Here is a 72089-nt window from a genome sequence, read left to right as displayed (position 1 = left end):
ATTGACCTGATCGTCGGAAACTTCTTCGGTCTGAATACCGGAAGATTGGCCTGAGTGCCAAAGCGTGAATTGGTTTGTGTTCCAAAACACTCAACATCCTGAAGAGGCCTAGAAAAGCAGTCTTGTTAGAGGATGGACATTCGATTCCACAAGAGATACGAATCTTACTCGACTGGGGAGGACGACTTCGACCCAAGAGCGCATGAGACATATTATCTATAGCTGTCAGAACGTAGATAATAACCCCGCATGGAAGATTATCCATAACCGGGTTGTAGGTTGTTAGATGGATAAACGACCGAAAACATCCTGAAGAGAGCAAAGGCAAACTTGTTAAAGGATGAACATCCGATTCCGCAGGGAATACAAATCTTACTCTGCTGGTGATAACAATCGAAAGATTGACCAAAGAGCGCATGAGATATATTATCTATAGCCGTCAAAACGTAGATAATAACCTCGCATGGAAGATTATCCATAACCGGGTTGTAGGTTGTTAAATGGATAAACGACCGAAAACATCCTGAAGAGAGCAAAGGCAAACTTGTTAAAGGATGAACATCCGATTCCGCAGGGAATACGAATCTTACTCTGCTGGTGATAACAATCGAAAGATTGACCAAAGAGCGCATGAGATATATTATCTATAGCCGTCAAAACGTAGATAATACCCTCGCATGGAAGATTATCCATAACCGGGTTGTAGGTTGTTAGATGGATAACGACCGAAAAGAAAGGCATCTGGGTACCAGACTAGGTATGCAAAAGATGACCAATCAAAAGAGGATAAAGTTGCTTACTCGGAGCAAGTATCCAAAAAGAAGGGGAAGACCCAATGGGGACAATACTGCTTGATCAAGGCAAGTATCCAGAGGGGACAAGACCATTAATACCACAAAGAGGGGATTACATCTACCAGTTTGTAGGCAGAAAACCACGGAAAAGTAACCAGTCATCATCGGGATGAGCACAAAGGGTTAACTCCATCAAGGGGAGAACGTGGGATTTTACAACTACCAGCTTGTGGGTAGAAAACCACAAAGATAGGACTTACAACTACCGGGTAGTAGGTAGAAGCCATTGGAAAAGTAACCAGTCATCATCGGGATGAGCACAAAGGGTTAACTCCACCAAGGGGATGAAAGTGGGATTTTACAACTACCAGCTAGTGGGTAGAAAACCACGGAGATAGGACTTACAACTACCGGGTAGTAGGTAGAAGCCAACAAGTGATCTGCTGAGAGACAGAGTGAGAAAAAGGATTTACAACTACCGGGTAGTGGGTAGAAGACCGTAAAGAAAGGACTTACAGGTACCGGGTCGTAGGTAGAGGCCAACAAACTCCGCTGAGGATAAGATGAATGAGTGCCGGTTAGTGAGCAACTATTCATTTATGCCCCAGGGAAGCACGGGAGACAGCCAACAGGAAGCCAATTTAGGATCGATCCAAAAAGGCAGACTGAATCAAGACTCATCCTAATGAGGAAAGAACTCAATAGGGAAAACCCATCCCGTGTAGGGAGGGAACAGAAGCAACCGTCATCCACGAGGATATATCTCAGTGGGGAAATGGCAGGAAAGGATAGACACTTTCTGCTTAAGGGGTAGACTCTACATGGAGAGACCAGACACACCCATATTTGCTTGAGGAAAATCTACTGGAGAGATTTGTATTACCAAATAGCAGGAGGTAACCATCAACAGATACACGGCAACAGCTGCAACATGAGTACCTGAATGCTATGATTATGCATGTATGCATTATATCTAAAATGTATGATGAATGCTGACAAACAGACATGTTCAACACACAGGTCCGGGAATCAACCATCCGGAGGGAAAACCAGAGTCCTCATCCTGCAGGGGAGGAAGAGCCACAAGAGGCTTCCGGAGGGATCGTCAGTCGCAACCGGAGAACAGAGTTCAACATACAGGCGTACGCGCCACAACAACTCGTGCTGGAAATCAGAGATACCGAGAAGCAACCAGATTTCTGATGAGAGTAGATAGGCATTGATAAAGCTCATCATGCCAACAACTCCGCTCGGGGATCTATCTGAGGACATGATGGAACACTGGGATGTCAATCCACCAAATACCGAATTTTTGTAGAAAAGCACCCATGCTGGTGAAGAGGAAGACTGGCCTGCTGGAGAGGCGAAAGTTGAAGTCTTCAGTAAACGCTCTGCTTGGGGAACTGCCCCATAAAAGTATTTCAACAGCAACCTTGCTGGGAATGCCCCACGGTAAGGCTCAAACAGCACTCTACTGGGGATGCCCCATAATAGAGCTAACAGGGATTTGGAGGAAGAATCTGTACTGCCGGGAACATGAAGATGAACAACCTCAGACGACACTGCATCGGGCAACTTCACTGAGGAGAGACCATACGAGGTTCTGCAGGACAAAGATACAGTCATGCTCGAGATACGAACAATTGTCTTACCTGTGGGTAATCATACCACCCCCGGGAGAGCACTGCGGGTCTCCTAAGTATCCTTCCATCATCGTGAATGTTCACTTTGTTTAAGAACAATTTTGAAAAATTTTGTTTATTTTGAAAACAATGATACTTTATCAGTTAAAACATGCAAAACATTTGTTGAGTTGAAACAAATAAGAGTGCAAATAATTGGATAAAAGCTCAAATTGATGTGATGGAATGGTAGTCTGCAAAGGGCGAGACTCCATAGATCTGTACAAGTTTGAAATCGGTGATGTATATTGGAGAGGGCTACATTGAACATAATGACCTTTCCTCTACCATTCTGAACTTTCGATGTATTCGGAGCTTCAGTCGACGACGAGTCGAGAATCCCTGACGGATGACAGATATAGAACACGGTCTTGTCAAGATGCAGTTACTTGCCAAATCCCTAATTTTTGCATAGATTGCCCCAGTGTGAGGTGTTCAATCTAGCGGGATGCAAATTTTTTCAATGTCTCTAACTTTTGCCTGGATCGCCCTTTCGGGTTTTCAATCCACCGAGACGCTCCTTTTTGCCTAAGTCGCCCTTTGGGGTGTTCGACTTAGCGAGCTGTTTTGCTTTTTTTTTCTTTAGGCGAAGTATTTCTTGACTGCATCGGAGTTCCCAGGACGAGTGAACTTCCATCCATTGTTGTAGGTGTCAGAACACTGCCTGAAGAGGCTTTCTTGAAAACGTATGGACGTTCTTAGCTTGGAGTCCACTTGCCCCTGGAATCGGGCACGAAAGGCAAGACTTTCTTGAGCACAAGGTCCCTCGGAACACACGAGGCTTGACCTTCTTGTTGAATGCTTTTTCACTCTCTGCTGATATGACTGACCATGACACATGGCAGTTGATCTTTTGTTTTTGCTTGAATTCAGCATCAGTCAACTTGGGACTTTGAGGGTGCTATCTTTCTTTTGTTTTTTTTTTTTTTGATTTCTTTTGATTTTGATTGATTTCTTTTTTTTTTGATTTTGCACCCTCCTCTTTCTTTTTTTTTCCTTCTTTTTTTGATAATGCCCCAGTTGGCTGTTCTACTGATTCTCGAGATGCAGCTGAGTGATCTTCTTTTTTGCTCAAGAAGTCGGGAAATCTCGTCAGGAATCCTTTCAACATCATCTTCGTCCGCTTCGAATACAGGGAATTCAAAATTGGGAGATGACGTCCGATCATTATGTTCAATGGGTTTGAGAAACAACCTGCATAATGATTTAGAGATGAAAAGCTTTTTGAAAATCAAACAAGACAATCGTTATGCAGATGAAAAGATTGCTTTTATTCTTGTTTTTAAGGTTTTTTGTGATCACCAATTTCATGCAAAAAGTGAAAAGGGAAAACAAATGGAAAAACAAATGTTTTAACATGAATTTATTTGAATGAAAATATCATTGCACAAAATGTTGCCAACAATGTCATCACTTCTCCTTTTGGCATGGGAGAAGGGTTTTTAAACAAAGTGATTGTTACTCTGACTTATGAACAACTGTAGGAAAGCCCACAGTGACCCAATTATGATAGATCCCCTCAGGGACGACAACTGTCAGTATTTCTTGCATCAACAGCTTCTGCTTTCCGAACAACCCTTCTGAAGAAAAGTCGGCGCCAGCCCAGGACTTGTTATCTTCAAACTTGATTAGCATCGGGACCTAAGTCCTCCAAGATCAGAATACCTGACCTCACAAGGCCTTGAACCTTCATCTTCAGTTGGAAACAACTATCCACGTCATGACCAGGAGCACCCGAATGATACACACAACGCTGTTCAGGCCTATACCACCACCGAGGGTTGACGGGTATGGGCGGCGGGTCTCTGGGAGTAATCAAGTTCCGCTCTATCAGAGTGGGATACAGTTCGGCGTAGGACATGGGGATTGGATAAAAAATGATCTTCTTCCTCTCCTTACTTGTACCAGCTTGATTATCAATGGGAGGCTGGTAAACCTGCTGCTGAGGATGACGTTGTTGATGCTGATGCTGCTGAGCTGGTCTGCTCTGTTGTTGTTGAGTTTGAGTTGCTGGAATAGTCACAGCAGCGACTTGACAATGTGATCCTCTGTTTGCACTCCTTCGGCGGTGCACAGCATTTGTTTCATTCTCTCCCCTTTTGGGTGCCCCAGAGTATAGCTTCTTAGAATTGGACGAGTTTGAAGAGCCAGGATCTTGTATCCTTCCGGCTTTGATAAGGCTTTCGGTTCTCTCCCCACAGACAACAACATCTGAAAAGCTACTGAACGGGCAACTTCCCAAGCGGTCCATGAACACATCTTGCAGGGTTCCAATGAACATGTCAGTCAGCTCTCTCTCCAGCATAGGAGGTTGCACTCTGGCGGCTAGCTCACGCCACCTCTGGGCATACTCTTTGAAGCTCTCCTTATCTTTCTGATACAAGCTCTGTAACTGAGTTCGGCTTGGCGCCATGTCCATGTTGTGCTTGTATTGCCTCAGAAAGGCCTCCCCCAAATCTTTCCAGCTTCTGACTGATTCTCGCTTCAGATCCATGTACCAGTCCAAAGATGCCCCAGATAGACTATCTTGGAAAAAGTACATCCACATTTTCTCATCATCAGTGTAAGCAGATATCTTCCTGAAGTAAGCCTGCACGTGGGTGCGAGGACAGGAGGTACCGTTGTACTTTTCGAATGAGGGTGCCTTGAACTTGTAGGGGATCTTCAACCCTTCCACCAGACCCATGTCGGTCACATCAAACCCAAGGGAGTTCTGACATTCCATGACTCGGACTTTCTCAGCGAGAGCATCCACTTTTCTGTCCCTCTCTTCGGTTTTCACAACATCATAGTCCTCACTGAGGAGAGTAAACGTGTCCTCTTGTTGGTTGACAAACGGAGCTGGATGACGAATCGGAGCCCGGGTAGCTCTGACATTGACCTCTGCAGCAAGAGGCTGTCCATTGATTCTCATACCCCCCAACTCATCAATCCCATCAAAGTTACTGGCGGGAGCGGCAGCAGCAACATTATCATCCACAGGAACACCCACTGGTGAAGCACGGTTGGCAGTTGGAATCACAACTTCCTGTCTCTGGGCTAAGGCACGCAGCTCCTCTTGCCCCTGAACGACCCCTTGCATCATTGTCATGAACTGGGCCATGTTTGCCCTCATCTCGGCCAGCTCTGTCTGAACCTGATCCATACCTCTCTGTTGATTGAGCCTGGTTGAAGACCGGTGTGGTCTTTGATCAGCTATCCTGTCTCAAAGGAACCGGAGTGAGAAGACAGCACAAGAACACCTGTTATGCAAATAATATGAGTATGATGTTAAATGATGCGTATGATGCACATGATATGCTCATTTCTCAGGCATTCAAAGAGCCTGACCCATCCTCAAAAGATGGCAACCTGCAGCAACAAGAGAACAAACAGGTACAGGGAAATATGAAAGCAACAGAGAAATGCTGATAACCTTATCTATACATAAGGGTAAAAAGGTTGATACAACCAAGTCAACAAAATATTCGCACAAACAGAGTACAAAGAAATGAATCTCATCCAACAAGCCTGGCGGTGATTCTCAACAAAATACAATCAAAGATACAGACTAAGACAGACGGTCTTCGGGAATGAGGGTCTTCAGGTAATGACACTGGTCTATCAACAGTGAGCATTCTGAACAGTCTGGTAAAGGAGTGATCTTCTCTTTCAACTGTCTCCTCAGCTCCAAGACTTCTCCTCCAAGATAATCCTCTGACTTCTGTCTCAACTCCATCTCTTTCTTCAACTGAACGTCCTTGTCTTTGAGTTGCTTCTCCAAGTCTCTGATCTTCTTTTGATAGTTGACTTCTGCTCTCTGTAATCTCAGACATTCCCTATGCTCTGCATCCATCAGGGATTCCATCTCCTCATATGATCTTTTCTTGCTCCTTGCTCTGCCAGCATCTTCTCCTTGCACCTCCCTGAGTTGATGGGCCAAGTGCAGCTTATCAGCCTTAGCTTTGTACAGCTCCATCTGAGTGTCTTGCTCTTTCTCTCTCAGACGACGACTCTCCATCAGGGCATGCTTATAGTGCTCAGCAGGCACACTATCAGCAAGAACCAAAGGTGGTTGCTCCTGCAACGGCTCCATCCTGTCGTAGGGTAACAGCAAAGTCTCCACTCTCTTCCTGACCCAATCAGTGTAATCGGGCATTGCAATGGCAAACTTCTTCCCTAAGACGGATCCATCCTTCGCTTCAACAAATTTCCAGGCTCTCCCAATCTGCTCCAATCTAACAGGGTCATCCTTCTTCTCAAAATACACACTCTCAGCTACTTCAGCTTCGAGCGGTCTTCTACTCATAACAAACCCTAACTGGCGAAGGGAGAGAACTGGGTTGTAATTGATGCAACCCTTGGTCCCCACGAGTGGCACATTCTGGAATTCACCACAACTCATGATAACACCCTTTACGTCCATCCGGTATGACTGCCATCTGATGTCATAAGAAGTGAGTGACATGACCCTCTGAGTCCACTTAAGAGTGTTTTGGGTATCCACAAATGGTCCACTGGCTGGCAGGAGAGACATGAACCATCTGAACAGGAGAGGTAAGCAGCACCTGATGGCTCCACCCTTACCATGCCTACTGTGGATGGCATAGTAAGTATCAGCTAGAAGAGTTGGGACTGGATTCCCTCTGATGAATATACTGATAGCAGCATAGTCAATGAAATTTGGCATACTGGGAAATAGAATGATCCCATAGATCATGGCAGCTAGCTGTGCGTGAAAAACTTCCCAATTCCCCTTCTCTGCTTCATCTCTGGCTACCCTCAGCAGAAACTTCAACGGCAGACCCACTACTTCCCCACAGGGCTTCCAATTCCCTCCAACTTCCTCAACACTCAACCGGAGAGCTCTGGCAATCAATCTGAAATCAACCTCCTTTGGGACGTCCAAGAAGGGAGTCTGATGCTGAATAGGGATACTCAACAGGATAGAATACTCTTCGAGAGTAGGTGCAAGCTGATAGTCTTGAAATGTGAAGCATCTGAGCTCCGGGTCATAAAACTGTAGAAGAGTCTGCAGAGGCACCGGATCCACTACAGTCTTCAGCACTGTCAAGATATCACCATACCATCCGACAAAACTCTTCAGTCGGTCATCTATCACGAGGCTACCCAACTCAACTAGCGGAGTCAACGGCTCACGGTGGAAACTGTAGGAACAGGTCTTCCGCTTCAGCTCAGGAACTGTTGCCATCTCTATCAGTAGACAAGCTCGGGAATGTACCTGAGAAATGATATGCATGCAGAGATTAGTTTTTCCTTTTCTTTTTTTTTTTTTTTCAATTTTTTTTTCATTGCGTTTCTTTTGAAAAAATAAATATGATATGATGCACATGATGCAGACTGGACTGGCTGATTGTGCAAACTCTGACTAGGTCGAAGCTTCAGTCAAAATCAGAACATAAATCCAACTTAAGGTCAACTGAAAACTGTTGTCTGAACTAGAGTCACCAACAGAACCAAGTCACCAACGGAACCGAGTCACCAACGGTACCTGTAATGAATAACCCTTCCCCACTCACGGGTGTAGTCTAGGCCAGGGTAAAGCTGAGAGAAACGCAACATAAATAACCTTTCGCAGAAATACCATCATATACACACCCGAAGTATGTAACGACAGTATCCCACCAGGGTCTGAACTGCTCGTGATATCAATGTTCCGCTAAGTGGCGCCATACCACCCGCTTCCCATGAATCACTCTATTCCTAATCATCCTAGATTTTCACTCATGGTCTGGGTATTGGACCTTTTACCTCAACTGACTCCCCCCCCCACACAGAGAAAAACAGACAGCCAGCCAGTAATGAATAATGAATATGAATGCAAACATCAATGCACACAATCAATGCAAACAATAAATGTACATATATACAATGAATGCAATAAAATACAACAAGCAGAAAGCAACCAAAACCCTAATCCTAGAGAGCGCTAGGAGAGACTCGCTCAGGGAAGATGAACCAGCATAGGTCAACTTCATCTACATCCCCAGCAGAGTCGCCAGCTGTCGCATTACGCGAAAAACCGGCGGGAAAAGAAAGAAACAACAGAGCCGCCACCGTGCGTTATTTATCCCAAAGGAGGGAAAGGAAACGCTCGAAGTAAACCTGGGAAAAGACATGGTCTCGCGACCAAAAAGAATGGGTTCGGGAGTCGGTTATGCGAAGGGAAGGTGTTAGGCACCCTACGCATCCGTAGTACTCTACGGGATCCACGCACAAAAGGAAGGAATATTGGTTGCTAAAACACTGCTCAAACACACGCACACTGGCTGAAAAGAGACAAAAGAAACTGACTGAAACTGACTCGGCAGGATATCGTATCCTGGGCCTACTTAGTCTATTAGGCATAGACATCAGAGTCGAAGTAGTTCGGACTGGGGAGACGACACATGCTCGCTAGGATGTCGCATCCTATGCATACGTATCTTCTCGGACGAGAGAAGAATCAGAGCATTCGTAGCTCGGCTGACAAGCACACAAACAAAACACACAGGCAAACGTGGAGCCCGACTGCCAATCACTGGGCTTATATCGGCATCCGAACCAACAAACACACATACACTGGAACCCAAATGCCACTCGATGGACTTACATCGGCTTCCAAGCACACAACAACACAACAAGTTAATAGGGAGTCGGGGACTCGAGCCTATAACTGTCAAACACACACACAAAAGAAAAGGCGCCCGGAGAGATCAGCTCAATCTCCTGCCTACATACTTCATCTGGTGTGAAGATCAGGGCGATGTAGTTCCCCTACGCAGGGACAAGGATCTAGCCTAACCAGATAACAGAGGGAGACACAACTCTAGGGAGACTACGACTCGAGCCTAGATGTTGTCATGCAAAGTCAACCCTAAGTTAAGGTTTCTAGCTAAATGGCACAGGGGCCAACCTATCCTAAACACGACTTGCACAGGAAGCAAGGGTCACGATTGCAACTAGGGCAAGAGAAAGGGGAGGTCTCAATCACAGCAAGGGTGAGAGAAAAGAGTTAGTGTTAGTGGTTAGTCAAACTCGGCAAGACATCGCGTCTCGTGCCTACGTATCTCACCTGAACGTGAGAATCAGAGTTGCCGTAGTTCGGCCAAAAGATTACTGTTGGTTTGTGTTTTTTAAGTGGACAACATCACTGCACAATCTACCTGATGCTCGACCTTTGGAGACTTACTCATCTGTAGTAGAAGGAGTGAATGTATCCTTAAGAGGGGATGGTGTTTGTTTGTGTTTTAAAGAAACAAGCAAGAAAGGAAGTCCTATACGAAGGAACCGTGCTACCTTAATTGACATGCAAACGAGACTACGCGGAGTCCAATTACCTAGGGGAATATGATCACCGCATAAGCACACACAAACACATTCGGCATAAAGTAAACACACCAACAAGGGGGGCTCAAACATGGGTTAGGTTTTAGTCGAGGGGTCACATCAACCTCAACAAACAAACCTCTGGAATGGGGTGAGTGTTGCTCTTAACCTTGCCATTGAGGGGCTAAGGTGAAGCAGATGAAAGGAGATGAGGGGTGTGCCTCATTGCTTCTATCCCTGGCCTGGGAGAGCATTTGACAAGAATGTGTGGGTTCAGAAAGTGGGAACCCTTCTACACATTAGATACTGACTCAACTGTGCAATTGCACAAGATCTTGGGTTTTTATCTGAAATGCATCAACACAGTGGTGTGAGCAAGACAGAAGACACACTGAATAGCAGGGGATAGATTGCTTATCCCTTGGTTCTGCCAATTGCCTCTTCACTTAGGAGGTCTTTGACTCTGTACAAGGACAAATTAAACATACACAAGCATTGCCTCTTAAGGAGGACTTCAGACAGTTTGCCCGGCCAAGAAACAGACCGGGTCTCCAGACTACATGAAGTAAAAGAGATTATACCTCAAGCAAGTTGCTAAAAAGCAAAGCAAATCAAGTTCAGAGAACTTAAGCAACTAAAGTACCTGAAAAAGTCAAAACAATCAGCAAACAGTTCAAAAGTTTAAATCAAAAGGAATTGGTAAACAGTCAACACAGATGGTCAACTGTGCAAGGCACAAGACTCAAACACATGAGTCAAACCTACAAAACAAAGGTTAGCATATGATAAACAATCAAGTTCAGACAAGTTTGAATGATCTTTGAGGCATTGGTGCTTAACCTGAAACAAGAACTCAATTGTAAGCTCAAAAGACCACTAGGACTAGCCTAGGGTCAAGGATGAAAGAAAAAGTCAAAACAGCAAAGAAGAGTCAACCCAATTCATGTTCAAACATTTAAGAAGCAATCTCAATTGGATTCACAATCAAATCATGCATCATTGTCATTTTATGGACCAAAGAAGTCAAAACATGGCAAAAGGAAGCACAAATAGGTCAACAGCAAGACCAAGCTCAAAAGCAAACATAATCAATTCCAAAAATCATGAAATAATTCACACTCAATCACAATCCATAACATAGCATGCATATAAAATTTCAGCTCAATTGGATCATGGGAAGATAGTCAAATAAAATCAGGAAGTCAAACCGAATTTAAGCATGCACAATGAAGGTCAACAAACATGGGTCAACTTCAAAAAATCATAACAAATTGAAAACAGATGAGAAATGAGTGAGATCAACACCAATGCAAAGCTCAAGATGTCTAGTATACACATATGAAATTTCATAATCATACAATATGGTATGAGAATTTCACAAAGGATTTGGCAACATGTATCACATAAAGTCAACAATTGACTAGGTATGGAATAAAATTCTCAAACAAACAGGAAACAACATGGTTAAATCCAAGAAAATTCATACACAAACTAGACATGTAAGAGATCATTCATGCAAAATTTCACATTATTTGGAAGCCAGGAAGCATGTGAACAAAAATCAAGAATTAGCACATCATTGGTGTGACACAAATTGTCACACCCTACTTCAAAAATTCACATCTAGCAAACCACATGTGATAAATCCACAAACTTTATACTAAAATTAAGGTGAATGTGTCTAGTTTCACCACAAAAATTTTCAGGGGCATTGGATACATTCTCATCATTTCACAAAAGGAATGGCCAAAGGTATCAAATGAGCATACATGTTAAGAAAACTCATACCAAATAAAATCCAACCAGCCAAAAATTCAATAAAAATCATGATTAAATAATAGACATTCTTGTGAAAATGATGGAAAAAATCTCATGATTTTTGGAGTTCAAATGAATGAGCAATGAATTTTGGAAGATGAGGAATAATTTGGAACAAACATGAAACACATAAGGTGAAGGAGTGGTCAAACAAGGGTCAACAGTGGCACGGTTGTAATTTAGCGCCTCATTAATCAAAACGGTGTGTTTTGGGCGCGCAGAGGAAATGTTCTCATTGGCTGTTGCCAATGGAACAGTAAACCGGCCAATGGAGCTTCGAATTTCTGGGTTCAAAAACCCTAGGGTTTTAGCAACAACCATTCATCAAGTTCATGTTCATGGTTCATCAACATCAAACAAATTTCGAGCAGAAACACACAATGGCATGGCATTAGTACTTATGTAGCATCATAACACCAACAAACAGGACACGATTCATGTGGATTTCTGGACAGGACAAGGGGTTAAAACAGCAGAGTATCATCATCATCATGCAAAATCATCAAGAACAAACATGCCCAGAAAATGAAACTACACCCACCAACATGACAAACAAACATCACTCATGCATATTCTAACAGCCATAATCATCACATCGAGCTAAAGCAAAAGAACCATACAAAAACAACTTTGCACATGACACTTTAACATCAGATTTCTTCCACATAACTCAACCATTTAACATGATTCTAGGTTCATAACACTCAGCAATGTAAGGACTACACATGGCATAGCAAAAATTTGAGAAAAGAGTTGGTCGAAACCTTACTTGTTTTTGAAGAAAAATGAGATGCAGTGGTTGTTTGATGCTATTGTGCTGAAACAGATGCAGGTTGTGGTTTGTATTGATGAGTACTCGAAGAAACCTAGCTCAATGATGCTTGAAAATGCTCAGATCGAGTTTTGCCATTGTTGTGTCCATGAAGAAAACAGTTGATATGCTGCAATACAGTTGAGTTTTGGTGCTCAAAAACACTTCCAAATGATGTCCAAGTGAAGGAACAATGAAGGTTGTTCGAGGGTTTTTGAATGTTTGAGCAGAAAATTCACTTTTGGTAAAATGCAAATTGAGAGAGAAAAGAGAATTTGGTCGTGTATGGCTGCAGCTAGGGTTCTGAATGAGCAGAAAAATGAACTTATGTAGTCTGTTTAACATTGGTTTAAGGCATGCTAATCTTGGTTAGTTCAAATGGAGCTAAATGCAAAACTTGCTAATTTACACATATGGAAATGGAGGGTGTATGCTTGCACGGTTTGGGCTTGGTACAGGCTGCACATGACCAAGTTATTTGCTGTTTGAAGTCTGCACATGAAATGCTACACCTTGTTTTACTTATTTCAAACCATTTGCAAGAATTGCCAAGTTTGCAACTTTGGCCAAAATGGTAGCATGGTAGTGGTATGTGCATGAGTTAGGGCTTGGAACAAGTTTCAAATGTCATTCTAAACATTTCCCAATTGGCCAAAGTGAGAAAAAATCAATGAATCAAAAAGTCAACTTTGGGTCAAACTTGATTTTTAAATGAAATAGGTCAAAAAATGCCATTTTGATTGGCAAGGTTTTGGTTCATGAAATTTATATTTTTGGAAAGAGGAGGAAAAATGTGGTTTGTAGGAAAAAACCCCACCAAATTTGGCCTTATGGTTCATGAGATATGGCTTGTTGAAGTTCACAAATTGGTGAAAATGAATTGATCATATCTTGCAAACCATTCATGGGATTTGAGAGTTCTTGGACTTTTTGAAAATGGGAAAACAAGATCTTCAACTTTAATGTTGAGCAAAAATTCATTTGAAGCTTGTATCATGATGCAAGTTGATGATCAAGAAGTTTCCATTTTTGGCAGTTGAAATTACAGGTCCACTTTCTATTTTGGGAAATTTTCTGATTGGCTTCAAATTCTTCAATGAGGTTGATTGCCAAGACACATGAGGCCTATTAGGACATGAATAAGCTCTCTCAAACCAAATCCATCCATTAAATCCACAAAATCAACCACAGTTGACCCACTTTGACTTTTCTAGGGTTTTGGATGACTGAAGCACTTCTGATGAATTCCAAACCCTAATTCCTTGAGACCTTGACTTCAAATGATGTCCCAAGTTGTATGGACTCTTGATTGTTGATCATGATGCCCAAATTCCACAAGAATGGCCATCATCCACTGCTTTGACTGATTGTTGACTTTCTTTGACTTTCTAGGGTTTTTTGCCTGACTATGCATTGACTGATGACCTTTGAGTCTTCAACCCTTGATACAAATACTTCAAATGGACCCCCTAGACATGTGAACTTGATGGACAAACCCTAGGGCTTTGGCTCCTTGAGAAACACCCTTGCTTGATTGGTTGACTGATCTCCTGATCAGTTTGACCTAATTCTTGACTTGCTTGCACTTGAGGCAACTGGGGACAATGCAATGCTATGCAGTGGACCATGTTATGCTATGACCTAATATGATATGGTATGTACAATGATAGGTGCAAATTTGAGGTGCTACACTGGGGCATGGTAAAAAGAAGTACTTTAGGACAGAAAAACTCTATTCCTATGGAACCTTATCTCAGATGGGTACACGCCAGAGCTCGTGAACTTGTCATGCCATATCTTGCAGTCGGACCGCTGATTGTTGAACCAGAGGTTGAGGGAGGTACTCCTTAGATCATTCCTTATCCAGATATGCCTACCAATGTGGAAGAATTAAAGAGATCCTGGATCCAGTTGAGAGAGGAAAGGGATACTTTTGAGACTCAGTTCGTCGCAGAAAGGAAGAAAGTATTAGAGCTCACCAGCCAGCTTAATGAGGAAAGAAGACTCAATACATATCTTCGCCCAAAAAGAAGTCGTCCCTGGGAGATTTGAGCTTTCATTTATTTCCTTTTGTAATGAACATTGATTAAAGAAAGTATTAATAAAAGTTTCCCTCTTTTTGGTGGTTTACGCAAAGTTAAATTCCAGGAGTCCTTGAAAACATCTCATACATTGCATAGCATGACATAACATTGTATAACAGGTATCCCAAAAGACCAATATTCTCACGATCTTCCTTGCAAACAGAAAATGGCTCTCGAACAAACTGTCAAAGATCTCCAGGCTCAGAATGCTCAATTCCAGGAGATGATGCTAAGCTTATCCAAGGGGCAGGAGGAACTGAAGGCTCTCTTGCTCGAGAAGAAGAAAGACCAGAAACCTGTGAGTTACATTAACCCGGGAAGAAGGCGTAAAGGACAGGCTGCGGGAGTCAAGATTAGACTTCCGAAGGATCAAGAAGAGGAGACATAAAATGATTCGAAAGATGAGAATGTTGATCCTCTCAACCAGGAGGACGACGAGGAAGATTATGAAGATGAACAATACTCTCCAAAAGAGGATAAGTATAAGTTGATGGAAGAACGTATGCTAGCTATGGAGGGTCAAAAGGCGCCCGGTCTGGATTTCGAAAGCTTGGGACTGGTCTCTGATGTGTCATTCCTCGCAAATTCAAGATCCCCACTTTCACTAAGTATGATGGTGCGTCTTGTCCTCAGATGCATCTGAGAGCTTATGTGAGAAAGATTCAGCCGTATACCACTGATAGGAAACTATGGATCCATTTCTTCCAGGAGAGCCTGTCTGGCACGCAGTTGGAGTGGTATTATCAGCTCGAGAGCTCTAACATCCGCACCTGGACTGATTTAGCGACAACTTTCTACAAGCACTACCAGTACAATTCTGAATTGGCGCCTACTCGGCTACAGTTGCAGAATATGACTATGGGATCTCAAGAAAGCTTCAAAGAATATGCTCAAAAATGGAGAGATTTGGCTGGCAGAGTCAAGCCCCCTATGACTGATCGAGAATTAGTGGACATGTTCATGGGTACACTGACTGGTCCATTCTACAGCCATCTACTGGGAAGTTCTTCATCAGGTTTCACTGACCTTATATTGACGGGTGAACGTGTTGAAAGTGGTATTCAAAATGGAAAGATACAGGCAGCTACCTCCGCAAGCACCAGAAAGACCCATCAGGGAAAGAATGAATCAAATGCTGTGTACGGTGAAAGGAGTCATAACAAGAAAAATCGTGGCCATGCCGTTGGAGCAGTTACGATTGCAGCACCGCCATCTCAAAACTTCCAGCACAGGCAAGACAGGCCAAGAAGGCAGTTTACCAAGATCAATATGACTTTAGCACAGGCACTGCAGGGTATGCTAAAAGCAAATTTGATTACCCTCAGAGATCCTCCTACGAATCCCAACACTACTTCTTCTCGTTATAATCCCAATGCCAGGTGTGCATATCACTCCGATAGCCCCGGGCATGATACAAACGATTGTTGGTCATTGAAGAATAAGATTCAGGATATGATCGACGCTGGTGAAATTGAATTTGATCCTCCAGGGACTCCTAATATCATCACTGCACCTATGCCTAACCATGACAAGACTGTTAATGCTGTGGATGACAATTCTCACATTTCTAATGTAGCTGATTTAACATCTCCTCTCCTGATCATCAAGAAGAATTTATTGCAAGCTGGTTTATTTCCAGGTTGTGTTGAAAATTGCGATCGCTGTATACTCCGACCCAATGAGTGTGTCATACGGTGAACTGACTTGGGGTATTTTGCTTTTTATCGCAATGTCGCGGATAGCAAGAGTCGCCACCGACTTTTCTTTTATCCAATAAGGAAAGGTGGAAAAGAACAGGAAAGACCTCAATAGATTTTGGGTTCGAGAGGTACATTATACAAAGGGAAGGTATTAGCACCCTTTGTATCCATGGTTATCCATGGGCTCTTAATTGCTGGATCACTTATATTTTTGTCTGAAAAGTGTTGGTGAATTGCTAAAAAAATGTTTGAAAGAGAGTTTAACTTTGTAATAATTCTCGTATGAATGTATACAAAGTGTTTATCTCGTTTGATTTTGAAAGCGGTTTAGAAAAGGTATAACTTGGTAATGATTCTAGTGTGAATGTATACCAAGTGTGACGTGTGAAAAATGTTTTAGGCTATGAGTCAGCAATTAAGAGTTATACCTATCCGAGGTCTTTGTGGGCATTTCCTATCCTGAGGAGGGTAAAACTGTCCTTACTATTGAGAAGTAAGTAATTTTATCCTTTGGATATAAAGGGACATCGTAGGGTCATCGCTTGGTCATTGAAGGCAACATTCGTAAGGATACCTTAGCATTCAGAGGGACGATCATCATTTAACCGTAGGCTACACCGAAGGGTCATCGAGGGGCAAAATCATTCGAGGGCAACATCCGAGGGACTATGATTTATGTTATGATGATTTAATCGAAGGGTCTTTGCTAAGTGTATCCCCACGTGCGCGGGACATGACCGTAATACCGTAATACCGTAAGGCAACAAAGAGAGGTCCAAGGTCACATATTCAAAGGCCATGTTTTACAATTAAGTATTTAAGATGAATTTCCACATTAAAATTAATTAGGCAATTAGGATGAATCTCCCCGTTAAAATTAATTAGTTCGGAATCCATCTCTATAAGGGTATCCCTCAAATAAAGTGGAATACCTAGCAAGCCACCTTCTTCGAGAGTATGTGAGCCCTTACAAAATTCCGCAAACAGGTCAGAATACCAAATGGGGTGCAATCAAGAGTTGCACCAAAGCAGTAATAGTATCAAGTAAACAAAGCATGGTTATAATAACAGGTCAGATGGGCAAAGATCAAAACAGAGCGAAAAACAGCAGCATCCATTACAACAATCCAAGGTATCCAGGCATACTTAAGTCCACATGCAAAACCTCAAATATATTTATGAATTCAATTATGGTATCACATGTGATTTCGGAACACAAAACGGCGATAGTAACGCAAACCTGTTTGCAATTGAATTGCAACCTTGAATTGGCCGATCGGATCGAATTGAGCGGTGCCGCCGGCTTTTCCTTCAGGGTTTCCTTTAGGGTTACTCGGAATAAGTTAAACAGTAGTCCTGAACACTCCACCACAAGCCGGTAGGATTTGTTCTTGGATTCTTCAACTAAACAACAAATTAAAACGAAGGAAATAACCTAGCTTCTAACGTAAGGTTAGATCCGGTAAAAAGGTACACAATAGTTTCCGTTGTAGAAACTATTGTGCGAAAAGAATTAACTAAATGCTAAAAAGGAAATAGGAAATTGCAAGGGAAATAGTGTAGAACTCGTAGGAAACACAATGCCTAAGCTGCTGGAAAAGAAAATATGCAAAAGCGAAAACGGCAAAGGAAAAAAAATGTGGAAAAGCCTCCACTTTTGGTTTTGCAATTAGCTATTTATATATGCTTCAGTAACCCTGGCAAAAAGGTCTTCAACGTGCATAAAAGCATGGCGTGGATATAGGGCTCAACACTCCCTCAACGCTCAACGTCTCTGAGGCGTTCCTTACGCCAAAAATGTAGGGGAATGGTGTGACGTTCGTCACACCATGTGTGACGTCCGTCACAGGGGTGTGCAAGGCGTGACGCTCGTCACAGCCTCTGTGACGCTCGTCACAGGTGCAACACCTGTGTTTTTGTACTTTGGGCTGGGCTTTGCTATTTGGTTCGTTTTCTCTCCTTTTTGCACCTCTTTTCCTCCATTTTTACTTGTGCTTCCAAATAAGCCACCTGAGACAAATAGGAAGAAAATACTGCGTAATATCTAACAACATAAAGTGAACTGAAATAAATAATGATAAAATTTAATTGAATTAAGTCCTAAAATATGATATAATTTCATGTTATCACTAGGCGAGCGTGTAGCGAACAGGCCAGTTTGGGTCATTCGTGAGCTGGGCCTTCGTTCCTTTAAGATCAGTGTCATAAAAATGAGTCGGAGTGCCCTGAAAAAAATGTCTTGAAATATTAATGGGCAAATTTTGGGGTATGACAGCTGCCCCTGTTCAATATTCTTGAACCGAGAGAGTCAGAATGGTATGTACGCCATTTGTGGTCTGGAGGTGGAAGATTATTGAACACTTCGAACGCCCCAAAAATTTGCACTTGTCAATTAGTTAGTCTTGATGGAGATGGGCTTAAAGATGCCATCTAGGAAGTTTGATGATGAGAGCTTCAGAGTGCATCGTACGTTAGAAGATATCTGAAGTCACGGGTGTCACTGGGTCATACGCTAGACCGTATAGTGGGTCATTCATTAGGCCGTCGACTTCCCTGGGGATTTAGAATGGGTCATACGCCGCTGGGGATAAAGGATCAGAATGGATCGTACGCTAGATCGTATCTGAGTTGCGAACGAGCCGTCCGTTAGGCTGTATCGTTACTGGGGGTGAAGGATCAGAATGGATCGTATGCTAGACCGTATCTGAGTTGTAGACTGAGCCGTCCGTTAGGCTGTACCTGATAATAAAGGGGTAGTCATACGCCAGACTACACTTCAGAATGTACCGTACGCTAGGTAGCATCTGAGGCCTTGAAGGTCCAAATGGGTCGTATGCTAGACCGTATTGGAGTTGTTGAAGGTCGGAATGGATCGTACGTTAGATCACATCTAAGTTGAAAGAGTCATATGTTGAGCTAAATCAGAATGAACCGTATGCTAGGCTATATCTGATAGTATTTGTATATGTTGTATTTGCAATAAATGTCTGGGATGGGCTTATAGATGCCATCGTTAGGAGGATGTCAGAATGAATGTTGACATGGAGTATATCTGAAAGATGTAGTTGAATCCTGAACGTAACGGACCTTTGTTTTGACTGTATCAGGGGAATAATTAACCTGAAAAATAAAGTTAGCTTCATGCCATGTCATGATGCATGAGATGTTTTATGCTTCCGAAAATAACTGCGAACGATGTATGCATGCGTATGCTGTGAAATGATGTGAATTATGCCTCTGAAAAGTCCTTCCAGAGGACTCTACTGGGGAAAATAAATCTCAATCTTCTGGTTGGGAGATACTGGTATCGATGACCCTTTCTTAGCCGGGGATGCTTGATTTTTGTCTGATGGTAAAAATGTTCAACAGAAGCCTGGCTGGGGGTGGAAGAGATTACCCATTTGTCTAGTAATGCCACTCTCTTCTGGGAATGACTGGCTTTGCTGGGGGATAGGATTAGCAATGGATTCATTGGAAAGCATGATTAGACCTTCTCCTCGATCCTGAAGTCTAGTAGTAATCGCTATTTCTATTTTATGCATGCATTTTTGGTAAACATCGATCATATCCAAATGCATATATTAATTCGAATTAAATCAATGGACGCTTATGCAAACAAAACAGAGAAAGTAAAACAAAAGCATTTTTTTTTTAAACTAAAATTATATTGATTTCGAAAGAGGGCCCATAAACAGGCAATTCGTGTACAAGGAGACAGCAATTCTAGTAAGAGGAAATTGCCAAGAAAACGAAGAGAAAGCTATGCAGAAAAAGTCCTATTGATTCTAATTCTGCTACTGTCATTATGTCTTCAAGCATCTCATCTCCTGCTGTCGGATAGAAGTGATTAGCTTGTTCAGTCCTTTGAACTTGGATGAAGCTGTCTGAGAACGGGACATAGTCATACGCTTTGATCCCTAATTTTGCCTGGACTGCCTTTTCAGGTTTTCAATCCACCAGGATACCCCTTTTTGCCCAAGCCGCCTTTTCAGGTTTTCGACTTGCCGGGTGTACATTTTTTTTTTATGTTTATCCCTAAATTTTGCCCGAACCCTTTTGGTTCGTCGGGATGCCCTTACTTTTGCCTAGATACGTCGACCTAGCGGGTCTCTTTTATGCGTAGTATTTTTTGACTATGTCTGCGTTCACGGGATGCGGGAAGTCTTCGCCGTCCATTGTAGCTAGTATCATGGCTCCACCAGAGAATACCTTCTTAACTACAAACGGCCCTTCGTACGTGGGAATCCATTTGCCTCTGGGATCACCTTGTGGTAGAGTGATGCGCTTTACCACCAAGTCGCCAATTTGATACACCTGTCTCTTGACTCTTTTGTTAAATGCCTGGGTCATGCGTTTCTGATATATCTGTCCATGACAAACAGCCGCAAGTCTCTTCTCATCAATCAAGTTTATCTGATCGAGTCGAGTCTGAATCCATTCATCTTCATCTAAGCCCGCCTCTTTCATGATTCTTAGAGAGGGAATCTGAACTTCCACTGGTAAAACGGCTTCCATTCCGTAGACTAAAGAGAAAGGAGTTGCTCCTGTCGAAGTGCGTACTGAAGTGCGATAACCGTGAAGAGCAAACGGTAACATCTCATGCCAGTCTTTGTATGTCACCGTCATCTTTTGTATGATCTTCTTGATATTCTTATTAGCAGCTTCTACAGCGCCATTCATCTTTGGTCGGTACGGAGAAGAGTTATGGTGCTTTATGTTGAACTGCGTGCAGAGTTCAGTAATCATCTTGTTGTTCAAATTAGTACCATTGTCGGTGATAATCCTTTCAGGGATACCATACCGACAAATAAGACTATTCTTGATGAACCGTGCCACCACATTCTTGGTGACAGAAGCAAATGAGGCGGCCTCTACCCACTTTGTAAAGTAATCAATAGCGACAAGGATGAAGCGATGCCCGTTAGAAGCAGTAGGTTTAATTTCTCCAATCATGTCAATGCCCCACATTGCAAAGGGCCAAGGTGCGGTCAACACGTTCAATGGAGCAGGAGGTGCATGTACTTTATCCGCATATATCTGGCACTTGTGACAGGTTCTGGAGTGATGGTGGCAATCAGCTTCCATGGTAGACCAATAATACCCTGATCTCAGAATCTTCTTGGCCATCGCATGTCCACTAGAATGAGTCCCAAAAATACCGTCGTGCACATCTCCCATAATCTTTTCTGCTTCCTTTTTATCCACACAGCGAAGCAAAGTCGAATCGTGGTTACGTTTGTACAATACTCCATTACTCAAAAAGAATTTAGCGGAGAACTTCCTCACGAATTTTCTATCATTGATAGATGCCCCCTCAGGGTACTCCTGAGTTTCTAAATATCTTTTTACTTCGTGGAACCAAGGTTTCTCTTCCACTTCATCAGTATTAAGCTCATAACAATGTGCGGGTTCATCCAATCGCTCAATGGTGATCATGGGAGCTTCATTGTCCCATCTGACTCTGAACATAGATGACATGGTAGCCAATGCGTCTGCCAACTGATTCTCTTCTCGTGGGATATGTTCGAATGTAATCTCTCCAAAGTATGGGATTAGTGACAACACCTTCTCTCGATAAGGGATGAGATTCGGATGTTTAGTGTCCCATTCTCCTTTGATCTGACTGATTACTAATGCTGAGTCTCCGTACACACTCAAAAACTTGACCCGCCGGTCTATAGCAGCCTTGAGTCCCAAAATACATGCTTCATACTCAGCCATATTATTGGTACAATGAAAACATAGTCTAGCAGTGAAAGGCGTATGGTAACCCTCGGGAGAAATGATTACCACACCAACACCATTGCCCAATGCATTAGAAGACCCATCGAAAACCATAGTCCATCGGGATCCTAGTTCGGGTCCTTCATCCGGTCCAGGTTCTTCATAATCAGTAACAAGCATGACATCCTCATCTGGGAACTCAAAATTCATAGATTGGTAATCATCCACTGCTTGATGAGCCAAATGATCGGCTAGCACGCTTCCTTTGATTGCTTTCTGGGTAGTATACTGGATGTCGTACTCTGTTAGAATCATCTGCCATCTTGCTATTCTTCCGGAAAGAGCGGGTTTCTCAAATATGTATTTGATAGGATCCATCTTAGAAATCAATAAAGTGGTGTGATTCAACATATACTGTCTCAGTCGGCGAGCAGCCCAGGCCAAAGCACAACAAGTTTTCTCGAGCAGTGAGTATCTTGTTTCACAGTCGGTAAACTTTTTGCTAAGGTAGTATATGGCATGCTCTTTTCGACCGGACTCGTCATGTTGTCCCAACACGCACCCCATTGAATTTTCTAACACGGTTAAATACATGATTAGAGGTCTTCCTTCAACTGGTGGCATCAGAATGGGAGGTTTTTGAAGATACTCCTTGATTTTGTCGAAAGCTTCTTGACATTCCTCATTCCATATCATCCCTTGATTTTTTCTCAGTAACTTGAAGAGGGGTTTGCAGGTGGCGGTCAAATGGGAGATAAATCGGGCAATGTAATTCAAGCGTCCCAAGAAACCTCTGACTTCTTTATCTGTACTGGGAACTGGCATTTCTTGAATAGCTCTCACCTTGGCCGGGTCAACCTCAATCCCTTTACCACTGACAATAAAGCCCAGGAGTTTGCCGGACCTTACCCCAAAGGTACATTTGTTCGGGTTCAACCTCAACTTGTATTTCTTCAACCTCTCGAACAGTTTGTATAAATGATCGAGATGTTCCTCCTCAGTATGAGATCTGGCTATCATGTCATCCACATATACTTCTATTTCATGATGGATCATATCATGGAACAAAACCACCATAGCACGCTGGTACGTTGCCCCTGCATTCTTTAAACCAAATGGCATTACTTTATAACAGAACGTGCCCCATTGCGTCACAAACGTAGTTTTCTCCATGTCCTCAGGCGCCATCTTAATCTGGTTGTAACCTGAGAACCCATCCATGAATGAGAACACCTTGTGTTGAGCGGTATTATCTACCAGAACATCAATGTGCGGAAGTGGAAAGTCATCCTTGGGGCTCGCTTTATTCAGGTCTCGGTAATCTACACACATTCGCACCTTACCATCCTTCTTTGGCACTGGTACCACATTAGCAACCCATTGAGGATAAGAAGTAACAGCCAGAAAACCTGCATCAAATTGTTTCATCACCTCGGCTTTGATTTTCTCAAACATTTCAGGACGCATGCGACGAACCTTTTGCTTAACAGGACGACATTCTTCCCTCGTTGGCAGTCGATGCACTACTATATCGGTATCCAGTCCTGGCATGTCTTCATAAGACCAAGCAAAAATCTCTACATAGTCATGCAACATCTGAATCAACCTTCCCTTGACACTGTTTTCCAAGCCTGCTCCTATTTTGACTTCTTTCTTGTTTACTTCAGTACCCAGATTTACAGTCTCCACTGACTCCTCGTGTGGCTGTATAGTCCTTTCCTCCTGCAGTAACAGTCTGGCAAGTTCTCCAGGTACTTCACAATCTTCCTCACTTCCATCCTCGGCTTGGTAGATCGGATTTTCAAAGTCATAATGAACAGTAGTAGAACTATTGTCAACAGGATCCAGAGTGGGTATGGATCTGCAATTCGTTACGTGAGTGTGTGTAAGAAAACATAGCTCGTTTGGAAGATGACAGAAAAGATAAAGAGTGCAATATTTGAATGCAAAAAGTCCATTGATTTATTGAATACGAATATGCTTATGAAGATGACAAAACCCTTAACAAATTAGCTATTGTGCCCCGGGCATAGACACAACGCTTGGAGAAGTTCAATTGTAAAAAACAAAAATTTGCAACACTAAAATAGACAATAACAATTACTCCTGACTAAAGGAAATCGGGATAGTGTCTTCAGCCTTCCAATTATTGAGTCCGTCACCAACTGTTGGGAAAATCCAGCTATCCAGGTCGCAATCGCTGTCAGCATCTTCGACAGCATTAATTTGACTCTTGTCAGAGCTGAACCCCAGGCCAAATTTGTCAGACTTGTACGGTACGTCGATCAGTTGACCCCAGCCAGTACAACCACCATCTTCAACCACAGCTTGAGCGTCCTTCAGGGAAATCATAGCCGGAGGAGTCCGAATAACCTTGGGCACACCGGAAGTTGGCTTAAGGACAGGATTGGTCGGAGGAACTACTTCAAATGACTGACAAGGAGTCTCAATGAATTCACCATCCATCTCGACGTATCTGAAGGCATGCACACTACTGACAATGTACTCTTCTTCTCCACACACGGTGACAATTTTGCCCTCTGTGGGATACCTCAGCTTTTGATGGAGAGACGAAGCTACAGCACCTGACCCATGAATCCAAGGGCGTCCCAGTAAGCAGGAATAGGCAGGACGAATGTTCATTACATAGAAGGTAGTATTGAAGACTTGAGGTCCTATCTTGATAGGCAGGACTACTTCGCCATGGACAACACTCTTCGCACCATCGTAAGCACGTACCACAATGTCACTAGGTTTCAGTTCAATGCTTTTACAATCCAGCTTATCCAGCACGGCTGTCGGCAGCACATTCAAGGAAGAGCCATTATCGATCAACACATGAGACAAAGTGACTCCCCTACACTCAATGGAGATATGCAGGGCTTTATTGTGACTCTTTCCTGCTGGTGTCAGATCAGCGTCGGAAAAGCCCAGGCCATTGTCAACAGCCAAGTGAGCAACATAATGTTCGAATTGATCGACAGATGTCTCCTGAGGTACATGAGCGGTCTTCAAGAATTTTATCAATGCATTGGCATGAGGTTCAGAAGATAACAGCAAGGATAACATCGAGATCTTAGACGGGGTATGCCCCAACTGTTCTACAACATCAAAATCACTCTTGCGAATGATTTTCAGCACTTCTTCCATTTCTTGTTTGGCAACATCTTCGGGAGTGACTTCGACCGGTGTCTCTGACTGAGAAGGATTGACTGGTTCCTTTCCTCGAGTTTCAAGGACAGGAGGTGAGATTTCTGGAGAGAAGATCCTTCCGCTTCGAGTAATTTTACTAGTCCCAACGATGCCACTAGTATTAGCACCATTATCCACTTGCTTCACGCCATGGACGTAAACATCACCGCCATAATTCCACGGAATAGCTTTGCTTGAGGAATACGGGATCGGGCCAGGTGCAGTGATGATTAGGGGAGCAACCCTGGGCTCAACAGTAATCTTCACAGGCGCCCTAGTAGCGGTAATCTTCACTGGAACTTTGGACCTAGCAATCACAGATATTTCTTCAATAGGGTTTTCCGCCTTAGGAATCTTTTCGAAGAGAACTGTACGATCATCCATCAGCCGTTGAATACCATTCTTCAATTCCCAACAATCCTCGGGCCGGAGTATGCAGAGATTGCAATCTTCAGCACAACCTGGAAATAAACCAGCTTGCAATAAATTCCTCTTTATGATCGGGAGAGGAGATGTTAAGTCCGCCACATTGGAAACGTGATCGTCGTCATCCACAACATTAACCGTCTTGTCATGATTAGGCATAGGAGCAGTGATGACATTAGGGGTCTCCGGAGGCTCAAACTCAATTTCTCCAGCTTCGATCATATCCTGAATCTTATTCTTCAATGACCAGCAATCGTTTGTATCATGCCCGGGGCTATCGGAGTGATAAGCACACCTGGCATTGGGATTATAACGAGAAGAAGTAGTGTTGGGATTCGCAGGAGGATCTCTGAGTGTAATCAAATTTGCCTTTAGTATCCCCTGCAGTGCCTGTGCCAAGGTCATATTGATCCTGGTAAACTGCCTTCTTGGCCTGTCTTGTTTGGGCTGGAAGTTTTGAGATGGTGGTGCTGCAATCGTAACTGCTCCAATGTCGTGGTCACGGTTTTTCTTGTTACGACCCTTTTGACCGTACACAGCATTTGATTCGTTCCTCCCCTGATAGGACCTTTTGGTGCTTGCAGAGGTAGCCGCCTGTATCTTTCCACTTCGGATGCCGCTTTCAACACGTTCACCTGTTAATATAAGTTCAGTGAAACCCGATGAGGAACTTCCCAATAGATGGCTGTAGAATGGGCCAGTCAGTGTACCCATGAACATGTCCACCAATTCTCTGTCAGTCATAGGGGGTTTGACTCTGCCAGCCAAATCTCTCCACTTTTGAGCATATTCTTTAAAGCTTTCTTTAGATCCCATAGTCATATTCTGCAACTGTAGCCGGGTAGGCGCTAGTTCAGAGTTATACTGGTACTGTTTATAGAAAGCTGTTGCTAAATCAGTCCAGGTGCGGATGTCAGAGCTCTCGAGCTGATAATACCATTCCAACTGTGTGCCAGATAGGCTCTCTTGGAAGAAATGGATCCATAGCTTCCTGTCAGTGGTATGCGGCTGAATCTTTCTCACATAAGCTCTCAGATGCATCTGAGGACAAGACACACCATCGTACTTAGTGAAAGTGGGGATTTTGAATTTGCGAGGAATGGTCACATCGGAGACCAGACCCAAACTTTCGAAATCCAGACCGGGCGCCTTCTGACCCTCCATAGCTAGCATACGTTCTTCCAGCAACTTGTACTTATCATCTCTTTGAGAGTACTGTTCATTTTCATAATCTTCATCGTCATCCTCAGGGTTGGAGAAATCGGCATTCTCTTCCTCTGAATCATTCTCCGCCCCCTCTTCTGGACCATTCGGGATTCCAAACTTGACTGTTGCGGCCTGTCCTTTACGCCTTCTTCCCGGGTTAATGAAACTCACAGCTTTCTAGTCTTTCTTCTTTTCGAGCAAAAGAGCCTTCAGTTCCTCCTGCCCCTTGGATAAGCTTAGCATCATCTCCTTGAATTGAGCATTCTGAGTCTGGAGATCTTTGACAGTTTGTTCGAGATCCATTTTTCTGTTTGTAATGAAGACCGTGAGAACATTGAACTTGTAGAATACCTGTTATGCAGTGTTATGTTATGCTATGCAATGTATGAAATGTTTTCAAGGACTTTTGGAATTTAACTTTGCGTAAATCACCAACAAGAGAGAAATGTTTATTGCTAATTTCTTTGACCAATGTTCATTACAAAAGGAATAATAATAAAATACAATGAAAGCTCAAGTCTCCCAGGGGCGGCTTCTTTTTGGGCGAAGATACACATTGAGTCTTCGTTCCTCATTAAGCTGACTGGTAAGTTCTAACACTTTCTTCCTTTCTGCGACGAACTGAGTCTCGAAAGTATCCCTTTCTTCTCTCAACTGGATCCAGGATCTCTTTAGTTCCTCAACATTGGTAGGCATATCTGGATAAGGAATGATCTGAGGAGCACCTCCTTCAGCTTCAGGTTTGGCAATCTGAGGTCCGATTGCAAGATACGGCATGACAAGTTCACGAGCTCTGGCGCGTACCCATCTGAGATAAGGTTCCATAGGAATAGAATTTTTCTGTCCTAACGTACCTCTCTTCACCATGCCCCAAGCTCGTACAAATCTTTGACGGAGGCCTTGGGAATCGTTGTCATAGTCGAACATGATGCCTTTGATGATCATTTCATGTGGACTATCTCTTCGAGCACAACCAAACTGTCGCAGAGCTAAAGCAGGATTATAAGTAATACCTCCTCTTATTCCTAGGAGTGGTACATTAGGGAACTCGCCACAACGGTCAATGATGGTAACATTTTCCTTGAACTGAGGACACCAACAGATGTCTGGGTGGGAGAGCGATATTATCCTTTGAGACCATTTCAAATTCTGCTCGTTCTTCAAGACTGATTGAGGAAGGTGCGAAATAAACCACCTAGACAACAAAGGTATGCAGCACATGAGAGTCCCTTGCTTCTTCATGGTACGAGTGTGAAGGGAATGCAAAATGTCTCCCAGCAAGGTAGGTACAGGGTTGTGAGTGAGAAATATCTTAATAGCATTCATGTCTATGAATTGGTCTGGATTAGGGAATAACACCAAGCCATAGATTAGCAACGCCAGGATGTCTTCGAAAGCACGGACATTCATAACTCTTAAGAATTCTCGGGCCTTATTTGTCAGGAATTTGGCAAGTAAACCCTTAACTCCACTCCTTGTTACCCAATTAGCTTCAATGTCGGACTTCGTCATGTGTAAAGCTGCGACAACTTCTTCAGACTTCGGAACCTTTTCTAAACCACTGAACGGTAGTTGATCAAGGGTAGGTATCCCAAGCAGTCTGGAGAATTCTTCCAATGTGGGTACCAACTGATAATCTGGGAATGTGAAACAATGATGTTTAGGGTCGAAGAACTGGAATAAAACTCTCATCATATCTTCTTTGAACCCAGTGGTAACTAAATTGAGAAGAGAACCATGTCTCTTGATGAACTGCGCATGATCGGAAAGTTCTGACACTAAGTTCTTGAGTTGAGGAGCGATTGCTACAAAATTGATTCGGATGGTCTTCTTGGGAGCCATAGCCTTACAAAACAGAGCAAAGTTAAATCCCTAAGTCCTTGAAATGGTTAGTACAATGTTATGATGTCATGATGTTATGATGTTATGATGTTATGAGGTTAAATAAATAACAAGCACAAGCAAGTCACACAACCATCATTCCTAGGTTTTAAGGCTTGCATGAGTTCCATAGGTAAGTACCCTCCCCACTGAAGTTTAGTTGGTTCAACCTGTCCTAGAATAGTAACCGGGTTCTAAAAGGATCTCCAATCATTGACCTTCCTTCAAGTCCACTTCAGTGCAACACCAAGTGGTTGACCGAAGCTTCCCTAAAGTCCAATCTCAAAGAGTGTAGTATCGAGTCTCAACCAACCCCAGTCGGAACCGAAGTCAGTTATCTCACTACTTTCTAATGGCCAGGATGAGTCAATTAGGGTTCTAAAGGTCTGGTTAATGCTTTAATGACACCACGCGGAAGCCAAATTTTTCCTCAAGTGAACATGAGGAACATCAGGACATCCAAAGTGTCACATTAACCGTAGCCATCATTTTAACCATTCCAGTATACGCCGGATAGTCGCGATGATCTATTGCTACTTACCTAAGGTACACTAGATCCGGGTGTAGGATCTTTCACTCAAAAATACCCAAGCAATCCCTTAAAAGTAAATCAGACAATTTGGAATAAGTGATCTTGTTTTTAAGGTAACCTCTCTTTTTAAAGTATCCCCAGCAGAGTCGCCAGTTCTGTCATACGGTGAACTGACTTGGGGTATTTTGCTTTTTATCGCAATGTCGCGGATAGCAAGAGTCGCCATCGACTTTTCTTTTATCCAATAAGGAAAGGTGGAAAAGAACAGGAAAGACCTCAATAGATTTTGGGTTCGGGAGGTACATTATACAAAGGGAAGGTATTAGCACCCTTTGTATCCATGGTTATCCATGGGCTCTTAATTGCTGGATCACTTATATTTTTGTCTGAAAAGTGTTGGTGAATTGCTAAAAAAAATGTTTGAAAGAGAGTTTAACTTTGTAATAATTCTCGTATGAATGTATACAAAGTGTTTATCTCGTTTGATTTTGAAAGCGGTTTAGAAAAGGTATAACTTGGTAATGATTCTAGTGTGAATGTATACCAAGTGTGACGTGTGAAAAATGTTTTAGGCTATGAGTCAGCAATTAAGAGTTATACCTATCCGAGGTCTTTGTGGGCATTTCCTATCCTGAGGAGGGTAAAACTGTCCTTACTATTGAGAAGTAAGTAATTTTATCCTTTGGATATAAAGGGACATCGTAGGGTCATCGCTTGGTCATTGAAGGCAACATTCGTAAGGATACCTTAGCATTCAGAGGGACGATCATCATTTAACCGTAGGCTACACCGAAGGGTCATCGAGGGGCAAAATCATTCGAGGGCAACATCCGAGGGACTATGATTTATGTTATGATGATTTAATCGAAGGGTCTTTGCTAAGTGTATCCCCACGTGCGCGGGACATGACCGTAATACCGTAATACAGTAAGGCAACAAAGAGAGGTCCAAGGTCACATATTCAAAGGCCATGTTTTACAATTAAGTATTTAAGATGAATTTCCACATTAAAATTAATTAGGCAATTAGGATGAATCTCCCCGTTAAAATTAATTAGTTCAGAATCCATCTCTATAAGGGTATCCCTCAAATAAAGTGGAATACCTAGCAAGCCACCTTCTTCGGGAGTATGTGAGCCCTTACAAAATTCCGCAAACAGGTCAGAATACCAAATGGGGTGCAATCAAGAGTTGCACCAAAGCAGTAATAGTATCAGGTAAACAAAGCATGGTTATAATAACAGGTCAGATGGGCAAAGATCAAAACAGAGCGAAAAACAGCAGCATCCATTACAACAATCCAAGGTATCCAGGCATACTTAAGTCCACATGCAAAACCTCAAATATATTTATGAATTCAATTATGGTATCACATGTGAATTCGGAACATAAAACGGCGATAGTAACGCAAACCTGTTTGCAATTGAATTGCAACCTTGAATTGGCCGATCGGATCGAATTGAGCGGTGCCGCCGGCTTTTCCTTCAGGGTTTCCTTTAGGGTTACTCGGAATAAGTTAAACAGTAGTCCTGAACACTCCACCACAAGCCGGTAGGATTTGTTCTTGGATTCTTCAACTAAACAACAAATTAAAACGAAGGAAATAACCTAGCTTCTAACGTAAGGTTAGATCCGGTAAAAAGGTACACAATAGTTTCCGTTGTAGAAACTATTGTGCGAAAAGAATTAACTAAATGCTAAAAAGGAAATAGGAAATTGCAAGGGAAATAGTGTAGAACTCGTAGGAAACACAATGCCTAAGCTGCTGGAAAAGAAAATATGCAAAAGCGAAAACGGCAAAGGAAAAAAAATGTGGAAAAGCCTCCACTTTTGGTTTTGCAATTAGCTATTTATATATGCTTCAGTAACCCTGCCAAAAAGGTCTTCAACGTGCATAAAAGCATGGCGTGGATATAGGGCTCAACACTCCCTCAACGCTCAACGTCTCTGAGGCGTTCCTTACGCCAAAAATGTAGGGGAATGGTGTGACGTTCGTCACACCATGTGTGACGTCCGTCACAGGGGTGTGCAAGGCGTGACGCTCGTCACAGCCTCTGTGACGCTCGTCACAGGTGCAACACCTGTGTTTTTGTACTTTGGGCTGGGCTTTGCTATTTGGTTCGTTTTCTCTCCTTTTTGCACCTCTTTTCCTCCATTTTTACTTGTGCTTCCAAATAAGCCACCTGAGACAAATAGGAAGAAAATACTGCGTAATATCTAACAACATAAAGTGAACTGAAATAAATAATGATAAAATTTAATTGAATTAAGTCCTAAAATATGATATAATTTCATGTTATCACTAGGTGAGCGTGTAGCGAACAGGCCAGTTTGGGTCATTCGTGAGCTGGGCCTTCGTTCCTTTAAGATCAGTGTCATAAAAATGAGTCGGAGTGCCCTGAAAAAAATGTCTTGAAATATTAATGGGCAAATTTTGGGGTATGACAGAGTGCTTGAAGTTGAGGAATGGTATTCAACGGCTGATGGATGATCGCACAATTCTCTTCGAAAAGGTTCCTAAGGTGGAAAACCCTACTGAAGAAATATCTGTGATTGCTAGGTCCAAAGTTCCAGTGAAGATTACCGCTACTAGAGTGCCTATGAAGATTACGGCTGAGCCCAAGGTAGCTCCCCTAATCATTACTGCACCTGGCCCAGTACCGTATTCCTCCAGCAAAGCCATTCTGTGGAATTATGGAGGTGATGTTTACATCCATGGCGTAAAGCAAGATGGTAATTCTGCTAATCCTAATGACATTGTTGGGACTAGTAAAGTTACTCGAAGTGGAAGGATCTTCTCTCCAGAAATCTCACCTCCCGCCCCTGAAACTCGAGGAAAGGAACCAGTGATCAACCCTTCTCAGTCGAAGTTACTACTGAAGATGTTGCCAAGAAGGAAGTGGAGGAAATGCTGAAAATCATCCGTAAGAGTGATTTTGATGTGGTAGAACAGCTGGGGCATACTCCGTCTAAAATTTCGATGTTATCCTTGTTGTTATATTCTTAATCTCATGCCAAAGCGTTGATAAAATTCTTGAAGACTGCTCATGTACCTCAGGAGACCTCCGTCGATCAGTTCGAAAATTATGTTGCTCATCTGGCTGTTGACAATGGCCTAGGCTTTTCTGATGCTGACCTGACACCAGCAGGAAAGAATCACAATAAAGCTCTGCATATCTCCATTGAGTGTAAGGGGATCACCTTGTCTCACGTGTTGATCGATAATGGCTCTTCTTTGAATGTACTACCGAAAGCCGTGCTCGATAAACTTGACTGTAAAAGCATTGAACTGAAGCCTAGTGACATTGTGGTGCGTGCTTACGATGGTGCGAAGAGTGTTGTCCATGGTGAAGTGGTTCTCCCTATCAAGATAGGACCTCAAGTCTTCCACACTATCTTTCATGTAATGAACATTCGTCCTGCCTATTCCTACTTGCTGGGACGCCCTTGGATTCATGGGGCAAGTGCTGTAGCCTCGTCTCTCCATCAAAAGCTGAGGTATCCAATAGAGGGCAAGATTGTCACTGTGTGTGGAGAAGAAGAATATATTGTCAGTAGTGTGCAGGCCTTCAGATACGTCGAGATGGATGGTGAATTCTTTGAGACTCCTTCTCAGTCATTCGAAGTAGTTCCTCCGACCAGTCCTGTCCTTAAGCCAACTCTCCTTGTGCCCAAGGTTATTCGGGCTCCTCCTGCCATGATTTCCCTGAAGGACGCTCAAGCCGTGGTTGAAAATGGTGGTCGTACTGGTTGGGGTCAACTGATCAATGTACCATACAAGTGTGACAAGTCTGGTCTGGGATTTAACTCTGAAAAGATGGTCAAAGATCAAATTAATGCTGTAGAAGATGCTGATAGCGATTGCGATCTGGATAGCTGGATTTTCCCAACAATTGGTGACAGACTCAATAATTGGAAGGCTGAAGACACTATCCCGATTTCCTTTAGTCAGGAGTAATTGTTATTGTCTGTTTTAGTGTTGCAATTTTTTAAATTTTACAATTGAACTTCTTAAAGCATTGTGTCTATGCCCGGGGCACAATAGCTAATTTGTTAAGGGTTTTGTCATTTTCATAAGCATATTCACATTCAATAAATCAATGGACTTTTTGCATTCAAATATCGCGCTCTTTATCTTTCCTGTCATCTTTTAAACAAGCTATGTATTCTTACACACACTCACGTAACGAATTGCAGATCCATACCCACTCTGGATCCTGTTGATAATAGTTCTACTACTGTTCATTATGACTTTGAAAATCCGATCTACCAAGCCGAGGATGGAAGTGAGGTAGATTGTGAAGTACCTGGAGAACTTGCCAGACTGGTACTGCAAGAAGAGAAGACTATACAGCCGCATGAAGAGTCAATCGAAATGGTAAACTTGGGTACTGAAGTGGACAAGAAAGAAGTCAAAATAGGAGCAAGCTTGGGAGACAGTTTCAAGGAAAGATTGATTCAGATGTTACATGACTATATGGAGATTTTTGCTTGGTCGTATGAAGACATGCCAGGACTGGATACTGATATAGTAGTGCATCGTTTGCCAATGAAGGAAGATTGTCATCCTGTTAAGCAAAAGGTTCGCCGCATGCGTCCTGAGATGTCCGAGAAAATCAAAGCCGAAGTTATGAAACAGTTCAATGCCGGTTTTCTAGCTGTTACTTCTTATCCCCAATGGGTTGCTAATGTGGTACCAGTGCCGAAGAAGGATGGTAAGGTGCGAATGTGCGTCGATTACAAAGATCTGAATAAAGCGAGTCCCAAAGATGACTTTCCACTTCCGCACATTGATGTTCTGGTAGATAACACCGCTCAACACAAAGTATTCTCCTTCATGGATGGATTCTCGGGTTATAACCAGATTAAGATGGCACCTGAAGACATGGAGAAAACTACGTTTGTGACGCAATGGGGCACTTTCTGTTACAAAGTAATGCCGTTCGGTTTAAAGAACGCTGGGGCAACATACCAGCGTGCTATGGTAGTGTTGTTCCATGACATGATCCATCACGAAATAGAGGTATATGTGGATGACATGATAGCCAGATCTCATACTGAAGAAGAACATCTCGATCATTTATACAAACTGTTTGAGAGGTTGAAGAAATACAAGCTGAGATTGAACCCGAACAAATGCACCTTTCGAGTAAGATCCGGTAAACTCTTGGGATTTATTGTCAGCGGTAAAGGAATTGAGGTTGACCCGGCTAAGGTGAGAGCTATTCAAGAAATGCTAGTTCCCCGTACGGATAAGGAAGTCAGAGGTTTCTTGGGACGTTTGAATTACATCGCCCGGTTTATCTCCCATTTAACTGCTACCTGCAAACCCATCTTCAAACTACTGAGGAAAAATCAAGAGATGATATGGAATGACGAATGTCAAGAAGCTTTTGACAAAATCAAGAAGTATCTCCAGGAACCTCCGATCCTGATACCACCAGTTGAAGGAAGACCTCTAATCATGTATTTGACCGTGTTAGAAAATTCAATGGGGTGCGTGTTGGGGCAACATGACGAGTCTGGTCGAAAAGAGCATGCCATATACTACCTTAGCAAAAAGTTTACCGACTGTGAAACAAGATACTCGCTGCTCGAGAGAACTTGCTGTGCTTTGGCTTGGGCTGCTCGTCGACAAGGCAGTATATGTTAAATCATACCACTTTATTGATTTCTAAGATGGATCCTATCAAATATATATTTGAGAAACCTGCCCTCTCCGGAAGAATAGCAAGGTGGCAGATGATTTTAACAGAGTATGATATCCAATACACAACTCAGAAAGCAATCAAAGGAAGCGTGTTAGCCGATCATCTGGCTCATCAAGCAGTTGATGATTACCAATCTATGAATTTTGAGTTCCCAGATGAGGATGTCATGCTTGTTACCGATTACGAAGAACCTGGACCGGATGAAGGACCTGAACTGGGATCCCGATGGACTATGGTCTTTGATGGATCTTCTAATGCATTGGGCAATGGTGTTGGTGTTGTAATCATTTCCCCCAAGGGTTGCCATACGCCTTTCACTGCTAGGCTATGTTTTGATTGTACCAATAATATGGCTGAGTATGAAGCATGTATTTTGGGACTCAGGGCTGCTATAGACCTAAGAATCAAGTTTTTGAGTGTGTACGGAGACTCAGCATTAGTAATCAGTCAGATCAAAGGAGAATGGGACACTAAACATCCGAATCTCATCCCTTATAGAGAGCGGGTGTTGACATTAATCCCATACTTTGAAGAGATTACATTCGAACATATTCCACGAGAGGAGAATCAGTTGGCAGACGCCTTGGCCACCATCTCATCTATGTTCAGAGTCAGATGGGACAATGAAGCTCCCATGATCACCATTGAACGATTAGATGAACCAACATATTGTTATGAACTTAATGCTGCTGAAGTAGAAGAGAAATCTTGGTTCCATGAAGTAAAAAGATATTTAGAAGCTCAGGAATACCCTGAAGGGGCGTTCATCAATGACAGAAAATTTCTGAGGAGGTTCTCCGCTAAATTCTTTTTGAGTAACGGAGTATTATACAAAAGTAATCATGATTCGACTTTGCTTCGCTGTGTGGATAAAAAGGAAGCAGAAAAGATTATGAAAGACATGCATGACGGTATTTTTGGGACTCATGCTAGTGGGCATACGATGGCCAAGAATATTCTGAGATCAGGGTATTATTGGTCTACCATGGAAGCTGATTGCCACCATCACTCCAGAACTTGTCACAAGTGCTAGATCTATGCAGATAAGGTACATGTGCCTCCTGCTCCATTAAACGTGTTGACAGCCCCTTGGCCTTTTGCAATGTGGGGCATTGATATGATTGGAGAGATTAAACCTACTGCTTCCAACGGACATCGTTTCATCCTCGTGGCTATTGATTACTTTACAAAGTGGGTAGAGGCAGCCTCATTTGCTTCTGTTACCAAGAATGTGGTGGCACGGTTCATCAAGAATAGTCTCATTTGTCGGTATGGCATCCCTGAAAGAATTATCACTGACAATGATACTAATTTGAACAACAAGATGATTACTGAACTCTGCACGCAGTTCAAAATAAAACACCATAACTCTTCCCCATACCGGCCAAAGATGAACGGCGCCGTGGAGGCTGCTAATAAGAATATCAAGAAGATCATACGAAAGATGACAGTAACGTACAAAGACTGGCATGAAATGTTACCATTTGCTCTTCATGGTTATCGCACTTCAGTACGCACTTCGACAGGGGCAACTCCTTTCTCTTTAGTCTACGGAATGGAAGTCGTCTTACCGGTGGAGGTTCAGATTCCCTCTCTAAGAATCATGAAAGAGGCAGGTTTAGATGAGGATGAATGGATTCAGACTCGACTCGATCAGATAAATTTGATTGATGAAAAGAGACTCGCGGCTGTTGGTCATGGGCAGATATATCAGAAGCGCATGACCCAGGCCTTCAACAAAAAGGTCAAGAGACAGGTGTATCAAATTGGCGATTTGGTGATCAAGCGTATCATTCTACCACAAGGTGATCCCAGAGGCAAATGGACCCCCACATACGAAGGGCCATTTGTATTTAAGAAGGTATTCTCTGGTGGAGCCATGATACTTGCTACGATGGATGGCGAAGACTTCCCACATCCCGTGAACGCAGACATAGTCAAAAAATACTACGCATAAAAGAGACCCGCTAGGTCGACGTACCTAGGCAAAAGTAAGGGCATCCCGGCGAACCAAAAGGGTTCGGGCAAAATTAGGGATAAACATGTAGAAATGTACACCCGGCAAGTTGAAAACCTGAAAAGGCGGCTTGGGCAAAAAAGGGTATCCTGGTGGACCGAAAACCTGAAAAGGCGGTCCAGGCAAAAATTAGGGATTGAAAGCGTGTGACTATGTCCCGTTCTCAGACAGCTTCATCCAAGTTCAAGGGACTGAACAAGCCAATCACTTCTATCCGACAACAGGAGATGAGATGCTTGGAGACATAATGACAGTAGCAGAATTAAAATCGATAGGACTTTTCCTTCATAGTTTTTTCTTTATGTTCTCGACGATTTCCTCTTACTAGGATTTCTGTCTCTTTGTACACAAATTGCCTGTTTATAGGCCCTCTTTCAAACTCAATACAATTTTATTTCCAAAAAAATGTTGTTGTTTTACTTTCTCTGTTTTGTTTGCGTAAACGTCCATTGATTTAATTTGAATTCATATATGCATTTGAATATGATCGATGTTTACCAAAAATGCACGCATAAAATAGAAGTAGCGATTACTACAAGACTTCAGGATCAAGGAGAAGGTCTAACCATGCGTTCCAATGAATCCGGTTGCTAATTCCATTCCCCAACAAAAATAGCTATTTCCCAGAAGAGGTTGGCATCGCTAGACAGACGGATCATCCCCTCCATCCCCCAGCCAGAATCTGTTGAATATCTCTACCACCAGACAGAAATCAAGTATTCCCAGCTGAGAAAGGGTCATCAATACAAGTATCTCCAACCAGAAGATGGGGATTTATTTTCCCCAGGGGGTCGCCAAAAAAAAAAAACTTTTCAGACGCATAATTCATTCATTATATCATTTCACAACATGCGCATGCATACATTGTTCGCATTTATTTTCATAAGCATAAAACATCTCATGCATCATGACATGGCATGGAGCTAACTTTATTTTCCAGTTAATTATCCTCCTGATACAGTCAAAACAAAGGTCCATCCAGACGGACATCTTTATCAATTACATTCAAGATTCAACTACATCTCGCAAATACAATCCATATGAGCATTCACTCTAGCAAGCGCTCTGATATCCGCCCAATGGTGGCATCATTAAGCCCATCCCAGATATTCATTGCAAATACAACATATACAAATACTATCAGATATAGCCTGGCATACGGTTCACTCTGATTCAGCTCAACATATGACTCCTTCAACTCAGATACGATCTAACGTACGATCCATTCTGACCTTCAACTACTCCAATACGGTCTAATGTACGATCCAGTTGGACCTTCAAATCCTCAGATACTGCCTAGCGTACGGTACATTCCGGGGTGTAGTCTAGCGTACAACTACTTTCTTCTTCAGATACAGCCTAACGTACAGCTCATTCTGCAACTCAGATACGATCTAACGTACGATCCATTCTGACCTTCAAATCCTCAGATACTGCCTAGCGTACGGTACATTCCGGGATATAGTCTAGCGTACGACTACTTTCTTCTTCAGATACAGCCTAATGTACGGCTCATTCTGCAACTCAGATACGATCTAACGTACGATCCATTCTGACCTTCAAATCCTCAGATACTGCCTAGCGTACGGTACATTCCGGGATGTAGTCTAGCGTACGACTACTTTCTTCTTCAGATACAGCCTAACATACGGTTCATTCTGCAACTCCAATACGGTCTAATGTTCGACCCATTTGGATCTTCAACTCAGATACAATCTAGCGTACGATCCATTGTGATCTTTCATCCCAAGCGAAGTCATCCGCCTAATGAACAACTCACTCTGCTATTCAGATATGGTCTAGCGTATGGTCCATTCTGATCTCTTATCCCCAGCAACGTATAACACACTCTGACTCCCCGGCAAAGTCGACAGCCTAATGGATGACTCACTATATGGTCTAGCGTATGACCCGGTATGACACCCATGTCTTCAGATATCATCTAATGTACGACGCACTCTGAAGCTCTCATCATCAAACTTCCTGGAGGGCATCTTTAAGCCCATCTCCATCAAGACTAACTTTTAATTAACAAGTGCAAATTTTGGGGGCATTCTAAGTGTTCAATAATCTTCCACCTCCAGACCACGAATGGCATACATAGCATTCTGACTCTCTCGGTTTAAGAATATTGAACAGGGACAACTGTCATACCCCAAAATTTGCCCGCTAATATTACAAGGCATTTTTCAAGGCACTCCAACTTATTGTTCAAGACATTGACCTTAAAGGAGCCAAGACCCATCTCACAAATGGCCCAATCCAGAAAAAGACTCCAATTGGCATGCTCGCTAGGCGAGCAACTCCTTCGCCTAGCGAACCCTTCGCTACGCCACTCGCCTAGCGAAGCTTGCGAATACCAGAAAATTCTGGGCTTCATTCTGAGCCCATTAGGTCATAAAAAGAGCATTATAAATACCACAACTTCAGTGAGAAAAAGGGAGAACGAAAACGGAAGGAAAACGGGGACAGAAGGAGACGAACCGGAACCCTAGCAATCAAACCTGGGAGGCTAACCAAGAGAATTCAGAGCGCCCTAACGGAAACCCTGAAGGCAACTCATCTGCACAAAGTTTGCCGCCGCCCAACTCAATCCGATACTAAAAGTGACCTGCCAATTCAACGTTGCAATTCAATTGCAAACAGGTTTGCGCATCACTACTGTTTTATGCTTCCAATCTGTAATCTCTCAATATATAATGCATCATGATTGAATTTCTGGATATGTAATTAGAGTTTGCATGTGAGTTTAAATGTGCCTGAATATCCTGAATGTTTGACCATGTTATTTCTGTAATTGAATGCCATAGGGCGTGCAGCATGCTGAGATCGTACTGTTCTGAAATTCAAAACCCGCAGCCGCTCGCTAGCACATCGCTAAGCGAGCATGTAGCGAGTATTCGCTAAGCCTTCGCTAGGCGAGGCAGAGGCGAACGTGACAGTCGCTAATATTTTGGCTGTTCTGTTCTATGCTCATCTGATCTGTTCTATTTTAATCATGCGTTATTTTGCCTGACATTCCTACTGCTGTGTTTCTTTTGCGGTGTAATCCTCGATTGCACCCCCATTTGGTATTCTGACCTGTTTGCTGAATATTGTAAGGACTCACATATTCCCGAAGAGGGTAGCTTGCTAGGTATCCCACTTTATTTGTGGGATACCCTTGTGGAGATTCATCCTATTTACTTAATTGATTTTAATGTGGAGATTCATCCTATTTACTTAATTGATTTTAATGTGGAGATCCATCCTAATTACTTAATTAATATGGACCTAATTACCTAATTGATTACAACTACCTAATCGATTGTAAAATATCGCCTTTGAATATGTGATCTTGGACCTCTCTTTGTTGCCTTACGATATTACGGTATTATGGTCATGTCCCGCGAATGTGGGGATACACCTAGTAAAGACCCTTCGGTTAAATCATCATGTCCCTATAAAATAAATCACAGTCCCTCGGATGTTGCCTGCGAATATGTGATTTTGCCCCTCGATGACCCTTCGTTGCAGCCTACGGTTAAATGATGATCGTCCCTTCGAATGCTAAGGTATCCTTACAAATGTTGCCTTTAATGACCAATCGATGACCCTACGATGACCCTTTTACATCCAAAGGGATAAGACTACTTACTTCTCAATAGTAAGGACAGTTTTACCCCCCATAAGGATAGGAAATGCCCATAAAGACCTTAGGTAGGTATAACTCTTAATTGCTGACTCACAACCTGAAACATTTTTCATACATCACACTTTGCAAAATATCTACTAGAAAATCACCACTTGGTATACATTCATACTAGAATCATTGCCAAGTTATATTTTTCTAAACAGCTTTCAAAATTAAACGAGATAAATACTTTGTATACATTCTGTAGCGGTGTATTCGTCGCTATATGATTTATTGATTAAACCATAAGCAAAACATACAATGAATCGAGTCGCCACCGCACTTTTATTTATCCAAAGGACTGGCTAAAAAGCGAACAAAAGCCTAAGAAGTTTTACGCGTAGAAAACTAATGAAAAGATCAGAGAGTCTGGGTAAGGGGTAAATTACGCAATGGGAAGGTGTTAGGCACCCACTACGTCCTAGGTACTCCTAGGGATCCCTTTTCACACTTGTTCTATAAAATTATTATTTGTTATGAAATATTTATTGTGCAAACATGAATGGGATGATGAGAAAAGAATATACAATTTTTATTATTTTTGTGTTCGAATTGATGAACCCGTTGCCTACGTACCTTCCATCAAAGGTAAGGATCAAAACGCCGTAGTTCGGCTAAAAGATTTCCAAAAGTTAGTGGATTCAATTTTAAACACAAGCCCTAAGGTCTTACGTTATCCACGGGAGAAAACTCAACCTTATACAAACAACAAGTCCACCATGTGAGAAAAGCTTCAACTTGCTAGTGAGGGGGTAACCCTATAATAAGCAAGGAAGACTTACAATTCAATCAATTAAGGACAAATAGGTGAGATTAACATCAACCAACTAGGATAAATCAAACCTATGGCTAATGTATGAAAACTTAACAAGAATGGACAAAGCCACAAAACAATTGAATGAGTGAAGTTAATTGATTATGATTATTCACAAAAGGAGGGTCAAAGTATGATTAAGATTGATTCAAAAGAAGTATTATGAAATGGAGTTTGAAAAAAGTCAAGGACTTGGGGTCCAGGTTTTTAATTTAAAAGCATGAAGATGTTTGCATAATATTTATCTCAAGTTTTGAAAGTAATGTGTGAAAAGGTTTAGGACAAAATGGATGAATGGACGAAGATGGAGTGTAAAACTTCCTAGAAGGTTCACCTCTTGAAATCATATAGAAGATGACTCAAGTGTGTCCTTTGGAATAGGCAATGAGCAATAACAAACAAGCAACGGAAAAAAGTCAACAAAAGCGGATACCGGATGCCAATCACTGGACTTATACCAATCTCCTAAAACAGAACTGGATATCAGAGGCCACTCTATGGACTTATACCAATCTCCTCAACAAAGAAATAAAAAGTGGATACCGGATGCCAATCTATCTGGGCTTATTCTAACCTCCAACATATGATCATAGGAAAACAAATGCCAAATTATACGGACTTACAATTGCATCCTCACATAAATCAAACAAATGCATCAAGCAAAAGAGAAGATGAGTGGCCAATGAAATGGTCTTATACTCACCTCCATATCATAGGAACAATGGCCAATGAATGGTCTTACAATTGTCCTCAATGGGCAAACAACAAAGACATGTCACAAAGACAGATGAAATGATCATGCACTAATGAGCAATTAATGATGATAAATGCACAAGGCATATAAGCAAACATGTGCATATGAATTAAGCAATCAATCAAATGAAGTCATTCAACACACACTATAACCAAGCAATAAGGCTCATACAAAAGGGTTAGGCATTGAAGCCAACTGGAATAGGGTTAATGGTGCTCTTAACCTTGACATTGAGAGCCAAGGTGAAGCAGATGAAAGGATATGAGGGGTGTGCCTCATGCTCTTATCCCTGGTCAGGGAGAGCTTTAAATATCAGAAGGTGTGGGAGTTCAGAAAGATGGAACTCTCTCCACAAGTTAGACTCGATAGATCTTGGGTTTTTACTCACTATGCATCAACACAAGTAGTGTGAGCAAGGTGAGTGACTCACAGAATAGTAGGAGATAGGTTACATATCTCTTTTGTCTACCAATTGCCTTATTCAAAGGACTTTTCCTGCTTGGGACAAAAGTAAACAAGCAAAAACATCGCCTCTTAAGGAGGACTTCAGACAGTTGCCTGGCCAAGTAACAGGCCAGGTCTTCCAGACTACATGAAGAAAAGGATTCTACCTCAATGCAAATGCTATCAAGCAAAGCAATACAAGTTCTCAAAGAACTATTAGCAACTAATGGTACCTGAAATCAATCAAATAAAATCAGTATACAACTCAAATTCAAGACCAATATAAGCTAAGGATCAACAGTCAATCAAATGTGCAATGCACAAAACTCAAAGCATATGAGCTAAGCATCCTACAAAACAAACAAGTTAGTTCATGATAATCAATCAAACTTAATCAACTTGCATAAGTCTCCTTAAGGCATTTGCTTCTTAACCTGAAAAGCAAACTTAAACATGAGAAACAAGACCACTAGGACAAGCCTAGGGTCAAAAAGAGATAAGAAATCCAAAACAGCAAGTGAAAGCTATCAAAAATCAAGTTCAAACAATTAAGAAACAAACCCAAGTGGTTTCATGTTCATATCATTCATCATTATCATTTCACAAACAAATTAGGTCAAGGCATGTCATATAGAACCTCAAAGTAGTCAACAGAAAGATTCAAGTCAAACCCAATCACAAACATTTCAATAAATCCTCAAATAAATCATGCTCAAACATCATCCATAACATGATAAGCATACCAAATTTCAGCTCATTTGGATCAAGGGAAGTAGGTCAATGAAAATCAGAAAGTCAAAGCAAGTTCAAGCAAACTCATACAAAGCATCAAAACATGCACCAACTTCAATAAATCATAAAACAGTGACAACACATGATAAATGAATGGGACTAAAACCATGACAAACTTTAAGATGTCTACAATTCACATGTCAAATTTCAAGTCCATCCAATCAAGCATGAGGATTTCACAAATCATATAACATCATGTGTCACAAAAAGTCAACAAATGACCAAACAGGGGAGAAAATTCCAATCAAATAGGAAATGCCATCAATAATTCCAGAAAAATTCACATGTATTCTCAACATCCACAAGTAGGTTCATGCAAAAATCCAGACCATTTTGATTTCAATAAGCATGGTAATTAAAATCATGAAATTGGACATGAATGGTGTGGCACAAATTGTCACACCTCTATTCAAAAAATCATATCTCATCAACCAGCAATGATAAATTCACAAACTCTACACCAAAAAAAATCATATCTCATAATAAACTAGAGGTCAAGAGGAGCATTTCACAAAAAATCCCATCAAATTTGGATTAAAAATGAGTGACTTATGAACTTTCTAAGTTTGGCATACCAAATGAAATAATAATTGAAAAAATGAAATGATTTAAATAAAATAAAAACCGGCCGTGGCAAAATGGTAAATAAGGGAGTCACTAAGTGAAACGCCGCGTTTCACTTAGTGAGGTGGCGTCTGGCTAATGGTCACATGGCAATGGCACAGTGACTTCATGCAAACGCGATTCCAGCAAGCCAAACATGAGTTCTGGGTTTTTAAAAAAAATTAGGGTTTGGCTACTGTTCATCATCATCATCAATCGGGATGAACTTTTCTCCCAGAATTTGGCAATGAACATACCATTTGAATCAGCTAAACATGCTCATCAACATTCCAACATTGATTTTCGCTAACTCATGCTAACAAAAGAGAAATAAGTAAAAAACATATTTGAATATCAAACTTTAAATCCATGTTTCTCTCTCAATAATCAACCATTTTTCACGATTCAAAGTTCAAAATAATCAGCATGGCAAGATCTTTAATAAGCATGTCAACATTTTAAGAATAGTGTGATTCGAATTTTTACCTAATCTGCAAGACAGTGATGGAACAGTGGTTGTTTGGCCTTGATTAGTTGAAACAGCAACTTCTTGATGCTCCAGATGATGAATGGATGAGTCTTGAAAAACCAACTGCCTTGATTCTAGCTCCAAACTCGAGCTGCCATGGAAGGTATGTGAATGCAACAGTGCGGTATTTGGCTTTACAGTTGGAAGATGATGCTTGCAAATGCTCCAAGAATGTCGGTAGGTGATGAAATAATCAACCAAGGCTCGAGCTCTTTGGAATTTTCAGAAAAAAGTTCAAGTGAAGGAAATGAGAGTTTGAGAGAAAATGGATTTTTTGATCTGGTTTGTGAATAGTGGCTAGGGTTTTCTATCAGAAAAGTGAAATATATACTCTGTTTTAATGAAGCATAAGCTTGGTTAATGAGGTGGTAATTGAGAATTAGCTTAATGAAGTGTTTTGCCAATTAGTGAAATTAAGTCAAATTGCATGTGCATGAGCTACAGTGTGAAATGGGCCCAAAACCACTCTCCAAATGTGATTTCTGAACACTTGTGATTGGTAAAATGTATTGGCAAAGCTTAATTTGAAAGTTCATTTTTTCACCTCCCTTATTTTAAATTCAAACCACTTGAAAAAGGCCATTTTGATTGGTTGATTTTTGGTGAAATGTGATGAAGGATTTGGATAGAGCACATCAAATATGACTTGTAGCAAAAAACCTCACTCAATTTGGCCAAATGGTTTGGAAGATATGCCACTTTGAAGTTCAAAAATTTTTGAGAATGATTTGATCATAACTTGCCAACCATAAATGAGAAATGAGTGTTCTTGGACTTTTTGGAAATGGAAGAACAAGATCTTCAACTTTCATGTTAGACAAAAATTCATTTGGAGCTTGTATGATGATGTAATTTGGAGGAGAAGAACTTTCCATTTTTGGCAAATTCCAATTACAGGTCAACTTTCTATTTTTGGAAATTTCTTGTTTGACTTCAAATTCTTCACTGTGGATGTTTGACATGTTATATGAGGCTTATATGGACATGAATGAGGCCTCTCAAACCAATTCCCACCATCAAATCACTGATTAAATGCACAGTTGACCACAGTTGACTTTGCTAGGGTTTTGGCTGACTGAACCATGTTCTGATGAATTCCAAGCCCCTACCACTTGATATCTTGATTCAAAATGATGTCACAAACCATATGAACCCTTGATGAATGATCATGGTGCCCAAATTCCTCAAGAATGGTCACCATCCATGGCTCAATGGCTTGCCTGACTGATTGACTGATGATTGCTTCAGCTGCAAGTAACATGGTTAGATGACAATATTTTTGTACTTTTGGTTAGTAAACAAATGAAAAGTAATGATATACAAATGCAATACATGCTTGGTGATCAAGAATCACACTCACAAGACACCCACCCACTAGGAGGCAAGCAAAGGTGCACAATGATCCTTGAGGCAATGATATGACATGATATGATGTCTTGAGGCCATGAGGGATCTTAGGGCAAAAATTGGGGTCTTACAGATGCCCCTATTTAAGGTCATTCTAGCCGGAGAAGTGAAGTTTAGAAATCTTCATCTCGACGCGGTAGAATGGGCTTAAATAACAGTAATGAGACAAATTTTGGTCCCTAAGAGACCTCATGATGAAAATGTATGCATGCAAAAGACACAAACTCTGTGGGGAATATGGTTCACATAGAAGAAAAGACGATCCGTCGGAGTAATACACTCACCAGGAACAGAGACTCTAACAAGACTCTCATTGGGGGGGTGTAGTAAAAAAAAAAGAATGCGTGAGCAGGGCACGACTTCAAGTTGGGGAAAAACAAAACTGACACAGCGTGAACAAGACACGACTCTGATTAGGGTAACAGAAATCAGACTGGAGACCTCACTGGGGAGTGAAGGACTCACACTGGGGAAAAGAAAATTCCAAAGGCAGAACATCCATTGGAGAGACACAAGCTGACTCCGGGGAAGAAGCAATAGGAAACTCCACTGAGGAAGCACCAAAGAATGAGATGTTACCGGTATAAGGGTAACAAACTCAGGAAGAATGAATATCTAAGACCGGTATAAGGGTGAGAGATATCAATCAACCAAACATCTGAGAAAGACCTGAAAAAGGTACATAAACTCAGGAAAATCTGACTCCGCAGGGGACCAAAGTCATAATAGGGAGCAGAAAGGAAGGAACACCAGGGATACCGAGGTATATAATAGGCGACCGACCGAAGCGTGAATTGGTATATATGCCAAAACACTCATCATCCGAAAGGAGGGCTTGAAAAAGCAAATCGACTTACAGGATGGACATTCAAATCCACAACGGGAAAACGAATCTTACTCAACTGGGGACACAAACCCAAAGAGTGCATGAGATATAATATCCATTACCGGCAGACCGTGGATAAGAAAACTCGCATGAGATATATTATCTATTACCGTCAGAACGTAGATAATAAACTCGCATGGTAAGAAACACCAGAGATACCGAAGCATATAATAGGTGATCTACCGAAAACGTGAATTGGTATATATGCCAAAACACTCATCATCCGAAACACAAACTGGTTAAAGGATGGATATTCGATTCTACAAAGAATACGAATCTTGCTCAGCTGGGGAAAATCATCAAAGGATTCCAACTAAAGAGCGCATGAGACATATTATTCATTACCGGCAGACCGTGAATAATATACTCGAAAGGAGAAGACACCAGAGATACCGAAGTATATAATAGGTGACTAACCAAAAAGAGAGACAATCGATACCAAGCATCCGGGTAAACCAAAGACAACTCAAAGGGATAAATTGCAAGCATCCGACAATTATCCAACACAACAAAAATTCGATTCCGCAAAGGGAAATAACGAAACTTACTCGACCAGGGAAACACAAAAGGCTTCGACTGAAGAGTGCATGAGATATATTATTCATTACCGGCAGACCGTGAATAACATACTCGCATGGAAGATCATCCACAACCGGTTACTGGGTTAATAAAGGATAAATCAACCGAAAAGAAAGGTATCGGGATACCAAACTAGGTATATAATGATGACCAATCAAAAGGAACAACAACATTACCAACACAAGGGTAAATGAAGGGAGACCCGCTGGGGATAAATTGCAAGCATCCGACAATTATCCAACTGTACCACAAGGCACAAACTCCGCTGGGGAGAAACAATCAACAATTGGGATTTACAACTACCGAATACGGGGTAGAAGACCACAGACTCAACTGGGGATAGAAATCACCACAAGGAGACACCAACTCTGTTAGGGATAAAACCACAACAACAGAAATCCACTTACAATCAGGACGAACCACAAAGGTTACCTTTTGTTAGGGAAAAAGAGATAGGACTTACAACTACCGAATACGGGGTAATAGCCATACTCTGGTGGGGATAACCATGAATTAGGGTTTACATCTACCGAATGCTGGGTAGAAGACCAACAACTCTGCGTGGGGATAGAACAAATCACAAATCCGCACGGGAAACCAAAATAGGGCTCATAACAAACCGCAAACTGCTGGAGAGCAGGAAAAAAAGGATTTACAACTACCGATTGCTAGGTAGAAAATCAAAACTCTTGCCGCGGAATAAAGGTATATAACCACCAATTCCATCAAAAGGGCAAGGAAAATAGGACTTACAACTACCGGTATGAGGGTAGAGGCCCGAAAAACTCCGCTGGGGAACAACCCACTGGGAAGCACAAGACATTTTGACAAATAGCCAATTCGGGAATAATCCGAAAAGACAGACTGAATCAAAAGACGTCCTAATGAGGATGTAACTCAAATAGGAAAATCCATCCCAATATATATGTTGGGAGGAAACGGAAGAAACCGTCATCCACGAGGATATATCTCAGTGGGGAACTGCAGAAGGAAAGATAACAGACACTTTCTGCTTATGGGGTTGACTCTATATGGAGAGATTTAACACCCGACATCTGCTAGGGGAGATCTATTGGGGATCTGTATCCATAGCAGGAAATGACAAACGAAAGATATATGGCAAAAAATGCAACATGAATATCTGAATGTTTATGAATATGCATGAATATGCATGATTTATGTTTGATGAATGCTGACAAAACAGACATATCTAACACAAACAGGTCCAGGAATCAAACGCCCGGTATTATACTTCCAGAGGAGAACCAACTGGAAAACCAATCTGCGGAGATCTATATGCTATAAAGCATAGATCTGCGGGTACTGCTGGAGAAGTAGAGGATTAGAGATATCAGGAAACACCAAATCTCTGAGTGATGGATCAGCAAACAACCCAACCAGGGTACAGAAAGTCACAACGGGCAAAACAGCCACCAAGACGAATCTGTTGGGGAACAAGAGAAAAATCTCGAAGATCCGCAGGGGATCTCAGCATTAACTGAGAAACAAAGAGCTTTGCAACTCCAAACAACTCCGGGGAACAACCCATTGAAGGAGAATAACATCATCCAAGTAGAATCCAACTGCATAAGCAACTCTACTGGGGAAAACTGCTGCGGGAGAAAACTGAGTCTTCAACAACACTCTGCTTGCAACTATGCTGGGGAACAACCCCATCACCAGATCTGAAGAAAGAAGATACCACCAAACCAGGAATATGAACCAAACGTCTTACCTGTTGGAGATCCTGCCACCCTTGGGAGAGCACTGAGATGTTCTTGAGTATCCTTTCGATCTTGTGAATATTCACTTTGTTTACAACAACAAATTTTGAAAAATTTATTTGGTTAAAAACAATGATATTTTATCAATTAAAACATGCAAAACATTTGTTGAATTGAAACAAATAAGAGTGCAAATAATTGGATAAAAAGCTCAAATTGATTTGATGGAATGGTAGCCTGCAAATGGCAAGACTCCATAGATCTGTACAAATTTGAAATCAGTGATATATATTGGAAGAGGACTACATTGAACATAATGATCCTTTCTCTACCAATTTGAATCTCTATGTATTCGAAGCTTCAGTCGACGACGAATCGAGAATCTTCTGACGAAATGACAGCTGTGGAACAGAAAGTCTTGTCAGGATGCAGTTACTTGCCAAATCCCTAATTTTTGCCTAGATTGCCCCAGAGTGAGGTACTCAATCTAGCGGGATGCAAATATTCTTTTTTTTTCAAGTCTCTAATTTTTGCCTGGATTACCCTTGCGGGTTCTCCACCGAGACGCTCATTTTTGCCTAAGCCGCCCTTTCGGGTTTTCAACTTAGCGAGCTATTCTGTTTTTTTCATTTGCATATACTTTTTTTCTAGGCAAAGTATCTCTTGACTGCATCTGAATTCACAGGACGAGTGAAATCCTCCCCATCCATTGTTGTAAGCATCAAAGCTCCGCCTGAAAAGGCTCTCTTAACAACATATGGACCCTCGTAGTTTGGAGTCCACTTGCCCCTGGAATCGGGCGCGAAAGACAAAACTTTCTTGAGCACGAGGTCACCCTCTCGGAACACACGAGGCTTGACCTTCTTATCGAATGCTTTCTTCATTCTCTGCTGATATAACTGACCATGACACATGGCAGTTAATCTCTTCTCTTCAATCAAATTCAATTGGTCATAACGACTCTGCATCCATTCAGCATCAGTCAACTTGGCTTCCATCAAGACTCTCATTGATGGGATCTCCACCTCTACTGGGAGAACAACTTCCATGCCGTAAACAAGAGAGAAAGGGGTTGCCCCTGTTGAAGTGCGTACAGACGTACGATATCCATGCAAAGCAAATGGCAGCATCTCATGCCAATCTTTGTACGTGACAGTCATCTTCTGGATAATCTTCTTGATATTCTTATTAGCAGCTTCAACAGCCCCATTCATCTTAGGTCTGTAGGGAGAGGAATTATGGTGTGCAATCTTGAATTCAGCGCACAACTCATCCATCATCTTATTATTCAGATTAGATCCATTATCAGTAATGATCCTCTCTGGCACACCATAACGGCAAATCAGCTGGTTCTTGATAAACTTCACAACCACCTGCCTGGTTACATTCGCGTACGAAGCGGCTTCAACCCATTTGGTGAAGTAATCAATTGCTACGAGAATAAACCGGTGTCCGTTGGACGCTTTCGGCTCAATCATGCCGATCATGTCGATTCCCCACATAGAGAAAGGCCATGGTGATGAAATCACATTCAGAAGTGTCGGAGGAATATGAATCTTATCCGCATAAATTTGACACTTGTGACATTTCTTCACATACTTGCAACAGTCAGACTCCATTGTCAGCCAATAGTAGCCTGCTCTCAACATCTTCTTAGCCATGGCATGTCCATTGGAATGAGTACCAAATGAACCCTCATGGACCTCAGTCATCAACAGGTTTGCTTCGTGTCTATCCACGCATCTGAGCAAAACCATATCAAAATTTCTCTTATACAACACTTCACCACTGAGGTAGAAACTGCCTGACAACCTTCTCAAAGTTTTCCTATCTTTCACAGATGCCCCAGGCGGGTAGACCTGGTTCTGGAGGAAATTCTTGATATCAAAATACCAAGGCTTGTCATCTTTCACTTCTTCGATTGCAAATATGTGAGCTGGTCTGTCCAAGCGCATCACAGTAATATTGGGGACATCATTCCACCATCTGACCACAATCATGGAAGCAAGCGTAGCAAGAGCATCTGCCATCCGATTATCCTCTCGAGGAATGTGATAAAATTCAACTTCTGTGAAGAATGTTGAAATTCTCCTTGCATAATCTCTATATGGGATGAGACCAGGTTGATTCGTCTCCCATTCTCCCTTGATCTGATTAACAACCAGGGCCGAATCACCATACACATCAAGATACTTGATTCTCAAATCAATGCATTCTTCAAGTCCCATAATACAGGCTTCATACTCCGCCATATTATTCGTGCATTTGAAAGTTAGCCTTGCTGTAAACGGAATGTGTGAACCTTGAGGAGTAATGATCACTGCCCCAATTCCATTTCCATATTGATTAACAGCGCCATCAAACACCATCGTCCATCTGGAACCAGGTTCCGGACCTTCATCAAGTGTAGGCTCATCGCAATCTTTCATCTTCAAATACAGAATTTCCTCATCAGGGAAGTCATACTGAACAGACTGATGATCTTCGATCGGCTGGTGCGCTAAATGGTCAGCCAAGATACTACCTTTGATAGCTTTCTGAGCTCGATACTCAATATCATACTCAGACAACAACATCTGCCAACGGGCAATCCTCCCAGTTAAAGCAGGCTTCTCGAAGATATACTTAATCGGATCCATTCTGGATATCAACCAAGTTGTATGATTTATCATGTACTGGCGCAAACGCTTAGCAGCCCAAGCCAAAGCACAGCACGTCTTCTCAAGCATAGAGTACCGAGACTCACAATCAGTAAACTTCTTACTGAGGTAGTATATAGCAAATTCCTTCTTCCCTGATTCATCTTGTTGACCGAGTACACAACCCATCGAGTCTTCAAGAACTGTCAAATACATGATCAGAGGTCTTCCTTCCACAGGCGGAGACAATATCGGAGGTTCAGACAGATATTCTTTGATACTGTCGAAAGCTTTCTGGCAATCCTCGGTCCAATCATGAGACTGATCTTTCCGAAGAAGCTTGAATATCGGCGCACATGTGGCAGTCATGTGGGATATAAATCTGGAAATGTAATTCAAGCGGCCAAGAAAACCTCGGACTTGCTTCTCAGTTTTGGGTGCGGGCATCTCTTGTATTGCTTTGACCTTTGCAGGATCAACCTCAATACCTCTTTCACTTACCACAAAACCCAACAATTTGCCAGAACGGACTCCAAATGTACATTTGTTCGGATTCAGGCGAAGTTTAAACTTCCTCAAACGCTGAAAAAGCTTCAACAAATGCTCAATATGCTCAACTTCCGTTCGGGACTTAGCAATCATATCATCAACATAGACCTCTATCTCCTTGTGCATCATATCATGAAACAAGGTAGTCATAGCTCGTTGATACGTGGCTCCGGCGTTCTTCAAACCGAAGGGCATCACTCGATAACAGAATGTTCCCCAAGGTGTGATGAATGTTGTCTTCTCCATATCCTCTGGTGCCATCTTGATTTGATTATATCCGGAAAATCCGTCCATAAAGGAAAAGACTTTGAATTTAGCTGTATTGTCTACCAACATATCAATGTGTGGTAGAGGAAAATCATCTTTCGGACTAGCCTTATTCAAATCTCTATAATCAACGCACATACGGACTTTTCCGTCCTTCTTAGGAACAGGCACAATATTGGCCACCCATTGAGGATATGTAGAAGTCACCAGAAACCCCGCATCAATTTGCTTCTGAACTTCCTCTTTGATCTTCACTGCCATATCTGGATGAGTTCTTCTGAGCTTCTGCTTCACAGGCACGCACTCAGGCTTCAAAGGCAGGAAATGTTGCACAATATCTGTATCTAAACCCGGCATATCTTCATAGGACCAAGCAAAGATATCTGAATATTCTCGTAGCAAGCTGATCAAATCTTCCTTGACAGACCCTTCAAGAAGTGCCCCAATCTTCACCAGGCGAACACAATCCTCAGACCCCAAGTTGACTGTTTCCAAGTCTTCGAGATGCGGCTGAATGATCTTCTCTTCGTGCTCAAGGAGACGGGTAATCTCATCAGGAATCCCCTCAACGTCATCTTCCTCTGCCTCAAATACAGGGAATTCAAAATTGGGAGATGGCGTTGGATCATTATGTTCAATGGGTTTTAGGATCAACCTGCATAATGATTTTGGTTAATGAAAAACTTTAGCATTTAAACAAGCAAACCATTATGCAGATGAAAAAGATTGTTTTTATTCTTGTTTTTATGGGTTTTTTGTGATCACTGATTTCATGCAAAAAGCAAAAAGTGAAAACAAAGGAAAAACAAATGTTTAACAATGCATTAATTGAATGAAAACATCATTGTATATATGCTTTGCCAACAATGTCATCACTTCTCCTTTTGGCATGGGAGAAGGGTTTTAAACAAAGTGAACAATTACTCTGATCTATGGATGACTGTAGGAACATCTACAGCGACCCAATTGTGGCAGACACCACCAGGAATAACGAAGTTGTTCACGTCTTCTGCATCCTCTTCCAAGATAGCAGCAACTTCCTCCTCAGGTTGATCACCATGGATGAATCCTCCACTTATGAACAAACCTTGCTCATTACATGCCCAAGAACAGTAGCCAATGCCAGCCCGGGATCTATTGTCTTCAAGTTCAATCACCTTCCCTAATCCAGCAACTGCACCACATTCAATGGCCAGCTTCGCATCACGGTAGGAAGTGAATGAAGGAGACTTCTTCTCGATTGGTTCATCAATAGATAAAGCTTGGAATGGCGTTCCAACTTCATCCTCAGCGTCAATGTACGAGAAAGAAGACAAATGTCTAACCAGGAGAGCCTTTTCTCCCCCTACCACAACCAGTTTCTTATTTTTCACAAATTTCAGCTTCTGGTGTAGGGTGGATGTCACGGCGCCAGCCTCGTGAATCCATGGTCTGCCTAAGAGACAGCTATAAGATGGGTGGATATCCATTACCTGGAAGGTAACTTGGAAATCGCTTGGTCCAATTTTGATTGGGAGATCAACTTCCCCAATCACGGTCTTACGCGACCCATCGAATGCTTTCACAACAACCCCACTCTGCCTCATAGGAGGACCTTGATATGACAATCTAGAGAGTGTGGATTTTGGCAATACATTTAAAGAAGATCCAGTGTCCACCAGCACATTGGACATTGCATCAGATTTGCAATTCATGGAGATATGTAAAGCCATGTTGTGGTCTCTTCCCTCCTCAGGGAGATCAGCGTCACAAAAGCTCAAAGTGTTGCAAGCGGTGATGTTTGCAACAATACTATCAAATTGCTCAATGGTGACGTCGTGATCAACATACGCCAGATCCAAGACTTTCTGCAGAGCCTCCCTATGGGGTTCTGAATTCAGCAGCAGAGAAAGAATGGAAATCTTGGATGGCGTTTGTAGAAGCTGGTCTACAATGTTGTACTCACTCTTTCTGATGAGCCTCAGCATCTCATCAGATTCTTCATCCATAATGCCACTCGGGCCAACTGAAGAAACAGGAGTTTTTTGTACAGAGGAGGATGGTTTGGCAACATCACGTGCCTGATTCTGACTATTAACAGCGGTCCCAACCGGACGCTCAACCGTATCAGAAGCAACAGCCTTAGGAGGCGCAGAAAACACACGACCACTTCGGGTCAACCCACTTACATCAGCGACGTTGGTCACGGAAGTTGAAGGAAAAGGAACTTCTACCCCATCTTGCACGGCAACAGGGTTATATCTGAATGGAACGGCCTTATCAGATGAATAGAGCACAGGGCCGACAGGTTTAATGACCAAAGAAGGGGAAGCCTTCGGCTTGCTGCTATCATAGCGGATAACAACATGCTCGGGCAGCTTGAACACTGGAGATATAACATTCACTTCAGGCTCGTCTTCATCAACGTTGCGATTCTGCAGAATCTCAATGGTACCCTCATTCAACAACTTTTGGAGTTCTCTTCGTACTTGATCGTAACCCAAGCGGTTAACCGAGCAGACGCGGAACCTGTCGTGGTTATGCTCTAAGTAGCTGTACTGACACAGCAAACGATGTAATTCAACCAACGACTGCCTAATGTGGCTTATATATCTGACCTTGTACTTCCCAAGGCATTCCTGAACCATATTAACTGACTTCCCATGCGCAAGCAATGGGTTCTTGGTGACATTCGGGCTCGAATCTTCAAAACTCAAGATTCCACATCTCATAAGGTCTTGAACCTTAGTCTTAAGTGGGTAGCAATTCTCGATGTTGTGGCCCGGAGCACCGGAATGGTAAACACAATGTTGATCTGGTTTATACCACCATTGTGGATTTGCAGGAATGGCAGGAGGATCCCTGGGAGAAACCAATTTCCTTTCCAACAAGGAAGGATAAAGCTCTGCATATGTCATAGGAATTGGATCGAAGCTGATCTTCTTCCTATCATAATTCACGTTAGCTTGATTGGTTGTACTGCCACGAGGCTGGTAAGCCTGTTGCTGTGGACGATGTTGTTGCTGATACTGAGGTTGTTGATATTGTTGCTGATGCTGATATTGCTGATGCTGCTGAGCATTGTCTTTGAATACAGGTGCTATATGAGCCACCTGGTGCTGATGACCGGCACGACGTGCAGGCTTCCTCTGAGCAGAGGGTCTTCTATGCTTGGGATGGGATTGCACAACATGTGCTTCCCCATCTTTCCTCTTAAACGCTCCATATCGTTTAGAGGAAGAGCTCTCATCCTTCGCCAATCGTCCTTCACGGACACCTTCTTCGAGACGCATCCCCATGTTCACCATCTCGGTGAAATCAGAGGGAGCACTTGCTACCATCCGCTCATAATAGAATGAGCCAAGAGTCTTAAAAAAGATCTTGGTCATTTCCTTCTCCTCCAGCGGCGGAGTAATCTGAGCTGCCAGCTCTCGCCATCTCTGGGCGTACTCCTTGAACGTTTCCTTGTCCTTCTGCGACATGGACCTGAGTTGATCTCGGTCAGGCGCCATATCGACGTTATATTTATACTGCTTGACGAAGGCTTCGCTAAGGTCGTTGAAGGATCTGATATTGGCACTGTCCAAGCTCATGTACCATCGGAGCGCAGCACCGGACAAACTGTCCTGGAAATAATGAATCAGAAGCTGATCATTATCAGTCTGGGTAGACATCTTCCTGGCGTACATGACCAGGTGAGCGAGTGGACAGGTGTTCCCTTTGTACTTTTCAAAGTCAGGTACTTTGAATTTAATCGGTATCTTCACACCGGGAACAAGGCACAACTCGGCAGCAGACTTGCCGAATAAATCTTTGCCTCGAAGTGTCTTCAATTCCTTTCTCAGCTCAAGGAACTGGTCGTTCATGGCGTCCATCTTTTCATAAACGTCCGGGCCCTCAGACGGCTCAGAGTGATAGATGGTGTCGTCTACCCTTGGCATGGTATGCACGACAGGAGGAGCGGGAACAGGGACCGGGCTAGATGTCGGCATATGAGCAAAAGTTGGAGCAGGCCGATCAGGCATAAAACCTGGAGGCATCCCCCAAGGGAACCCGACTGGCATAGCATTGGGCACATGAGCACTGACTGGCACAGTCGAAGTGGAGACTTCTGAGATGACCGTCCTCTGGGCAGGAGTTGCAGGAGGTGGAGAAGGTTGATTTTGAGCAGCGAGGAGTTGCTCCATCAAAGCGCCAAGTCTGGCGACCTCTTCCTTCAATTCTCTGTTCTCTTGTTCTAGCTGCTCCATGACTCTCGCAGAATTGACTCGAGTATAATACCGGTGAGTCAGCTTGTCTTCAAAATAAATGAAGAACAAAGAGTTAGGACAAGAAGACCAGAAACAAAGGGTACCTGCTTATGCAAAAAAATGATGCATGAAATGCTTGTGCAGATGCTTTGTTTATTTTCAAAGGAACCCTTAGGGTATTATTTGCAATATTTTGAATAGTTAAAGCATTTTAATTTCTCGCGGAAAATATTTCATTCAATATATAGAGACAAAGAAGTACAACATTTTTTATCATTACAAAGAGAAAAGGGAAATAACATCCTATGGATCCCTAGAAACTCGGGATGCTGGAAGACGAGAAGTACACAACTTCTTGATCTCTCTCTCATAGGCCGCTTCCATATCTGCTTTCTCCTTTGCAAGTCGATCATACCTCCTCGTCCAGAATTTGGAAGACTGAGGAAGCAGAGAGGTCCAAGTGTCGTTCGGGTCGTCGATCACTCGATGCTCGAGGAACTCAATCATAGCGTCCTTTTCCATAAGCTGCTGAAGCAATTCTTCTCTTTCATGGATCCAAGCGCGTGAAAGGTCTTCTTCTCTCAACTCCTCTACACGTTGGGTAGGGAGGGTTGAAGGCCCAGCCACATCCAACGGTGTAGGTCTCGGATGATCATACGGCATCAAGTACACGGCAGCTCTCTGTCTGACCCAAGAGGTGTATGGCTCCAAAGCAATGCAGTTCTTTGGACCCAACTCGTTCCTACTCTTCTTGTGAATACTGCGCCAAGCACGGACAAATCTGGCTTTCAGGCCTTGGGGATCTTTACCCTCCTGAAAGAACACACCTTCTAACATAATGTTATGAGGTTTATCCTTTAGGGGGAACCCAAGCTGACGTCGCGCGAGAATAGGATTGTAGCTGATCCCACCACATGTGCCAAGAAGAGGCACATTAGGGAATTCACCACAATAGTCAATGATCTGGACGGTATCATACACACGATCATACCAAGTGATATCATCATTGGTGAGAGACATGAGTCTCTGAGACCACCGTAGACATCCCTTGTTCTTCTTGAAAGCAACTGTCTGCGGCAAGTGCGAAATAAACCACTTGTATAGCAAAGGTAGACAGCAGACAATAACTCCTCCACCCTTTGCGTTCCTTAGATGCAAAGAGACATAGGCATCGCCCAACAAAGTCGGAACGGGATTAAGGACTGAGAAGATCCTAATGGCGTTCATGTCCACGAACTTGTCGAAGTTGGGAAACAACACTAATCCATAGATGAGTAGCACAAACAAGGCCTCAAAGGCATCCTCACTCATGGCCTTCCCATAAAAGGTAGCTTGAGCAATGAGGAACTCGGAAGGAAAACCCTGAATTCCGCCTTTGGTAGTCAGATTAGCCCTAATCAGATCTTCATCTATGTGCAACAAGCTGGCAATCTCTCGAGCAGTCGGAATACTCTCTAGGCCACTGAACGGCACTTGATCCAGAATCGGAATCCCAATGAGATGAGAATACTCCTCCAAAGTAGGCAGCAACTGGAAATCCGGAAATGAGAAGCAATGATACAGCGGATCATAAAACTGAGCCAGAGTACTCATCAACCCTTCGTCAACCTGAGTAGTCAGCAGAGGTAGGAGTTTCCCATAACGAGCTTTGAAACCCAAGGGATCTAATACATAAGATGTCAGATTCCTTAACTCTTTTACATCGGGTTGTTTAAAGCTGTACTTCTTCGTATGCCTTTTTGGTCTTTCCATGTCTGAAAATTTTGCAAATAAACCCTTTTAAGTTCCTTGAAAATTTTCTTTTTTCTGATGACATGAAGTGCAGATGAATGCATGAATGCATGAATGCAACAATCACACTCAAGGATCAAACAAGTCACACCAAACAAAGGTCATGGGAAAGCTCATTGTATCCCTAATATCAATCATCCATTTTGGTGGATTTAGGTTTTCACCTTATCGACACCCAAGTTCCATTGATATTAACGGTACATGAACCGGCTCGAACATCCTTAATATCAACCATCCGTTTTGGGGGATTTAGGTTTTATACCTGATCAACGCCCAGGTTCCATTGATATTAAGGTTGTCTGAACGACTCAACCACGAATCACGGGTTTGCTGAGACTCACGAGCATGGAGTCTCGGTTAAGAACCACCCAAAGGAAGTGTACTAGGGTTTAAACCTGCCAGACATGTTCTATCAGAGGTTCCCATAATCATCGTTCCATCTTTCGAATATTATCGGAGGAACGAATACTCGTATTCCAAGAATATTCTCAAGAGAAACTCTTATGAGTGTAGTATCGCGTAACAATCGCATCAGAACTTACATCTGAACGACCTCCGCACTACGTTCCTAAAAATAGGCCAAGATGGGCTTGGTAAACTACGGTCCTTGGCTTCTGCGGCACATGATTGAAAGAATAATGCCTAACCACAAATAACTTGTGTGACATTATTAATCCAACATGACCTCCACCAAGTGAATGGACTCGCAAGTCAACCGGCTAAGGAATACTCCACACCAGTCAACAAGACTATGCCATTCTCCTATCCTAGAGTGCACTCGAGTTCGGGTATAGAACTCATCTCACAGATCACCAAAGCAAACAACAATTGTATATCAAGCAATTCAAACATTACAATCAATACAGTCATCCCAAATGGTACAAAAATATGTCATATAACAAATAACAATATAGCACAACAAGGGTGAAAAGTAGGCAATACCACCAAGGATTCTATCCCCAGTGGAGTCGCCACTTTTCTGTAGCGGTGTATTCGTCGCTATATGATTTATTGATTAAACCATAAGCAAAGCATACAATGAATCGAGTCGCCACCCTACTTTTATTTATCCAAAGGACTGGCTAAAAAGCGAACAAAAGCCTAAGAAGTTTTACGCGTAGAAAACTAATGAAAAGATCAGAGAGTCTGGGTAAGGGGTAAATTACGCAATGGGAAGGTGTTAGGCACCCATCACGTCCTAGGTACTCCTAGGGAGCCCTTTTCACACTTGTTGTACTAAATTTTTATTTGTTATGACATAAAGATTGTGCAAACATGATTGGGATGATGAGAAAAGAATATACAATTTTTATTATTGGGTTTGAACGGATGAACCCGTTGCCTACGTACCTTCCATCAAAGGTAAGGATCAAAACGCCGTAGTTCGGCTAAAAGATTTCCAAAAGTTAGTGGATTCAATTTTAAACACAAGCCCTAAGGTCTTACGTTATCCACGGGAGAAAACTCAACCTTATACAAACAACAAGTCCACCATGTGAGAAAAGCTTCAACTTGCTAGTGAGGGGGTAACCCTATAATAAGCAAGGAAGACTTACAATTCAATCAACTAAGGACAAATAGGTGAGATTAACATCAACCAACTAGGATAAATCAAACCTATGGCTAATGTATGAAAACTTAACAAGAATGGACAAAGCCACAAAACAATTGAATGAGTGAAGTTAATTGATTATGATTATTCACAAAAGGAGGGTCAAAGTATGATTAAGATTGATTCAAAAGAAGTATTATGAAATGGAGTTTGAAAAAAGTCAAGGACTTGGGGTCCAGGTTTTTAATTTAAAAGCATGAAGATGTTTGCACAATATTTATCTCAAGTTTTGAAAGTAATGTGTGAAAAGGTTTAGGACAAAATGGATGAATGGACGAAGATGGAGTGTAAAACTTCCTAGAAGGTTCACCTCTTGAAATCATATAGAAGATGACTCAAGTGTGTCCTTTGGAATAGGCAATGAGCAATAACAAACAAGCAACGGAAAAAAGTCAACAAAAGCGGATACCGGATGCCAATCACTGGACTTATACCAATCTCCTAAAACAGAACTGGATATCAGAGGCCACTCTATGGACTTATACCAATCTCCTCAACAAAGAAATAAAAAGTGGATACCGGATGCCAATCTATCTGGGCTTATTCTAACCTCCAACATATGATCATAGGAAAACAAATGCCAAATTATACGGACTTACAATTGCATCCTCACATAAATCAAACAAATGCATCAAGCAAAAGAGAAGATGAGTGGCCAATGAAATGGTCTTATACTCACCTCCATATCATAGGAACAATGGCCAATGAATGGTCTTACAATTGTCCTCAATGGGCAAACAACAAAGACATGTCACAAAGACAGATGAAATGATCATGCACTAATGAGCAATTAATGATGATAAATGCACAAGGCATATAAGCAAACATGTGCATATGAAATAAGCAATCAATCAAATGAAGTCATTCAACACACACTATAACCAAGCAATAAGGCTCATACAAAAGGGTTAGGCATTGAAGCCAACTGGAATAGGGTTAATGGTGCTCTTAACCTTGACATTGAGAGCCAAGGTGAAGCAGATGAAAGGATATGAGGGGTGTGCCTCATGCTCTTATCCTTGGTCAGGGAGAGCTTTAAATATCAGAAGGTGTGGGAGTTCAGAAAGATGGAACTCTCTCCACAAGTTAGACTCGATAGATCTTGGGTTTTTACTCACTATGCATCAACACAAGTAGTGTGAGCAATGTGAGTGACTCACAGAATAGTAGGAGATAGGTTACATATCTCTTTTGTCTACCAATTGCCTTATTCAAAGGACTTTTCCTGCTTGGGACAAAAGTAAACAAGCAAAAACATCGCCTCTTAAGGAGGACTTCAGACAGTTGCCTGGCCAAGTAACAGGCCAGGTCTTCCAGACTACATGAAGAAAAGGATTCTAACTCAATGCAAATGCTATCAAGCAAAGCAATGCAAGTTCTCAAAGAACTATTAGCAACTAATGGTACCTGAAATCAATCAAATAAAATCAGTATACAACTCAAATTCAAGACCAATATAAGCTAAGGATCAACAGTCAATCAAATGTGCAATGCACAAAACTCAAAGCATATGAGCTAAGCATCCTACAAAACAAACAAGTTAGTTCATGATAATCAATCAAACTTAATCAACTTGCATAAGTCTCCTTAAGGCATTTGCTTCTTAACCTGAAAAGCAAACTTAAACATGAGAAACAAGACCACTAGGACAAGCCTAGGGTCAAAAAGAGATAAGAAATCCAAAACAGCAAGTGAAAGCTATCAAAAATCAAGTTCAAACAATTAAGAAACAAACCCAAGTGGTTTCATGTTCATATCATTCATCATTATCATTTCACAAACAAATTAGGTCAAGGCATGTCATATAGAACCTCAAAGTAGTCAACAGAAAGATTCAAGTCAAACCCAATCACAAACATTTCAATAAATCCTCAAATAAATCATGCTCAAACATCATCCATAACATGATAAGCATACCAAATTTCAGCTCATTTGGATCAAGGGAAGTAGGTCAATGAAAATCAGAAAGTCAAAGCAAGTTCAAGCAAACTCATACAAAGCATCAAAACATGCACCAACTTCAATAAATCATAAAACAGTGACAACACATGATAAATGAATGGGACTAAAACCATGACAAACTTTAAGATGTCTACAATTCACATGTCAAATTTCAAGTCCATCCAATTGAGCATGAGGATTTCACAAATCATATAACATCATGTGTCACAAAAAGTCAACAAATGACTAAACAGGGGAGAAAATTCCAATCAAATAGGAAATGCCATCAATAATTCCCGAAAAATTCACATGTATTCTCAACATCCACAAGTAGGTTCATGCAAAAATCCAGATCATTTTGATTTCAATAAGCATGGTAATTAAAATAATGAAATTGGACATGAATGGTGTGACACAAATTGTCACACCCCTATTTAAAAAATCATATCTCATCAACCAGCAATGATAAATTCACAAACTCTACACCAAAATCACCATGAACATGTCTAGTTTAAGCACAAAAATTTGAGAAGCATTGGATAAAGTATCATCATTTCACAAACCATTTGGCAAGGCATACATAAAATGGACAACATGAACAAACCCTAGCACATTTTAAAATCCACACATGCAAAAAATCTGGAAAAATCATCATAATAAACTAGAGGTCAAGAGGAGCATTTCACAAAAAATCCCATCAAATTTGGATTAAAAATGACTGACTTATGAATTTTCTAAGTTTGGCATACCAAATGAAATAATAATTGAAAAAATGAAATGATTTAAATAAAATAAAAACCGGCCGTGGCAAAATGGTAAATAAGGGAGTCACTAAGTGAAACGCCGCGTTTCACTTAGTGAGGTGGCGTCTGGCTAATGGTCACATGGCAATGGCACAGTGACTTCATGCAAACGCGATTCCAGCAAGCCAAACATGAGTTCTGGGTTTTTAAAAAAATTAGGGTTTGGCTACTGTTCATCATCATCATCAATCGGGATGAACTTTTCTCCCAGAATTTGGCAATGAACATACCATTCGAATCAGCTAAACATGCTCATCAACATTCCAACATTGATTTTCACTAACTCATGCTAACAAAAGAGAAATAAGCAAAAAACATATTTGAATATCAAACTTTAAATCCATGTTTCTCTCTCAATAATCAACCATTTTTCACGATTCAAAGTTCAAAATAATCAGCATGGCGAGATCTTTAATAATCATGTCAACATTTTAAGAATAGTGTGATTCGAATTTTTACCTAATCTGCAAGACAGTGATGGAACAGTGGTTGTTTGGCCTTGATTAGTTGAAACAGCAACTTCTTGATGCTCCAGATGATGAATGGATGAGTCTTGAAAAACAACTGCCTTGATTCTAGCTCCAAACTCGAGCTGCCATGGAAGGTATGTGAATGCAACAGTGCGGTATTTGGCTTTACAGTTGGAAGATGATGCTTGCAAATGCTCCAAGAATGTTGGTAGGTGATGAAATAATCAACCAAGGCTCGAGCTCTTTGGAATTTTCAGAAAAAAGTTCAAGTGAAGGAAATGAGAGTTTGAGAGAAAATGGATTTTTTGATCTGGTTTGTGAATAGTGGCTAGGGTTTTCTATCAGAAAAGTGAAATATATACTCTGTTTTAATGAAGCATAAGCTTGGTTAATGAGGTGGTAATTGAGAATTAGCTTAATGAAGTGTTTTGCCAATTAGTGAAATTAAGTCAAATTGCATGTGCATGAGCTACAGTGCGAAATGGGCCCAAAACCACTCTCCAAATGTGATTTCTGAACACTTGTGATTGGTAAAATGTATTCGCAAAGCTTAATTTGAAAGTTCATTTTTTCACCTCCCTTATTTTAAATTCAAACCACTTGAAAAAGGCCATTTTGATTGGTTGATTTTTGGTGAAATTTGATGAAGGGTTTGGATAGAGCACATCAAATATGACTTGTAGCAAAAAACCTCACTCAATTTGGCCAAATGGTTTGGAAGATATGCCACTTTGAAGTTCAAAAATTTTTGAGAATGATTTGATCATAACTTGCCAACCATAAATGAGAAATGAGTGTTCTTGGACTTTTTGGAAATGGAAGAACAAGATCTTCAACTTTCATGTTAGACAAAAATTCATTTGGAGCTTGTATGATGATGTAATTTGGAGGAGAAGAACTTTCCATTTTTGGCAAATTCCAATTACAGGTCAACTTTCTATTTTTGGAAATTTCTTGTCTGACTTCAAATTCTTCACTGTGGATGTTTGACATGTTATATGAGGCTTATATGGACATGAATGAGGCCTCTCAAACCAATTCCCACCATCAAATCACTGATTAAATGCACAGTTGACCACAGTTGACTTTGCTAGGGTTTTGGCTGACTGAACCATGTTCTGATGAATTCCAAGCCCCTACCACTTGATATCTTGATTCAAAATGATGTCACAACCCATATGAACCCTTGATGAATGATCATGGTGCCCAAATTCCTCAAGAATGGTCACCATCCATGGCTCAATGGCTTGCCTGACTGATTGACTAATGATTGCTTCAGCTGCAAGTAACATGGTTAGATGACAATATTTTTGTACTTTTGGTTAGTAAACAAATGAACAGCAATGATATACAAATGCAATACATGCTTGGTGATCAAGAATCACACTCACAAGACACCCACCCACTAGGAGGCAAGCAAAGGTGCACAATGATCCTTGAGGCAATGATATGACATGATATGATGTCTTGAGGCCATGAGGGATCTTAGGGAAAAAATTGGGGTCTTACACATTCGTACAAGAATCATTACAAAGTTAAACTCTCTTTTCAAAACATTTTTTTAGCAATTCACAAACAGTGTTTTTCAGACAAACATAAGTGATCAAGCAATTAAGAGCCCATGGATAACCATGGATACAAAGGGTGCTAACACCTTCCCTTTGTATAATGTACCTCCCGAACCCAAAATCTAATTAAGGTCTTTCCTGTTCTTTTCCACCTTTCCTTATTGGATAAAAGAAAAGTCGGTGGCGACTCTTGCTATCCGCGACATTTGCTTTCCAAAGCAAAACACACAAAAGTCAGTTCACCGTATGACATCTACCAATTTGAATCTCGATGTATGCGAAGCTTTAGTCGGCGACGAATCGAGAATCTCTGATGAAAAGACAGTTGCTGAACAGAAAGTCTTGTCAGGATGCAGTTACTTGCCAAATCCCTAATTTTTGCCTAGATTTCCCTAGGGTGAGGTACTCAATCTAGCAGGATGCAAATTCATTTTTCATGTTTCTAATTTTTTACCTGGATCGCCCTTCCGGGTTCTCCACCGAGACGCTCATTCTTGCCTAAACCGCCCTTCCGGATTTTCAACTTAGCGAGCTATTCTGTTTTTGATTTGCATATACTTTTTTTTAGGCAAAGTATTTCTTGACTGCATCTGAATTCACAAGACGAGTGAAATCCTCCCCATCCATTGTTGTAAGAATCAGTGCACCACCTGAAAAGGCTCTCTTGACAACATATGGACCTTCATAGTTTGGAGTCCACTTGCCCCTGGAATCGGGCGCGAAAGACAAGACTTTCTTGAGCACGAGGTCACCTTCTCGGAATACACGAGGCTTGCCCTTCTTATCGAATGCTTTCTTCATTCTCTACTGATATAACTGACCATGGCACATGGCAGTCAATCGCTTCTCTTCAATCAAATTCAGCTGGTCATAACGACTCTGAATCCATTCAGCATCAGTCAACTTGGCTTCCATCAAGACTCGCATTGATGGGATCTCCACCTCTAGTGGGAGAACAGCTTCCATGCCGTAAATAAGAGAGAAAGGGGTTGCCCCTGTTGAAGTGCGGAAAGATGTACGATAACCATGCAAAGCAAATGGCAGCATCTCATGCCAATCTTTGTACGTAACTGTCATCTTCTGGATAATCTTCTTGATATTCTTGTTAGCAGCTTCAACAGCCCCATTCATCTTAGGTCTGTAAGGAGAGGAGTTATGGTGTGCAATCTTGAATTCAGCGCACAACTCTTCCATCATCTTGTTATTCAGATTAGATCCATTATCAGTAATGATCTTATCTGGCACACCATAACGGCAAATCAGCTGGTTCTTGATAAACTTCACAACCACCTGCCTGGTCACATTCGCATACGATGCGGCCTCAACCCATTTGGTGAAGTAATCAATTGCTACGAGAATAAACCTGTGTCCATTGGACGCCTTCGGTTCAATCATGTCGATCATGTCGATTCCCCAGATAGAGAAAGGCCATGGTGATGAAATCACATTCAGAAGTGTCGGAGGAATATGAATCTTATCCGCATAAATCTGACACTTATGGCATTTCTTCACATATTTGCAGCAGTCAGACTCCATTGTCAGCCAATAGTAGCCTGCTCTCAGCATCTTTCTAGCCATGGCATGTCCATTGGAATGAGTACCAAATGAACCCTCATGGACCTCAGTCATTAACAGGTTTGCTTCTTGTCTATCCACGCATCTGAGCAAAACCATGTCAAAATTTCTTTTGTACAGCACTTCACCACTGAGGTAGAAACTGCCTGACAACCTTCTCAGGGTTTTCCTATCTTTCACAGATGCCCCAAGCGGGTAGACCTGGTTCTGAAGGAAATTCTTGATATCAAAATACCAAGGCTTGTCATCATTGACTTCTTCAACTGCAAACACGTGAGTTGGTCTATCCAATCGCATCACGGCAATATTGGGAACTTCATTCCAATATCTGACTACAATCATGGATGCAAGCGTAGCAAGAGCATCTGCCATCCGATTATCTTCTCGAGGAATATGATGAAAGTCAACTTCTGTAAAGAATGTTGAAATCCTCCTCGCATAATCTCTGTATGGAATGAGACCAGGCTGATTCGTCTCCCACTCCCCCTTGATCTGACTAACAACCAGGGCCGAATCACCATACACGTCAGATGTTTGATTCTCAAATCAATACATTCTTCCAGTCCCATAATACAGGCCTCATACTCAGCCATATTATTCGTGCATTTGAAAGTTAGCCTTGCTGTAAAAGGAATATGTGTGCCATGAGGAGTAATGATTACTGCCCCAATTCCATTTTCGTACTGATTTACAGCGCCATCAAACACCATCGTCCATCTGGAACCAGGTTCCGGACCTTCATCAAGTGTAGGCTCATCACAATCTTTCATCTTCAAATACAGAATCTCCTCATCAGGGAAGTCATACTGAACAGACTGATGATCTTCAATCGGCTGGTGCGCTAAATGGTCAGCCAAGATACTACCTTTGATAGCTTTCTGAGCTCGATACTCGATATCATACTCAGACAATAACATCTGCGAACGGGCAATCCTCCCGGTTAAAGCAGGTTTCTCGAAGATATACTTAATTGGATCCATTCGGGATATCAACCAAGTGGTATGATTTATCATGTACTGGCGTAAACGCTTAGCAGCCCAAGCCAAAGCGCAGCACGTCTTCTCAAGCATTGAGTATCGAGACTCACAATCTATGAATTTCTTACTGAGGTAGTAGATAGCAGATTCTTTCTTCCCTGATTCATCTTGTTGACCGAGTACACAGCCCATCGAGTCTTCAAGCACAGTCAGATACATGATCAAAGGTCTTTCTTCTACAGGAGGAGACAAGATCGGAGGTTCAGACAGATACTCTTTGATACTGTCGAAAGCAATCTGGAAATCCTCGGTCCAATCAAGAGACTGATCTTTCTGAAGGAGCTTGAATATCGGCGCACATGTGGCAGTCATGTGGGATATAAATCTGGAAATATAATTCAAGCGGCCAAGAAAACCTCGGACTTTCTTCTCAGTTTTGGGCGCAAGCATATCTCGTATTGCTTTGACCTTTGCAGGATCAACCTCAATACCTCTCTCGCTGACGATAAAGCCCAACAACTTGCCAGAACGGACTCCAAATGTACATTTGTTCGGATTCAGACGAAGCTTATACTTTCTCAATCGTTGAAAAAGCTTCAACAAGTGCTCTACATGTTCAACCTCCGTTCTTGATTTAGCGATCATATCGTCAACATATACCTCTATCTCCTTGTGCATCATATCATGAAACAAGGTAGTCATAGCTCGTTGATACGTGGCTCCGGCGTTCTTCAAACCGAAGGGCATCACTCGATAACAGAATATTCCCCAAGGTGTGATGAATGTTGTCTTCTCCATATCCTCGGGTGCCATCTTGATCTGGTTATAACCGGAAAATCCGTCCATAAAGGAAAAGACTTTGAATTTAGCTGTATTGTCTACCAACATGTCAATGTGTGGTAGAGGAAAATCATCTTTTGGACTAGCTTTATTCAAATCCTTGTAATCAACACACATGCGGACTTTTCCGTCCTTCTTAGGCACAGGCACAATGTTGGCCACCCATAGAGGATATGTAGAAGTCACCAAAAACCCCGCATCAATTTGCTTCTGAACTTCCTCTTTGATCTTCACTGCCATATCTGGATGAGTTCTTCTGACCATTCTCGAGATGCGGCTGAATGATCTTCTCTTCGTGCTCAAGGAGACGGGTAATCTCATCAGGAATCTCTTCAACGTCATCTTCCTCTGCCTCGAATACAGGGAATTCAAAATTGGGAGACGGCGTTGGATCATTATGTTCAATGGGTTTTAGAATCAACCTGCATAATGATTTTGGATAATAAAAACTTCAGAATGTAAACAAGCAAACCATTATGCAGATGAAAAAGATTGCTGTTATTCTTGTTTTTATGGGTTTTTTGTGATCACTGATTTCATGCAAAAGCAAAAATTGAAAACAAATGGAAAAAAAAATGTTTAACAATGCATTAATTGAATGAAAACATCATTGTATAAATGCTGCCAACAATGTCATCACTTCTCCTTTTGGCATGGGAGAAGGGTTTTTTGACAAAGTGAACAAATTACGCTGACTTATGAATGACCGTAGAAACATCCACAGCGACCCAATTATGGCAGACACCACCAGGGATGACAAAATTGTTCAAGTCCTCTGTATCTTCTTCCAGAATAGCAGCAGCTTCCTCAACATGATCGGCGTGGATGAAACCTCCACTCTTGAACAGCCCTTGCTCATTGAATGCCCCAGAAGAATAGCCAATGCCAGCCCGGGACTTGTTGTCTTCGAGTTCAATCATCTTTCCTAACCCAGCAACTGCACCACATTCAATGGCCAGTTTCGCATCACGATAGGAAGAAAATGAAGGAGACTTCTTCTCGATCGGCTCAGCAATAGATAAAGCTTGGAAAGGCGTTCCAACTTCATCCTTAGCATCAATATACGAGAAAGAAGACAAGTGGCTAACCAGGAGAGCCTTTTCTCCCCCTACCACAACCAGTTTCTTGTTCTTAACAAATTTCAGCTTCTGGTGTAGGGTGGATGTCACGGCGCTAGCCTCGTGAATCCATGGTCTGCCAAGGAGACAGCTATATGATGGGTGGATATCCATAGCCTGGAAGGTGACTTGGAAATCACTTGGTCCAATCTTGATTGGGAGATCAACTTCCCCAATCACGGTCTTGCGCGACCCATCAAAAGCCTTCACAACAACCCCACTCTGCCTCATAGGAGGCCCCTGATATGACAATCGAGAGAGTGTGGTTTTTGGCAATGCGTTAAGAGATGACCCAGTGTCAACCAGCACGCTGGACATGGCGTCAGTCTTGCAGTTCATAGAGATATGTAGAGCCATGTTGTGGTCTCTTCCCTCCTCAGGGAGATCAGTGTCACAGAAACTCAAAGTGTTGCAAGCAGTGATGTTTGCAACTATACTATCAAACTGTTCAATGGTGACGTCGTGATCGACATAAGCTAGATCCAAAACTTTCTGCAGAGCCTCCCTATGGGGTTCTGAATTCAGAAGCAACGAAAGTACGGAGATTTTGGACGGCGTTTATAGAAGCTGATCTACAACGTTGTACTCACTCTTCTTGATGAGCCTCAGCATCTCATCACATTCTTCGTTCACAATGCCACTCGGGCCAACAGAAGAAGCAGGAGTCTTTTGTACAGAGGAGGGTTTGGCAACAGCAAGTGCCGGATTCTGAACATTCAACGCGGTCCCAACCGGACGCTCAACAGTATCAGAAGCAACATGAGGCTTCGAGGGTGCAGAGAACGCACGACCACTTCGGGTCAACCCACTAACATCAGCAATGTTAACAACAGAGGTGGAAGGCAACGACACTTCTCTTCCTTCTTCGACAGCAACAACACTGTAACGAAAAGGAATCGCTCTCTCTGAGGAATAAGGCACAGGGCCTGCAGGCTTGATGACCAGAGAAGGTGAAACCTTCTGCTTGCTGCCATCATAACGGATGACAACAGGCTCAGGGATTTTAAACACGGGTGAGATGACATTCACCTCTGGTTCATCCTCGTCAACATTCCGATTCTGAAGAATCTCAATAGTACCTTCATCTAGCAGCTCTTGAAGATCCTTTCGCACTTTGCGACAACCCAACCTGTTGACGGAGCAGATACGACATCTGTCATGGTCGTGCTCAAGATGACTATAGTCACACAGCAGACGGTGCAACTCGACCAGTGATTGTCTAATATGGCTCACATATTTGACTTTGTACTTCCCAGGGCAACCCTGGACCATATTCACTGACTTCCCATGCTCGGGCAATGGGTTCTTCTTAACATTCGGGCCTGAGTCCTCGAAGCTCAGGATGCCGCATCTCATAAGGTCCTGAACCTTAGCCTTCAGTTGAAAACAATTGTCCACATCGTGGCCCGGAGCGCCAGAATGGTAGACACAGTGAAGATCGTGCTTATACCACCACTGGGGGTTGATCGGTATAGCCGGAGGATCTCTCGGAGTAATCAGCTTCCGCTTTATTAAAGAGGGATATAGCTCTGCGTAAGAAACAGGAATCGGATCAAAGGTGATCTTCTTCCTCTCAAAATTCGCACCAGATTGATTACTACGAGGCTGATAAGCCTGCTGCTGAGGGCGATGCTGTTGTTGATGATACTGTTGCTGAGAAGATTGTTATTGATTGTGTTGCTGATGATGATATTGCTGATGTTGTTGATGCTGATAAGGTTGAGGATTGTCTCTGAAAACAGGTGCTACACTAGCCACCTGGTGCTGATGACGCACGGGCTTCCTCTTATCAGAGGGTCTTCTTGGTTTGGCATGGGATTGCACAGCATGTGCCTCCCCATCTTTCTTCTTAAACGCCCCATACCATTTAGAAGAGCCTTCATCTTTTGACAACCGTCCTTCACGGACACCTTCCTCCAGACGCATCCCCATGTTCACCATCTCGGTGAAATCAGAGGGAGCACTTGCAACCATCCGCTCGTAATAAAATGAGCTAAGAGTCTTCAGAAAGATCTTAGTCATTTCTTTCTCTTCTAGCGGAGGAGTAATCTGAGCTGCTAACTCTCGCCACCTCTGGGCGTACTCCTTAAATGTCTCTTTATCCTTCTGACACATGGCCCTGAGTTGATCACGGTCAGGCGCCATGTCAACATTGTACTTGTACTGCTTGACGAAGGCTTTGCCAAGATCGTTGAAGGATCGGATGTTTGCACTATCAAGGCTCATATACCACCGAAGAGGCGCACCGGACAAACTATCCTGAAAGTAATGAATCAGAAGCTGATCATTATCTGTTTGCGTAGATATTTTCCTGGCATACATGACCAGGTGAGCGAGAGGGCAAATGTTCCCCTTGTATTTCTCAAAGTCAGGAACTTTGAATTTGAGAGGTATTTTCACACTGGGAACAAGGCATAACTCGGCAGCAGATTTGCCAAACAGATCTTTCCCTCGGAGGGTCTTCAATTCCTTTCGCAGCTCAAGGAATTGGTCGTTCATGGCATCCATCTTTTCATTAACATCAGAACCCTCAGACGACTCTGAATGATAGATGGTGTCGTCTACCCTGGGAGTGGTATGCACGACAGGAGGAGGCACTGCAAGGACCAGGCTAGATACT

This window comes from Lathyrus oleraceus, chromosome 1 (assembly GCF_024323335.1).
Source record: "Lathyrus oleraceus cultivar Zhongwan6 chromosome 1, CAAS_Psat_ZW6_1.0, whole genome shotgun sequence".
In the NCBI taxonomy this organism is placed as follows: Eukaryota; Viridiplantae; Streptophyta; class Magnoliopsida; order Fabales; family Fabaceae; genus Lathyrus; species Lathyrus oleraceus.
This window is presented reverse-complemented; position numbering follows the sequence as displayed.